This window comes from Podarcis filfolensis (genome assembly GCF_964270895.1).
Source record: "Podarcis filfolensis genome assembly, chromosome: Z".
NCBI lineage: Eukaryota > Metazoa > Chordata > Lepidosauria > Squamata > Lacertidae > Podarcis > Podarcis filfolensis.
In genome coordinates this window covers 46983683-47055771 of record NC_139617.1, presented here as the reverse complement: position 1 = coordinate 47055771, position 72089 = coordinate 46983683, and the positions used below count along the sequence as shown (strand labels likewise).

The window sequence follows — 72089 nt, the reverse complement described above, 5'->3', positions numbered from 1 at the left end:
TCCAGTGAAGTCCTACTCAGAGCAAGCCCATTTAAAACAGTGCACCTTAGCTAGTCCTGCCCATCAGTTTCAGTGGGTCTGTTTTGAGTAGGACCAATAATAATAATTATACCATATTAACTCGAATCTAATTCTTACCTTTTTTGGCCAAATTACGTTGTGAAAATTAAGGTGTGCATTAGATTCGATGGCACATTTACATTTGCCAGCAAATACTTTTTTTGCTTTCAGTGTTCTGAACATTGAGGTGCACATAAGATTTGATGGTGCATTAGACCTAAGTAAATACAGTAATTTTATTCTTTGTACCCCACCCATTTGGCTGGGTTGCCCCAACCAGTCTGGGCAGCTCCCAACAGAATATTAAAAACACAAGAAAACATCAAACATTAAAAACTTCTCTATACAGGACTGCCTTCAGATGTCTTCTAAAAGTCTGGAAGTTGTTTTTGTCTTTGACATCTGGAGGGAGGGTGTTCCACAGGGCGGGTGCCACTACCGAGAAGGCCCTCTTCCTGGTTCCCTGTAACTTTGCTTCTCGCAGTGAGGGAACTGCCAGAAGGCCCTTGGAGCTAGACTGAATGATGGAGTGGAAATGCTCCTTCAGGTATACTGGGTTGAGGCCATTTAGAGCTCTACAGGTCAGCACCAACACTCCGAATTGTGCCCGCAAATTACTGGGAGCAAGTGCAGATCATTTAGATGCTTTAGGATACATTTAGCCCCTATTGGATACAACCACTCAGGGGCGTTGCGGGGGATGCGATTCTCCCTAGGTGTCATTCCAGGGTGTATGACAAAATCCCCCTGAGTGGATCGGCGTGGTGGTGCTCGCACTCCCGGCGGATGGATTTCATTGTGAAAATCCACCCGTTGATAGCGCAAATACGCCCGGCGATCAGCCTGGCACCTTCTGGCGGGTGGCACCCCCAGGTGGTTTTATGCGATCAGCGGTCAGATTTTCACGATATTGGCGGGCGTATGAGTTTCGTGGCCAACCCTCCCTAAAAAGAGGTCACCCATTTTGGGGTACCCTAAAAACAGCTCAACAATTTTGGAGTGCCCTCTCTAAAAATTGCCATGTGGGGGGTGTGACAAAAAATTTTTTACACCAGGTACCACCTGACCTTGCTATGCCTCTGCAACCATTCATGTCTCAGAGAAAGATATATACGGTATGAAATTCTGGCAGCGTCCAGAAAAGTAGACCTGTTAGGCTGTTGCATTTTAAAGACAGTCTTATAATACATTAGAGACCTAACACAAACTTTTTCTGGACCAAAAGGGGACTCAAATGTCCACAAATGTTTATGCTACAGCATTATTTGCTAGTCTTTAAGGTGCCGAGGTGTTGATAATATTTGAGTGGCTCAGCTCAAATGATTTCCAAGTGTTTCCAGATTCTCTCTCCCTCTTTCTCTCCCCTCCCAACTCTTTTATTCCACCCCGTCGTTGGCCCAACTCCACTGGTCAACAGCCCCCAGATGGCAAGTCAGTCCTCCTTGCTCCATCTCTTGTATATAGAATAAGAGAGTTCACGTTGGCAGTTGGGCTTGAGTTTGCTGGCCACAAGTGAACAGACAACCATCTTCATTTGTTGCTGTTCTGTTTTCTTCTTCTTCTTTGTTTTTCTTCTTTTAACACAAATTTGGCCTTCCCACATTGCGCGGAGAATACTGAAGGGGGGCCCAGCATTTCAGCCTTTGAGCTACACACGTTTGAGTATGTGTGTGTGTGTGCACTTCATCAGTGGATGTCAAATATTTGTTTGCTTTCTTTGAAACGTGTGCATGAGAGAGAAAGCCTGTGCACTTGAGTGTAAAGCCTGCACCTTGTTTTCTGTGTGGAGTATTTTGGGGTAGATGAATATTTATACAAATGCCAGGTAGTAAAGGGTTAAGCACACGTAATAATTATTATTAAGGCTGCAACCTTAATAAACTTCTTAATAAACCTTAAGAAATGAATTCTAATAAGACCTAGGACTTTTGAATTGGTTACTTGTTGATTAAGTGCACATAAATTTACATATTGTTTCTGAAGCAAGAAACATCGCCTCTTTTTAATTTTAGATGATCCATAGTTGTAGCGGACATCATCTTAGAAGAGTTAGTCCTACAAGATAGAGAGAAAGGGGAGGCATATATTTTTAAAGATGGCATTTTCTGTTTGCTGTTTTTATAAGTGCTTGCATATGTTTAGAATTACTGGCTACCATATTAACTGGGGACAGATAGTAGGTTAAGGCTGCAATCCTATACCCACTTACCTGTGAGTGTGCACCAGTGAAATACTTCTAAGTAGATATGTGTAGAATTGCCTGTAAAGGTCTTTTTAACAAATTAATTTACAAGGTCTATGAGGAGGGCTGAGGTGCATATGTTTGCTTGTGTAGCCCTGAAGCTGTGGCCTTGTTGTTACCCAAGTGTAAGATGCTGTTGAATATAACCTTACACCTGACAACTGTTTGGTGCAGCGATGGGGGAACCTGCGACCTTGTTGCTGGACTGCAACTCCCATTAGCCTCAGCCAGCATGGCCAACAGCCAGGAATGATGGGAGTTGGAGTCCATATGCACCGGGGGGGGGGGGGAGGCTTCAAGCTAGCAACCTCTGGTTTAGTGAGATGGTCCAGTAATCTGAAGAGGGCAGCTTTGACAAGGGGAATTTTCACACAGTGTAATGAGAATAGTCCCTGTTTGGGCATGTGTGAGAGTAGTCTTAGTTCTGAATGTGTGAGAATGCAGCTTCTGCGTTTGATTGAGAAAGGAAGTCATTTGCGTTGTAAGTACCTTAAAACATCTTATGTGTGACTTGTGGGAGAAGGCTTATATTCTTCCTGAAGTGCATTGCTGCCAGACAGCTGTCTTCTGGGAAGTACCCCATCTGAGCAAGACAAGGGAATCAGTTTTCCTGCACTAGCAGGATACTGGGTGCAAACTTTACGGAAAAGAACAGTTGACCCTTCAGATGTTGATGGACTCCAGCTCCCCTCAGCCACAGCCAGTGATCAAGGTGATAGCAGTTAAAGTACAAAGATCTTCAGGAGGACACGGAAGGTGTACCTTTCAAATAAACATTCATACCAGTTCTGTCTGTGGATCTGCATTCACTCTTATTTGGAAAGACGTGCAGACTTCCAACCTGGATTGAGATTGGGAGTAACCAGTTTTGCCTGTTTCCAGGAGATGCCAGAGGGCTGATTGGCCGTCCTTTGTACCAATCCTGGAGTGTCTCTTTTCCACTTTAGCCAGCTGGCTGTGCTGAGTGCTGATTGGCTGACTCTTGTGGCACTTCCAAAGTCAGTCCGCGGCCACCTGAACAAGATTTCCACTTAAAAAACAAACAAATGCACTGCTTGGTTTTTAAGGCATGGAATAAACATTTTAACTGGACAAGTGAGTTAGGTACCTGGGGGGTGGGAACAGTGTGGATTTCTAAAAGCCTCCCTCAAATGTGGAGGGAGGGGCAGAACTATATGCTGGAGTCTGCTTGGCAAGGCCATCCAGCACATTTTGCTGCCTCTGGTGAAGAACCAGATGGCTCCCTCCCCCTCCCCATTTGCCCTCCGTGTATAAAAGTCAGTCAGGCTGCTAGTTAAGTCTTATTTATTATTTTTAATTCATAAAATTTATACAACCTTGATTGTAAAAAACAAGAAACAGATAAACCTCAGAGTAGTTTACAAACAGACTAAAACAATAAAACGGGGTAAACAAAAAAAATGACTCATTAAAACATTCAAAATATTATTTTACTTCATACCTTTTACACATCATGTACCCCAGCATGGGTTCCAGAGCAAGGCCCTCTGCTGCACCCAAGGGCACAGGCTCAGCTCTGTCCTCCAACACCTTCGGCACAGCCCTGCACGTGCACGCCCACCCCCAAGCATCTGCTGCCCAAGGCAGCTGCCTCATTTCATCTAGTGATAGGGCTGGCCCTGGCAGTGGAGGAGAGAATACCCTGCACCCACTTCTGGAGGCAGGTAAGTTTGTACACAACCTGCCAGTCCTTTTGTGTGCCACTGCCCTTAAAGTGCCAGCGGCTACATATCTGTGGGTGGCTGAAAATGTCGGCTCTTGCACAGGTGTGCATGGCTGCAGCTGTGTGAGTGTGCATGGGGTGCAAGTGTCATGGCGTGTGTTGTATGTGTCTGTTGTACATGCTGGTGCAGGCACAGTTTTGTACCTTGCAATGGAATTGTGGTATGCGAGGATGCAGACATCCTTGTGTGTGCGGTTGTGTGGGTGGGTGGGTGCAGCTGCAGATTTCCATCTTCCTTTCATTGTCCTTGCACATGTATGCAGTATTGGTCATTGTGCTTTTTCACAAGTATCTGTGTGCACGCACGTGTGCATGTGCACACGAGTGTGACTCATTTTCCAGACTTGCGTGGCCTCTTGCCTCAAATTGTCTGAACAGCCATGTTGCTCTCGTGTTGTCTTTCAGAATCACTATCAGTGACCCTTGAAGATTGGCAGCTACGGTACGTTCTTCACTCCCACTCACCCCTGCCTCCCTCAGCCTCTAGTGATGCATGACTCAGTGTTAGTCTTATCCCACCCAGCCATGCCTTCCCATTCCCCTGTCCTGCCACCTGCCTCTCCTAGGTAGTTCTTAGAGATATCCTGGTCTTCAGAAGCAGGCCCTGCAAATTCCTGCTCATTAGAGCGTTGTAGTGGAAATGTGCTGGGAATTTTTTTGCTGCCATTAATTTAAATTATGTGAAAAGAAAATAATTTCCCCACCGCCACCATCCCTAATAGTCCTTTTAAGTCCCATAGAATTGGACAGTTTCGAACATGATTTTGAGAGGGAGGGAGGAAGAGAATGAGTTTGTGAAGGCTGCACCATTATTAAAGGTCTTTTCTCCCCAAGCTTTCTTCCACAAACATTGGCCAGAGCAGACCACTGGCCCTTCCATCACAGGATCCTCTCCTCTGACTGGACTCAGGAGCAGAGGGAGGCCTCTCCCATCACCTTCTGCTACCCAAGGTCCTTCATCTGCTTAAAAAACTTGTGTTCCTCGTGCCCATCCCCATGTCTCGAGTTATGTCCCTAGCATTGCTTCCCTTCAGATTCAGCAGGAGAAATTAGGGCCTGGTGAGCTTTTTTTCATCCCGTACACTTCAATTGGGCTGGCACCAGAGCAAGACCAAGTCTCTTGGGGGCTTTCTCCACTCTCACTGACATCCGCTTGGGTCTCTGGGTAGGGTCTCCTTGCAAACCACGAAGACTTTCCAGCTCTCTTCCACTGGGTTTGAAATGAATCATTTAATAATTTCCCAACGCCATGCATATACACGGTTGCACAGTTGATCACCCATCAAGGTGGTGGCACCTGCACCTACACTAGAAAAGGCTTGCCCTGTTTAAGTTGTGCCAGGAACACAGTTGCTAAAGGCACAAGGCATCATCTGCTTTATTCCTGGAACCGTACACACTTCTCACAGCAAGCTGCTCCTGTTGGAAGAATGACTCTCTTCAGCAGGATATAGGAGATACCTCACATCCCTTCCTTCTGAGAGCTTAGCAACAGTGATTAAGTAACACAACATACTCAGCAACACCAGGGCATAGTATCTGCCTAACAAGCCTTAGGACATTGCATCAATGTTTTGCTTACTAACTTCCTGTTTGATTTACTTTTTTAAAAAATGAAAGCTAGTCCAGGAGGGAATGGACATGAAAGACCCCAAAAACATTCAAAATTCTATCCCAAAATGAACTTTAATTCATCTTTATTTTACCCGACAATTATGGGAACTACTTTCAGGTGTAGTCCAGAGGTTTGTGAACCAGTTCAGTGAACTTTGTTCTGCTGTACTAGTTCATTCCAAGCTCTGTGACTTAAGAAACATCCGAACCCCACCCCAAACCCCCACCACTGCCACACAGCACCCTCCTTGTGAAACACAGCAGCTTGCAATAAAAGTTGCTGGGTCTCAAACTTCCCACTGAATGTGCTTAAACTTAGCTCCTTTGGGGTTCTGGTTCCATATCCCTTGGTACTGTTTTATTTGGTGTGTTGTGACTCTCAAGCCTCACACACTGACACTCAGGGATGCAGAAATTTCATTTCCACACCCCTGCCATGGAACGTTGCTTTATTTGTTCCTTAACAAGGTGACCAAGTCTCAGTAAGTTCTTTGATCTATCTAGATATCTAATTTCAGTTTATCCCTCCCATTCTATAAGATGTTCAGGGTAATGTACATGGTTCCCTGCCTTTATCTTCACAAGATAAAGTTTGGTTGTGTGACAGCGACTGGCTCAGAAAGTTTTGTGGCTGAATGGGGATTTGAGCCCAAATCTCCCTAGTCTTAAGTGCGGCACTATAACCATTACACCCCTACTGCCTTGAGATGTAGTCAGCTTGTTTCACATTGAACCTGTAAATGTGAAAAGACTGTAGGAGCCAAGGAGCTAACTTGAACTTCGTGCTGTAAACTTTATTCCACCTTCTGATCCCTGCACCCATTTTTCTTCTTCATTGCAACAAGAGAGCCTTTCTAAGCCTTTCTTGCCTTCTCTGCTTCTATTTTCCTTTCTCTCTTCCAAAACTTTGCAGCAGCATATTTGTTGAACACCAGAGAAGGGCCTTGGCAAGCGTTATTTTCTTTGGGGTTTCCAGTTAAGGTAGGAAGAGAATTCACAGCAAAAGGTAGGGCAGCAAAAGAGATACTTTGGCAATGAGGAATTGAGTATTAATAGGGCCCGGTGGGCAGTAAAGAAACCCAATTGCAGATTCTGCAGCTGAGAAAGACAGGTTCTAAGAGTAACAGAGATAATAATAATGTGCATTACATAATTCTACTTAGATTCACAGGATTTATTTCACATTCAGTAATTCAGTTCCCCTCCCCTGCTTCGTGTGCATGTTTGCGTGTGCGTGCAAGAACAGTTACACAAGCAAAAGGGATTTTTCCCCCTTCATAAACATGAGGACCAAACAAATTGGTTTTGTGTTTTGAAGCATGATTATAAAAATGGTGTGGCCTGGGCCAGGTGACAGGTGCCTTTCTGGCACAGCAAACCAGTGTTCTGGTGGCTCATACAGCCTGTTCCACAGCAGTTATGAGAGAGAAGGGAAAAAGCCTTGGCTTTTGGTATATCCAAAGCAGGGACGATGGTTTCTTGCTCCCTAGCAAGCTCCAATTAGGAAGCCCCCTGTCCTGGGGGTTGTTTGTTGCCAGGGGAGCAGTGAAGCAGGAGCAATTTGGCAGTATAATAAATCACACTGAGCTAGAAAATCTGTCTTATTGTTATTTGTGACCTGAGAGGCTGACGTTGTGTACACACTATAGCTTTTAAGCATATTTGTAGTGCAGTCTTTCCCTTCCAGAATTCTGGGCACTGTAGTTTCAGTTCCCAGCAAACCATAACAAACTACAGCACCCAGAATTCTGGAAGGGAAAGACTGCATTATGAACGTGTTGTTAAGGAATAATGTGTGTGTGACCAAAAGTGAGTGCAGGGGTGGGCAAAGGCAGCAAGCTGTGGAATTGCAGTCACATGAAATAGGCAGAGATAGAAAACCTTTTGTACATACTTGTCTTTGTACATGAATGTAAAATCTTGAAAAATGTCCCATTGTGAGGAGTATCTCCTGTAAATTTAATCAATCAATCAATCATTTTTTATAGTCACAGACCTACTAAGACAGAATATACACAGAATAAAAGCCATGAGTATTAAAACATATACTTACTTAACATACAATTACAAAAGATAAAAGCATGAGATACAAATGGAAATTAGCATGAATCTTCTTATGAGACCTTTGAGCCTAGAACAGGAACTTGGCCACTAATTCTGTTGTTATTATTTTGTATCAGCCAAGAAATATTCCAGGTGCCATTCCTGTGTCCTTCTGGGATATTTACTCGCAAGGGGGCAAAGTAGTCTGTTGCAGAAGGGAGGCAGTTAAATCTGGCCTTGTTTCTATTCTATAGATGCAAGGCCTGTCTCTGGCCATTGACCAGTGGTTAACACTCACTATGGGATTCCAAAAAGGGGATGCAAAAAGTTTGAAAGAACACTCTCAACTGTTGAACTAAATTCCTGAATCCATATCAGAACGACATACAGCAGCTGAGACAAGATGTAAACCTTATATACTTTCACGGCAGCAGGGATAAATTGTGCTCCCTTACTATAGAAAAAAATGGAGTGCCACTTTATTATACTTTGAGCAGCTTCTACTGCCCATCTGTGTCGGGGTAGTCCAAGAAAGTGTGGAGGAAAACATAATGCCCCAAGTATCTAAACTTCTTGATTTGTGTCTATACGCCGACCACCTATTCTCCTCTTACTTATAAATCTGCATCTAGAAAAGACCATGATCTTTGTTGTGCTAAAATTAATTGTAGATGCATTATCCTTACGTAATACTAGAATGAATTTTCAAGGCCTGTTTTGGACAGAGGCGTAAGTACAGCATTGCCTGCCTTCAACGATAGTAAGACTTCGGCCCCTGCCCTTCTAAGTTTGATCAAGGCCATTGGTGTGGAGGAAGAGAGTGAGCGGAGAGCAGTGGCGTTCAGGTGGAGATGGTGATTTCTCCTTGGCACATCTCTGTATCATCCCCAGTGAACCTGTAGCTGTGGAGTGTGAGAGGTATACCATGCAGCTCAGGGGGACTGTAACTTGGTGTTCCATCATCACGGCAGTTTTGCAGTAACTGACTTGCTTCCAGAACATCATCTCTTTCCTGCTTCCTGTCAGCCCTCCTCAACAGGAGCTCAGGTCTTGCCAGGTTGTTTGGTTGCAGGAGCTGGTCTTTTTGAGGAGGCTTGGCTGTTGCCCGTTCATCCTTCTGGGACTCGCTGTTGGGAAACTTTGCCTGCCCAGAGCCTGGATTTTACAAAGAGCACCAAAGAAGTCACAAACAATCATTTCTCTTCCAGTTTTGAGAGAAGAGCTGCATTTGCAGCCTTCGTGCATTACAAAGTTCCTATGCAACTCCCTTGTAGGAAATGCTTTTGTGCATAGAGCATGACGTATTATGATCCTTCACACCTCTAAATAGCCACACAGTATACATGTTGGGAAGCTCTGCCTCCTCAAGGCAGTGCTGACTTTAGACCACTACAAAATGGAGCCTTGTTCTGGTTGGAGCTCATTAAGGGGGGGGGGGAATACAAATGTAGGTTTGAGAGAGGAAAATGGTAGACCAAAGCAAACTCTTCCATGGTAAAGGGCAAGCCCTGGTGACAGCTTCTGCTCACAGTGGTTTACATGCATGTAGGACTGTCACACAGATAATATAAATTCTCTGTTAAGTTATATTTATTGTGCAAGAGCCCACAGATATGTTTATCCTAGACTGGGCTATGGCCATGGAGATGGAGAGCCCCTCTCTGGGATACTCCCAATCTGTTCCCAGACACCCAACCTGATCAAGCCTCGTGACATCCATACACAATGGCAACCCCCACCCCCACAATCAGAAAGGTTATGTGGCAGACTTGTCTATAATACTGAGACTATCCAGTAACTTAAGGTAAGTTCCCGGAAAAGATTCAGCACTGGAAAAATGAGTGCTGCCAAGGTTTACAGCACCTAAAAATGGATGCACCAGGATATGAATTTGCTTTGCAAAAATTAGGCCACACTTCAGTCTTTTCTCAAGGCAGTTCACACAATAAAAATAAAACAAATATAACGAGATAGTAACAAAATTAAAAAGCATAAATTAAAACAGGCAGCAATAAAATAAAAAACAAGCTAACATCACATGGACATTGGCAGAGGCTGGCGCCTGCCTGTCTCATGCTGAAGCAGTTTGGGGTGACATAAACAAGGGTGAAGCCGTTACTAGAGCTGAAGGACATACCTAAGAGGTGCTTCACCTTCAGCATCCAGCAGCTCAAAACCAACTTCTGACCACACCAGTCTGACAGTATGAAGCAGCCCCTGGTTGTTGCTGGAGAGGTTCAAAAAGTCTGGGAGTTGTCAATTGGAGGGGGGTGGAGGGAGGCATGCTGCAACCTAATTTCTGACTAAATTTGTTCTAGGGTTATAAAGAAGTGTTTGAAAAAGCTGGACTCAGCTAGTGGTCAAGCTCAAAAAGGTGCCCTTTACTCTCAGAGCAGGGGGTGCCTGATCCAGACTGGCCGGCAACTTCTGAAACAGCACCTCCCAGAGGACACCACCCATTCTGTGTAACATTGCTCCTCACTCGCTTGGTATAGTAGCATCACAAAGGTTGTGCTGCATGCTTCTCAACACTCACCTGGGTACCAGGACCTCCTTTCTGGAAATTGGACTCTGGTTTCTAGAGATCCTTCAATGAGATTCTAAGTGAACACCAGTAATCCATGGGGATTTCATAGATCTGTGTCTAGGGTGGTTTCTTGTCTTCCTTTTTAAAGCAGCAACAGTGAAATTGATCCATTTTTAAAAGGCTTTGAATAACAACATTGCCCTCTCTGGTCTATGTGAAGGCCAAGGTCCTGGTCTGGATGAGGTGGAGAAGCATGTAGGGATTGTGACTGACCGCCATGGCTAACCTCTGTGTGTGTGTTCTCTTCTCGTCTTTCTTTCTCTCTTCTTCTCTCTGCTCTCACAGCCGGAAGGGCCCTGCCTCACCTACTCGACCCACCATAATCCGACCAGCTGAACCGTCCCTCTTAGATTTATAACCCGAGGCCTGTAGAAAGCTGGCAACAAGTTCTGTGCCCGGGGTTCTCCCCGCCCCAGCAACCCAACCCCTTGTTCCTCCCACAGGCACCTTCACTCCCCTCCTTCCCCCATGTCGTAAAATGCTCGTTAGTGATTGAGCTCTTCTTCGTCTTCTCTCGTGCATCCTGTATTGCTTTGTGAGCGTAGAGTAGTCCTAGTTCAGTGGCATGGGGAACTTGGAAGGACATAAGATCTTTGGAGCATTGTTTTTACAGGAGCATTGCTGTGCACCAAAACGGCAGTTGTGGACAACCTGCCTGGTCTGCGCATAGCGTCCTGCCTGCGATGGTTAGCTGTAGCATCTAGCTCTAATCTATAGCTACGTAACAATTTCCCCCCCTACTATAGTTAAGATGAAAATTCTGGAAGAGGATAACACATGAAGATAATGTTAACAAAAACGTTTTAACATTCTTGAACATTCTTGGTAACGTCTGGTATGTGGGTTTGAGAGTCAAAGTGCAAACTTTAGGGAACAGTTGACACAGCCTTCTCTCAAGCTGGGGACAGGAGGGCTTACTGAATAATGCCGTCTTGCAGACCAAGAATTCTCTCACTATCTCGAGGTGGAAGGAACCAACACAATGTGCTACCCTCTATTTTTTGAAGTAGCAAAGGAAGGTTAAGAGAGGCTGGTGTTTCCAGGCAGCTGGCTTGTATTACCACTTACAACTGACTTTCCACAAAGCAGGAGAGAGGTTGATAGCCTTCCTCTCCACAGAAATGGACTATCTAATATTTCCAGGAGTGGGCTGTGTGTTTTAGTGCAACTACCATTGCTTCAGACAAACAAACAAAAACACTACTCGTTTGATGTCATGACGATTCTGTTGATTCTTCCAACCTTCACTTCTTGCATGCTGATGGTACAAATATGTAATGTGGGGGGAAATGTGTGTAACTGCTAGTCTTGACATCCTCTTCTCTGGCTTCTTTATGTATATGTTGAGGGGTAAATATAGAAATATTTAAAGTGGGGTGGGGGAAAAGATCTGCAACATCCTGTCTTTTTGAAAGCCAGCTTTAGACATCCTCCTTGGAAATTTTCAGCCATCCCCACTTACAATTTTTGTTCCTTTTACCCCAGTGCCGTTACTTTTGATTTTCTGTTGAAGATCCTCGACGTCAACTTCTGATGTCCAATCCTTTCCATATTTTAACTGTTGTTTTACATTTTTGTCCCTCTCCCTCTCTCTCTCCCCCCTTGTTTTTTCTTTTGTGTTCTTGTCTCTCTTTCCTTGAATTCCAGCCGCCCTGGCAAAGCTAGTCCCTCCCGCCCGGAGAGTCCAAAACCACCATTTGACATGTAACCCTGCTCCCTTCTTGAGATCCATCCTTTATCTGCCTCTTAGCTGTTCTGTCCTGGAATGGTCCAACGCACATGTTAAAAACACAGCTTTGTTCTGTTGTAGCTTGTGGCTTGCACATATCAGATGTGACTCTAGTGAAACTGGCTTTTCTTCCTCCCAGTTGCTTTAAAGGAATTTAAACAAAAAAATGAGCTATATTGTAGTAATGAGAAACATATCTTTACTGTTATATAAATATCTATAAATATCTATAAATATAAAGATCTAAATATATATGGTGTCCAGATGTGTTAAGCCTTTAATGCTTCTGATGTTTGAGTTTAGCAAATACTTGAGTAAGGAGATTATATATAATATACACATGTGCACCCAACAAAATATAACCCACACCCAGAAGTCTGAGATTGTCAACTCCCTGCTGTACATGGTTGGGTTATTGTTGCCCCAAAATTGTGGTGAATCTTCGCAGTGCTGCTAGTATCTGTGATGCTGTCTGTGATCTGTCAACTCTTGTTTATTGGCTGAAAAATAAACTATTATTTCTGTATAACTGAGTACTCCATGTCTAGAATAAAACACTCTCTCAGTGCTTCCAGGCTCTTATACTTAATGCTATCAAGTTATTTGTGGCAAGACAAATGGAGAGCTGCACACATGATGGCAGTGTCAGGAGCAATAGGTTGACGTTCTGGTTTTACAGTTAAACACACACACATATTCTGTATGGGGTTTTTAAAAGGAAGCATCACCATCCACTGAAAGTGTATTATCTCACTGTGGTATTATTTACACATACCAAGGAAAGGTTCTATACAAAAACTCCAAACAACTTTAATCGGAGTAGATTCCACGGTTCTTAAAAAAGAAAAACTCAGCTGTTTTCCTTGGCAGGTGATTTTGGCAGCCAACACATTATTATTATGATGAGTTGTAGTAGTAGTACCTGCCCACTCTAGGTGGCTTCCAATAAATATAAAAGCATAATCAAAATTAAACACTTCCCTGTATAGGGCTGCCTTTAGATGTCTTCAAAAAGTTGTAGGGTTATTTATCTCCTTGACATCTGATGGGAGGGTGTTCCACAGGGTGGGTGCCACTACCAGGAAGGCCCTCTGCCTAGTTCCCTGTAACTTCACTTCTTGCAATGAGGGAACCACCAGAAGGCCCTCGGCGCTGGACCTCAGTGTCTGGGCAGAATCATGGGCGTGGAGACGCTCCTTCAGGTATACTGGGCTGAAGCCGTTTAGGTTTTAAAGGTCAGCACCAACACTTTGAATTGTGCTCAGAAACATACTGGGAGCCAATGTAGGTATTTCAGGACCGGTGTTATATCGCCTCAGCGGCCGCCTCCAATCACCAATCTGGCTGTCGCATTCTGGATTAGTTGTAGTTTCTGGGTCACCTTCAAATGTAGCCCCACATAGAGCACATTGCTCTACAGGAGATAATCAGCAGGAGATAACCAGCACATGTACCACTCTGGCAAGACAGTGCATGGGCAGATAGGGGATCAGCCTGCATACCAAATGGAGTTGGTAGACAGCCGCCCTGGCCACAGAACTGACCTGCGCCTCCATGGACAGCTGTGAGTCCAGAATGACCCCCATGCTCCGTACCTGGTCCTTCAGGGGCAGAGTTACCCCATTCATGGAGTCCCCCCACCCCCGCCTGCCTCCTGCCCACCACAAACAACACTTTATTGTCTGGATTCAACTTCATTATTTGCCATCCATCCTCCAGCCACACAGGACCTTCACCACCATCACTGGTTCCAATTTAAGAGAGGTAGAGCTGGGTATCATGCGCATACTGATGAACACCCAGCCCAAACCCCCGATGATCTCTCTCAGCAGCTTCATATAGATGTTAAAAAGCATGGGGGAGAGGATGGAGCCCTGAGGCACCCCAAAAGTGAGAGGCCAGGGGGGCAAACACTCATTCTTCATCACCACTTTCTGGACACGGTCCAGGAGGGAGCGGAAGGAAACAGCTTTCACCTCTGTCCCTAGCTGGAGATCATTGACCAGCATGACCATGGTCCTCCAGATGTGCCACAGGCTCACTCACTTTGCCCAGGAATGGAAAGTTTGAGACTGGTCATAGTGGCCGAGTCCAAAGGGTTTTTTTTGTTTTTTTAAATAAAGTGCTTTGATAACTGCCTCTTTCAGGGAATTCTCTCTCACAGATGGAAGCATTCACCACACTACAGAGCCCATTGTCCAGCCCTGCATGGCCAACAATGAGATCCACACAGAACCCAAACTTGTGCATTATGCTTAAGTTGCAATGTCTTCCTATATAGCAGGGTGGATCACATTGAAAATCTACTCAGATCATAAAATCATATGTCAATATTAAGGTTCCATGGATGGTTAAGTCCAGTCAAAGGTGACTAGAGTGTGGTGTTCATCTTGCTTTTCAGGCCAAGGGAGCTGGTGTTTGTACACAGCTTTCCAGGTCATGTGGCCAGCATGACTAAACCGCTTCTGGCACAGCAAAGGACTATGACAAGTGCCAGAGCACACAAAAACACAGTTTGCCTTCTGGCTTGCAGCAGTACCTATTTATCTACTTGTGCTGGTATGCTTTCGAACTGCTAGATTGGCAGGAGCTGGGACAAAGCACCCTGTTCTGCGGATTCAAACTGCTGATTGAATTGGGTGGTGCCACCAACATCCCATAATCATAGAACTGTAGAGTTGGAAGTGACTGCAAGGATCATCTGGCCCCTGCAATGCAGGAATGTTTTGCACAATGTGGAGCTTAAACTCCAAACCCTGAGAATTAGTCTCAGGCTCTACTGCAGAGCTTTCCAAACTGCAGTGTGTAAGATCATAGTTTTGTGTGCGCAGGGCAGTGGGAAGTAAATAAATGGAGAGTGAAGAAAACCCACACATCCTTTATTAATTCACACACACATACCCCTACCTGTGCAAAGCTGCAATCTATAAAGTTTACCCAGCTTTGGGAAGGCAGTGCCAGAGCTCCAGAGCACTTGTGCTGCCGTCCCAAAGATGGATAAAATTACTTTAGTAATCTTTGGAGGTCAATATTTGGGACTCCCAAATGGATCTTCTCAATAATGCTGCATCTCAGCTGGTGCCCTGTGCAAGAAAACTGCCCGATCCCAGATCCTGCACTGCAGCTGAGCAAGGTGCCTGGCTCTGCGAAGGAGGCTCCAGGGCTCTGGGAGGGTCCTAGAGCCCTTCTCTCCATCCCAGAGCAGGGCAAGTACTTCCTAGGCTTCCGGTTTGGGAAGGCGAGCACTCCCAAAGTCAGACAAAACGGATGGGACTTTGTAATATTTGAAGTCCCCAAGTAGATCTTCTTAATTTTGCAGCATCTCAGATCAAAGTTGTGTGCAGGAATACTGCCAGCACCACTCTTAATCAACTAAGCAAGGCTATGGGAAGGCAGGGCAGACTTTTGGAAGGCAGTGCCAGGGTTCTGGGAGCATCCTAGTCCCCTTGTGCAGACCTGCCAAAGCCAGAAAAAATAGACTTTTCATATTGCGCCATCTCGGCTAAGCACTGCAGGAAAGCTGCTGGTCCCACATGTGGGTAAGCAAGGCACCTGACTTGGGAAGGGGGCTCCAGGACTCCAGCAGGGTCCTAGAGTCCTTCCCTCTGTCCAGCCACCCTCCCCAAGCCCGACAAAATTGACTTCGTAAGGTTCCATAAAATAGGGACCTGCAGCATCTGAGCACCACTTCTCACCTTGGGAAGGCAGTGTCAGGGCTCTGGCAGCACCCGAGCCCTTGCACCACCCTCTCAAAGCCAGACGAAACGGATCTTCTCACTTTTACACCACCTCAGATCAGAGCCCTGCGGAAAACTGCTGCCGCCACTCTTAACCAGCTGAGCAAGGTGCCTGGCTCTGGAAAGAAGGCTCTTGCAGGGTCCTAGAGCCCTTCCCTCTGTCACGCCTTCTTCCCAATGCCAAACAAAATGGAAGGGCCTTTGTAATCTTCCATAAAATGGCGGCCTGTGGAGGCCAATATCTGGCGCCCCAACTGGAGCGTCTCAATTGCGCCCCCAACTGGAGCGTCTCAATTTCACACCACCTTACGTCAGCACCATGTGCAGAGAAACATCCAGTACTCCAAATCCCGCACTGCGGCTAAGCAAGGCGCCTGGCTTTGGGAAGGAAGCTGCAGGGTCCCAGAGCCCTCCGTCCGTCCTTAGGAGACGCAATACACTTGCAGCAAAATAGCAGAGTGAAATGCATGCACCCCCCTCCCCTCCCGCTGCTTCTGTCCAGGGAGTAAGGATTGTCCCGTCTTCACAAACCCCTTCCACATGAGAGACAGGTGTTGGTTAAAGTGAGATAAGGGATGGCTCTCCTGAGGTAGGAAAACAGAAGCCCCTAAAAGCCCACAGCTGAAGGACACCTTCGTTTCTCAGAAACCATCTTTAGAAGAACCACAATAAAGCGCACTAGTTCCATTGTACCTTTTTGTACAATTCTAGGGCTCCACCACTAGAGGTGCAGTTAGGATTTTTGGGTGGCTGAAACAGCATAGCGCTATGTAAAAATGAGAAGAGAATGGTGGACTAGAAACAGCATTAAGTATCTACAGGAAAAGCAGGGCTTGTATTGCACTCTCCTAGATAACAGAGAAGGTTCTGCTACTTGAAACGGCGTGGAGATCGACAGACTGAAATGAGCATCTGACGTACACAGAGGCCAGAAATGAAAAGGGCTGCATGAGGGCTGGGCGATGTCTGGTTTCAGGATCGTGATATATCAACAGCTAAACATTGCGATATACCGATACAGAACAATGTCTGAAATAAGGATGGAACTCTGTAGAGGGAAACCGGGTAATCCCCTGGCAACTGCTACTACTTAGGGGTCTAAAACTTACAAAATTTAACTTCCCTTTAACATATTGCTATGGCTTTTATTTTATAATACAGGTAATTTTTAAATTAGCACATTTTCTCAAAAATTAAAGCTATAGGAGTAATTCGTAGCATAGATATCAAAGGTAAGGTGAAAAAATGTTCCCTAATAAACACGAGGGAGACACAAACACACACCCAGAAGGGAGGAAGGATACTTAAACAAGAGGGCAAGGTTTATTTTTATTTTCTTTAACTCGGAAGAAATAGCCCAGTTTATTTTTCCACGGGACTAGCAGCAGCTTCCAAGAGCCCCAGCTGAGGGCAGCAGCAGTTCAAATGGCAGGGCTGGGCAACAACTGGAAGGGGGTCTGGGGAAGCGAGGCCGAAAGGGCTTCCTGCTCTTGTGAGGACCCTGGTATGGCTTGGGTGTCAGGGTCTTGTGGGCAGGCAGAGATAGCCCAAAGAAAGAGGAAGGAAGGGAAAAGGGACTCCCAGCAAGAAGCCTGGAGCTGGCTCGGACTGCGTCTCCCTCAACCGCCTACCAGCCTGGCGCCTGCACTTAAAACAAGAAGCTCATGAGGAAAGTTCCCAGGTAGGCTGCTTTCTTCAGCACCTGCTCTTGTGATTCGCTGCAGGAGGCAGAGGAGAGTTGAGGGGCAGCAGGAATGAGGAGAGGAGCAATGACCAAACCCACGGTTTTTCCCACATTGTGATTTTTGCAGCACATGCACGCATTGTGATTCACGATATATCACCACATCAAATACTATGAAACCATTACCACGAGGTGGACTTCAGACTGGTTTTGGACAATATTGATACAGTGGTACCTCGGGTTAAGAACTTAATTTGTTCTGGAGGTCCATTCTTAACCTGAAACTGTTCTTACCCTGAGGTACCACTTTAGCTAATGGGGCCTCCCGCTGCCACTTCATCCTGAAGCAAAGTTCTTAACCCGAGGTACTATTTCTGGGTTAGCGGAGCCTGTAACCTGAAGCATCTGTAACCCGAGGTACCACTGTACATTGCCCAGCCCTAGCAGCAACTAGATTTTTTCTCTTCCCATTCCTGGGAGAAAAGCACAGTTTAATGGTGAAGGCTGTCCATTTCAGCAAGGACAAACAGAATGCAACATGCATACAACTCAATCATGTCTGCACAATAAGGGAAACTGTTGATCTTTTGTAGAACATAAGAACCACACACAGTGTGCTATAGGTGGAACAGGTTTATTCAGAAAGAACAAATTTGTAACAGGATTAAATTATCTTTGCAATAGAATGCAAGTTCTCTCTAATAAAGGTTTTCCTTTCACATTCCCAGAAACCAGACACCCAATAAATATTTCACAATGTTCCATATTAAATCACATTCCTGGCTCCCGCCACTGAATTTAATTTTTTTTTTAAATACAAGATTACAAGATGACTTCTGGCAGCCCGAAATTCTGCCCAAAGACTTTTCTCCTCTTTATTCAAGGTATATACAAAATGTTACACAGATACACTATGTACATTCGTGCAAACAGGAGCTCGCAAGCCCACTTTGTGGTGCCAACACAATGCACTGAGGGAGTAACACTGACATCACAGCTGTGCCAATCTCCTGGAAGAGTGCAGTGATTTAAGTCTACAATCGTGCTCTCCTGAAAAACTGGCGAAGGATGAAGCTTACATTTTAAGAAGCTTCCCTGTGTGCTTTTCCTTTGGATGGACTTTTTCTAGCAGGTTCTACGGGAAAGAAAGGCTCTGATGAAGATACAACAATCTATTATGTAAGCGACTGGTAAAATGACTTACAAGGAGGTGCAATGCAGCAGCAATACCCATCCACCTTGCTAGCACTTTTCACCTCCAGGAAGGACCCTGGTCACAAACAAGCAGCTATGTCACCAGCCAGCTACTTCTGCTGCCTGTATGCAAATGTACAAAGTTATCTCGCATAGATGGCCTCCTAGGTAGGATTCAAGCTAGACATGGGGCAAATCTTTGTCCCTCCCTCATGCACCTGCTCTGAATGCCTTTTTCACTCAACATATGATACACACCCTCCTGCATAGAAATCTCTGACCTGGTTCTGTATTAGGGTCCACAGGAGATAAAAAAATTATTTCAAACAACCTTGCTCACTGTTAAAATAATCCACTGCCCAACCAGGAAGAAAGGAGATCCAATTAAAGGTAGTTGAAATTCCAGAGATCAATATAAAAGTATGCTTTTTCAGTGATTTCCTTTAAAAAAGAAGAGGGGAGAAAGGTTTCCCCATCTTTAAAAAAAATTTAAAACCATCCAACAGAGACAGCAAACTATGTCACCTTCAAAAGCGCAGCCACATTTCCATCCCATCCTCAGATCATCTGCACCAAAAAGCCAGAAGCCAACCCCAAAATGGTAACAGGAGACAGATTCTCCCCCTGAGCTCCCTGTCCCAAGTCATTAGACAAAAAGGAAAATGTTTTGTAGAGCTCTCTGTTTTAAGGAGGGCTAGAGATTAAGATGGCTGTTAAATTTGGGCAGGAGGCCAACTGTGCAATAAAGCAAAAAGACAGAGATCTATGGTAAGGGACAAAGAGGATCCAAACCATCTAAACCTGGAATAAATTAACAGAAAGGTGCTGAGCTGATGGCTACAATGACAAATGGAACAAAAGTCACTGACTGAGGAAACTGACTGGCTGCCTGAAGCAGAAGCCAGGGGAACCAAAGTCTTCTCCTGAACTTCACATGACAGCCCTACATTATCTGCTCAGGAAGAGCAAAAGGGGAAGACTAGCTCAGGATGCCTGGCACTCAAATTCCACTGAGCTCAACCACCATGTGTGACACTTGCTGCAACCGAAGATTACAGGACAGAAAACACGGGGCACTTTACGTCCTTGCAGATTCCATGCCAAGTTACACCACCATGATCTTGACTTCGTCATTCTCATCAGCTCGATAGAAGAAGGGAATGCAGGGGTTCTGCAAGAGGGAGCCCAGCCTGTCCCGGGGGTTTTGAATTTCACGTAGAAGATGCATGATCTGCTTGGCGGTGGGGTCTTGTGAAGCAGGCTGGGGAGCTTTGTTGTCAGTGTGTGATGGGTGGGATTGTGAAGCTGTGGATTCCAGTTCTGGCTCATCTGCCAAACTCACTTCTCGCAACCCTGGGAGGCAAGATAGCAGACAGTTTAACTTCTAGAGAGAAATGTTTGGTCTCAGGTTTTCCTGGAAGTCTCACACACAAAACCTATAAAACTCTCTCCTCAACCCTAGTGTGTGGTAAATGGTTTCTGTTGCTTGTGGAGAGCAGAAAGTAGTTCTGGCCAAGTTCAAAGACAGAGACATTTACTGATGCTTCTCAAATTCTGGGGCTAAACCAAGACACTGAAATTAAGCTTAGAACTCCCCATGAAGATACAGCAGCTATTTCCCCCACTGGTTGTCACCACTGCTCACCTTCACCATCGGTAGCATTCAGCTCAACGTGCCTCACTGCTGTAAGAGCAGCTTCACTCTTGGGGTCAGACTGGGGATCCACACTTTGAGCCATCTCCATGTATTTTATATACCATTCGTTCTTCTCCCCAACCAAGCGCATCACCAACTCCTGGAGCTCCAGTAACTTCATCTGCAATGGAGCAGTATAAAGAGGGAAACGGAATCAGCAAGAGCCACCTGTGTGTCCCACATGCACCATACCACCTCCCGTTACAATGAATAGGTTTCCTTCTTCCAGTGTCCCTGGAATTTTTTCCTGGCAGCTTTTAAAGCATTCAAGCTTCTATCCTCAAGGTCCTTAATTTTTCTGCTCATCTATATCGCCTCTGCTTTGCACATGCTCACTGTCACTGTTCTCCTTTGCTTTCTTCCAACATCACCCTCTCCTGTGTTCTCATAATGGACCCAAGTGGGTTAGCACCACCAGGAGCACAAAGGCATTAACATTGATTTGCAAAGACTTTTAACCTTGGTGCTCCCAGAAGCAAGTTTCCAGGTACATTACTTTCTTTAGAGCTAAAGCAGCAACATTGGAGGTGTCCTCTTCCCCTTCGATCCAGGCTTGTACCACCACTACTTCTTCGTTCTACCTTAATTTGCTGTGTAACTGACCAAGGAAAGTCAACTATGTTTTATTTTCATCTGAGGTGCACGATTCTGAATCACCCTTCTTATCAAGCCCAAACCTCTCCTTCCCCTTTGTCTCCTGTTATCTATGTACAGGACACATATAAAAACATAATAAGGGACTGCTGGATGGGTCCTGTTCTCACAGTGGCCAACCAGATGCCTATGGGAAGGACCAAAGTAGGACCTGAGTGGAACAGTTTCCTCCCCACTTGCAATTCCCAACAACTGTAACTTAGGAGCATACCACTTCCAACTGTGGAGGCAGAACACAGCCATCATACTAATAGCCATTGATAGTCTTGTCCTCCATGAATTTGTCTACTCCTCTTTTAAAGCTCTCCAAGTAATTTAAGAAACCTTTTTGTAAGCAGTGGAAGTGGCTTTGTGCATGCAGGCAGACAGAGGTGTTCAGGAAGGTCACAGATTACAACGAACAACAACAGGTGCCCAGAGCTCAACAGGAGACCAGTTTACTCCTTTAAATGGGGTGAGCCAGACTCTGCCTAAGGGTCTTCTTCCAGTGTGCCAGGAACTGTAAATAAAGACAGTGGACCCTCCTTCAATCGGAGATCTGCCTCAGTAAGCACTGCAGTCCAGGTGCAGGAGCGAAGGGTGGTTGGTGCCCTAATTAACAGTGTGAAACTCACAATACCCCAGCCAACCCGGTTCACTCCCTTCCGGTACTGTGTCAGAAAGAGCCCTTGGTGGGAAGGGAGGAGATCCCTTGCTCACCTTCATTTCCTCCTTGTCCTGGGCGAGTCGGCTGATGTACTCCTCTTTCTCCCGGTGGCGCTGCTTTAGGATAGCCCTCTGACTCTGGTACAAGGCAATGTACTCACCTGAAACACAGGAGACACAAGTGAGTCTTAGCAAGTCTGTTCAAAGGGTGGTGCTGAAAGCTCCACATTCACCCTTACATATACATGCAACCATGAAATGGGGTTGCCCCCACTTCCTCTCCTTGAAAAAGAAAACAAGGTAGGCAAAGCTTCTGGTACATTCTGAAATCTAGCAGAATCCACATGTTGCAATAGGTCTTTTGGAAGAAGGGAACAGTTTCCCACCAGCAACTTACTGAAGTTTTATAAACATTGAACAAAGATGAAAAACCATAATGCAGCTAAATGTATGTATTCTGCCTTTTACTTTCAGCTAGAAAACGCCATATGAAACCAATCAGCTCAAGAATTCTGAAGCCTAAAGATTTTCCACTATTTCCTTATTTACATGTTTTATTTTGGCAGAAACTAAATGGGAGAGAAGGAGGGATGCACATAAATAACTGTGCCTGCCTGCTACTACAGGATGCAATGCAAGCTGCAAAATAAGCCTGTTTTGCAGCCTGCACTGCCACGTAGTGAGCATAATTATGTGCTCCAAGCAGTGTCTGGTTGGCTTCAGAGTGGGATTGTGCCACTTGCAAGCCAGTCTTTGTCTGGCTTGATTCATAGCCTGGAGATCCTCAGAAGACCAAGAGACCTCACAAGCTCCATAATGCCAGAGAGGACATTCAGAAGCAATCATGTCAGCTGTCTGTTCCATAGCAAGACCTGGGCTTTCTCCACAGGAAGATCCCACAGAGCATTCAGGAACACATCAGTTTCCATCCAAGTGGGCCCACTAGTCTTAAGCAAGAGATGGCCATTGTCAGTCCAAACATAATGGGATAAAGATCTCACCATGACAAGGAAGTAGACTGCACTCCCCCTTATTCTCAGTCTCTCGTATCGCTTGGGGCAAAGACTGTATCATGAGTATGCTCTGCATGGTGTGTCAGACCAAAGACTATTGGAGATAGATCCATAGCTGACCCAATGGTAGCTACACATGGTTACTGGAGACACCCAGGTGTTCTCCATCACCCCAGAGATCACCTTGGCCAGCCAGATCAGGGATGCTACTGGGTAACTGGGTGGCCAGCAGACCAGCAGAAAGTTGAATCTGCCTCTCTTAAACAACACCAGGTACAGATCATCTAAGCCTGTCCCAAAATCAAGAGGTTTTCTGGTCAAGGAGATAATGTTTTTATGGACAATATCAACACCTCCCCCTCAACCACCTGGTAGTATAGCCTAGTGTTGTATCATGTACCCAGGTAGGCATAAGCTGGGTAAGGTCAGGTCCACCCAGTTCACTCACCCAAGTCTCAGTAATGCCCGTCAGATCAGTCTGTTCATCTATGATGGATGAACATAGTCTTATTACAGACCAATCTGGCATTCAGTAACAGCATCACCAAACCAGAGGGCTCAGTGGATACGCTACTAGTACTTTCCAAAGGAGAGGACTCCAATGAGGAACACAGATTAAACATCTAGGCCTTGGTACTTGAACGGCATCTTCCTCTGCCCATGACCGCTGAGATTGGACAGCATTTTAACAACTCCCTGCTACCTGCACACCCAGACACCAATCATCTATCACAACTGAGAGATTCAGGCCAAAGATAGTAAACTTAAGGCCCAATAGTATGTGCATAGCACACCATCAGGAGGAAGATGGTGAATCTACAACTACTCTCTTTCTGCCTCTCACTCGAGGGAAACCACGCCAAACCAAACTTCCCCTCAACCAGGTTCTCATCATGGGTGAGGGTCACATGCTGTGTCCCACAGTTTCAGCCCTACGTATCCTGACTGACACTCCTCTTCCCCTGTGGCTCCCCAAAGCGGCAACCTTTAAGTGTTGTCCCCTTTGGGGATGACCCCGCCTGCCTGTGACAGGGCCTGCTGTTATAATAAGGAAGGCTCTGGACCACATCCACAGTCCAGGTGTTTTCACTCAGCCAACCCTACACTGTAATCAGCACACTTTCTGACATGCAGGCAGGAATCTTACAGGATAAGCAAACTGACACAGGCAAACAGCACCCACTTTTGCTGGCTGAGAGAGCAGACTAGACAGGGACTAGGATGGTGCATACCAGCTGCTTCCTACATACTCTGTAGGTCTGCTCCCAAGACCTTTATTTGGTTGTTTCTGTGTGGAGATACACAGAAGGTAAAATGGTTTAGATAGGTGGGTGATGAGTAGTAATTCCTAACTACTGGAGGCTGCCTGCATTTTCCTTTGTCTTCATGAGAACTGAGATTTTAAAATGTAAACAAAAGGTCTTCAGGATCCTATGGGAGAATTGCCACACAATCTATATCAAAGTGTTAGTCACACTTCCCCAGACATCTCAGTGAAACGTGGAGAGGGGCACTGAATTCATCTCACCTATAGTGTCCGTTTCTCCAGACAACTGTATACAACGATGTTCCAGCTCTTCCACCCGGTCCTTCAGCTCTGCCCTCTCATGCATCAGGTCTGTGAATCGAGACTAGAAAGCACAACAGCCAGTCACCATTGAAGATGTTAGGGAGCCCATGTGGAAGAAGAAACCCAAACCCTCCTGGCACAGCAGCCAGCACTACCACAGCAATAATCAGCACAAGGGCAGCTTCTCACCGATAGGCGGGAGATAGGCACCATCCCTTGGAAGGTAAAATGATATTATTTCTAGAAAAGAAAGCAGCAGAAGCCTTCTACCCAAGCAGGTCTGACTGCTTAGGAGGAAAAGCCTGCTGCTGCTTTCCAAGGGAAGAAGTCACTAGAACACTAAAGATTTTCAGATCAGTTCTCTTAAGAACATATACACTCAAAACGTAGTGAGGTGTATCAACAATAAACGAAGTGTGGTTTGGCTTGATTCTTCCACAAAATATCTTTTGATTCCAAAGCAGAATCACTAGTCACTCACCCCCACAAAAGATTGTGGCAGGGAGAGAGAAGAGAACCTACATGGTGAAAATCTGATTAAGTGCTAATTATTATAGTGATCTTGGGGAATGGAGGAACTACTATCGCTGTTTGGAAGTCTTACAGTACAAAGACAGCTAAGCCAGCAACAGTCCATCCAACATCACACAGCTCAATAGGCAAAGGCAGGATTGCAAAGGCTCTTCATCAGTGACGGGACCTTCACATGAACATGCTCATAAAGTGCTGAAAGATGTATTGCATTAACTAGCACATGTGCTATTTGTCTGGGTTTGTAGCCAAAAGCATTAAACACGCACCTGCAGCTTCTCCATGGCACTTTTTAAGGCTTCGTGAACCTCACCTGGAACGGAATCTGCAGCAGAATCTGAAAAGGGTCAAGTAATTTGATTAAGCGACTGCAGAAGGAATGGCCTTGTGGTCCAACTTGGCTGGAACCCAAATAGACACCTGAATATGCACATCCACACACAGGAGCACGCTTACCTCCCCCAGATGCAACATGCAGCTGCTGCTCCTTCCTCAGCATGGCAATCTGCTTCAGGAGGCCTCTGCATTGCCTCCTCTCCTCAGACAGTTGCTGCCTCATCTCCTCTCGCTCAGTTTCCGCTTGGGACATAACAGATGTCAAGAAAGCCACCTAAGATGCAATTCCATATGCTGAAGTTTAGCATAAGGGTGTTGTTAAACGTAAAAAATAAAAATATATCCTGGGGACCATTTGAAGAATTATAGCTGTTTTAAATAAGAGAAATAAGTGTACAATCAAACCAATGCTAGCATGTTGCAAGGGGTTTAGAAAGAATTTAAGAAGGTTCATTTTTATCTGTAGCTCATTTCATCAGAGTCATTCTCGTATTTCCACAGCTCTGTAGGCACATTTATGCTTCATTATACCTATGCTCTAAAACTTTGGCTTAGTGTTGGAAAAAATATGCTCCAGGCCTTTTCTTGAGGTGGAGAGGGTCTTTTGAAAGCACAAAAATCACTATACTAAGATAAAACTAATACCAATTCAAAACTGTTGGCTTCATAATGCTACCCAATTCTGAAACTCCAGGGCTACTCTTTCCAAGAATTCAGCACATTCTTAGGTTGGCCCTGTAATGCAGAGTGTGCTGGCTGTATGTTGGGGAAAGAGGCAGGGACATATTCAATAAGATACCGTGAGAAGCTGGCTGCAGAGACTGGAAAGTCTGCACTGGTCTTTTGTCATCTAGGTGGGCCAGCAAAAATGGAAGTGCCTGGGTTGTAAGGATTGGTAATGCTGAGGCATTGTCCGAAGCCCCAAAACTAGAGCCCCCTGGATGTGCCTGTCTGCATTTGCACTCAGAATGATTTCAGTAAATTCAGCATCTCTTGTTTTAGGGACTTTGCCAAGTTGACAGTCAAAAAACACACCCAATTGATAAACCGTTCTGCAAGCCTGCTGAGACACATTACATGTGAAAATAGTCTACACAGGCCCTTCTTGTCTCTGAAGCTAACCTGTCTGGAACCATGCAGTACTGAAGTGGGAAACTAGTTGGGAGTCCAATGTTTACTTGCTCTGGCTTGCTTGGAGGCACACAAGGGGGTGGGGAGAACAGAGAGGGAGACACAAGCATAGGCTGAGAAATAATCCAATTTAAAAGCATGGGGAAGTTAATCTACGTTTAATGTCAAGTGAAGATAAATCCAGAAATGCAACACATTTCTAGGAAGCTAGAAGTATTCAGCTGAAAGTCTTTGAACAGAACTTCAGGGCTGCTGCATCTCTGAGCTTCCAAGTTATTCCCTGCCCACCCTTCCTATTCCCCTCACCTCCTGAAGCACTCATGTAAAACCACAAAGACTCGCCAGGCACTCACCATTTCCTCTCTACTTTCAAAATTATCTGGGATGGTAAGGGCAGGAGTCTTCAGCTCTTCGACAGTCTCTTCGGTTTCCACTCCATCCCCTGTGAGCAAAGGAAGACAGCAGAGAGGAGTTAGAACATCCTGCTAGGATCAGCCCCCTGTGTCCCCGCTAATGGAAAAGACAACTCACCTTGTGCCCTGGGAAGCATCCTTGCATCTAGTTCTGCCATGAGCTGGCTGACCTGAGCCTGCAGCTCCTTGTTTTCTTTGGAAATCATCTCCAGGCTTTCCTTCAAGAAAGAGGCAACAGATGTTTTGGCTGCTTCTTCCACAAAAGTACACTGACCCAACACAACACAAAGGCTTCATGTGATTCCTTTCTACAACTACTGACCCAGAACTGGAAAAACAAACATTTGGAAAGCCTTTCTCATTCCAACATCCAACCACCAGAGTTGGGATTTCCAGTATGTCAGCTCCTACCTCAGGCACTTGTCACCTTGCATCCCACACCCAAGCTCGCACTCAAAGCTGGCAAAGGCCCAATTGCACAATTAGGATTATGCAATACAGTGGTGCCTCGCAAGACAAAATTAATTCGTTCCGCGAGTCTTTTCGTCTTGCGATGTTTTTCGTCTTGCGAAGCACAGTCAGTCGCAACTGCACCTCTTCAAGCGGTTTTAAGAAAAAGGAAACAAACTCGCAAGACGTTTTCGTCTTGCGAAGCAAGCCCATAGGGAAAATCGCCTTGCGAAGCAGCTCAAAAAACAAAAAACTCTTTCGTCTTGCGAGTTTTTCGTCTTCCGAGGCATTCGTCTTGCGAGGTACCACTGTACCACACAACTGTACACATGTCAACATTAATTATTCCTAACATTGTTTTTCACTTGGTGCATAATTCAGATGACCTGGGCAGCTGCAGCCCAGGACCAAGCAAAACCGAATCCTCCTGGACCTACTCAGTTTTAACCTCCACAGCCCTGCTTACCAGTCCTCCCAAGCTCCAACTCTTACCTTGGCTTCCTGCAGCTCCTTGAAATGCATCTCCACAGTCACCTTGCCCTGGACCTCTTCATGCTGCAGCCGATCCATGAGCTGCATCTGAAGAAGGTATTGCTTGTGCAACTCCTCTTTCTCTGTGGCTAGCTGCTGGTATGCTGCGGTGTACTGCTGGAGGTGGGCATAATACTGATCCCGCTGCTCCTGAAGGGCCTGAGCCTCCTGTGTTTTCTGAGCCTCCTAGGGTGGGGAGGGAAATAAGTTGGTTACAAAATCAGCAGTCCACAGTTGGTGCACTCTTCTCTCTCCACACATATAACACACAATCCCCCTTCTCTCCCCCACCTCAGTAGTCTTGGCAATGTATCAATATTGTCCAAAACCAGTCCGAAGTCCACCTCGTGGTAATGGTTTCATAATATTTGATGTGGTGATATATCGTGAATCACAATGCGTGCATGTGCGATGCAAAAATCACGATGTGGGAATTTTTTTTTTGAATCCTTCAGACACCACAGACTGGATTTGAAAAACCAAAGTTACTTCAAGAGGAATGAACATCTCTCTTCCCCTCAAGCCAGGCTGCTCTGAATTCTGCTGGGTAGAGAAGCTCTTCCAACACTATTCTTCATTTCAGTCAGATGGCTAAACTATGTAGCCTAACTTCAGGAACTGCAAGAGTAATTTTCTAAGACAGTCTCAAGGAAAACAGCTCAGCACTTGAGGAAATGTATGCAAGGAGAAGACCTCACCCCACTGCTTTGTGCCACCTATAGCTCACTGCCCCTGGCCCCACGTGCCCTATTACTGGCTCCCTTCATTCACAGTGGTACCCCAGCCAGAGCATTACCGTTTCTTTGAGCTCTGCCAGCTTCTCTTGCAGCTCTCCAATCTTCTTGGCCAACTCCTTCTTCACATGCTGCTCTGACTGCAAGGCACTCGTCACCTCCATGTTCTCATTGGTCTGTGAAGACATAAGGCAGCCAAATGAGGCAGCGCCACAAATCTCCCTAGTAGTGGTGAAGTACGTATCAGTCTATTGTTATGGAACCTTCTGCATCCCTGTCAGAAATCATAATAGCTTGGGAGCAACCTAAAATAGGGGGTAGGGGATGAAGGAGAAGGAAACCATGGGGGAAAGGCAAAGAGCCTTAAGAGCATTAGACTAAGGATAAAAGTATTTTAACAGGGGGTTTTTAGGCCAGGAAGTTGTGCACAAGTTTCACCCCTGGCTAACAGAAGTACCACCCATAACTCCTCTGCTTTCTGAGCCTTTAAACTTCTAATGTTTAAGCTCCTCCCTCTCTCCCTGAAACTTTAAGGTTCAGATACTTCGCCTGCAAACTAAATATTTCCTATATTAAAACTACACTCATGTATGACTTATTATGAAACCCATGTACAGCTAGCTAAAATATTTTAGCATACTTGATTGGGCTTCAAAGATAAAGCATACACATTTAGCAACATACATAGGAAAAATTTCAGAAGACTTGCAGGTTTATGCATGCTGTACTCAGAACAGGGGGCAACCACTGATCTCCAAACAGAAGGCTACTTCACTTAATGCATAAATACACAGGTTTGTGAGCAAGTCGTTTCAAGTCTCCCTCTGTAGCCATTAGGGCAATAAGATTGGTTTTTAGATACAGCATAAAGTAAGATCACAGATTTCAGGCAGATGTAGGCAGTCAGCACTAGTCAGAAACAAAAGGAGACTGAAATTGTTGACCATTACGGGACCAAGGAAAAGACACTGGTTCCTCAAGACCAGGCATCAGCAACCTAAGGCCCGTGGGCCAGAAGTGGCCCGTGGAAGTCGTTTGACCGGCCCACGAGCTTCCCCTGAAATGAGCTGCCTGCTCTCGCGCTGCACTAAACCAGCGAGGTGCCGGAAATCGCATCTACGCAGATGCCGGCAATCACAGGTGTGAGCACTCACAATCCAGCCCACGGAGGGATCTCTGCGGGACTGATCTGGCCCAGGCAAGATAAACCTTGCCAACCCCTGCTCAAGACAAACAGGGAACAGAAACAACGAAGGGAGTAGTGAAACAGTGGAGGAAAGAGAACCTTTGCAGCAATCTACAAGGGTTCCCTGGGTGCTTGATGGCTTCCTTTTAGAGTTCAAACATCCCTAGCACTGGAAGTTTCTGACTGGATAGCAAAGGGGGCCATTGCCTCTCACCACAAGGAGGAACATACCAGTTTGACAAAGCCATTCTGCAGCTCTGCCAGCTGCTCCTTTAGCTCCCGGTTCTGAGTCATGGCTCGGCTGATGGTTGCCTTGTCACTCTGCATGTTCTCCAGGATCTGCTGCCTGTCCACAGCCTCCTCACTATAGCGCTGCACTGTCTTTTCCAACTCCTGCAGCTGCTCCTCTTGCTCCTGATTGAGGCGGCTCAGCTGCTCATTGTCCCGCATCTGGGCTTGGCACTGCCCACGAAGCTCCTCCTTCTCCTCCTGCAACCGAGTGAGCTCTTCTTGCAAGCGCAGCTCAGCTTCTGTGGGCCCCGAATGGGGGGCAGGATCACTTTCCAGAGGCTTCACTACTAGAAGGTCAAGTTAGAGGGGCAGACTGTTCATGGCCAACTTAAGGAACAAAAGCAGTGCGTAGGTGAGGAGTACAGAGCCCTCTTCCATGGCTTACTCCCCCCCGCCCCACCAAGCACACACAACTCAGGCACTCCCCGCCCCCCCATTGCTCAGGTGCTGATAATGGAAGTGAGCCTGGCCAAATGTAAAGCACTTTAAAGGGGTGGAGCTGGGTCAGCTCCCTTTGCCCCTTCAATTGGACCTCAGCTTTCTATGTGATTGTGGCACATTCAAATTTAACACACACAAACTTGGTAGTCTGGCCATGTTGTTGTTCAAGAAAAACCATAAAAGGGTGGAGAATTAGCTTGACCAAAAGGTCCCTTTTGTTGCCTTAAACCAGTGATGGCCAAACTTGGCCCTCCAGCTGTTTTGAGACTACAATTCCAATCATCCCTGACCACTGGTCCTGTTAGCTAGGGATGATGGGAGCTGTAGTCCAAAAACAGCTGGAGGGCTAAGTTTGGCCATCACAGCCTTAAACAAAAGGCAAGCCCAAATCTGCCATGGAGTGTTCACTCCACAGGAAGCAGGGACAAATCAAGGTGCTCTAACACATGTGTGTCTACAGGATACATGCAGGTGTAAACACATTTGCTGCAGGAACACTTGACATCTGCAGGTGTACACTTAAGAATGGAATGTGGGGGAGAGAAATGTTGGTCAATCCTCTGCAAAAGGATTAAGAGGAGAGCCTCTACTGATAAGATGGGGGAAACTGAACCAGGCAACTAATGGAGTCTTTCCTATCACCTGCAACCAGATCCATATACAGTGGTACCTTGGTTTTCAAACTTCTCCATTGATGAACGTTTTGGTTTTTGAACGTGCCTCAGAAGTCGAATGTCTTCCACTGAGTGTATATGTTATTTTTCTCAATTTTCTCTATTAAATTTGCAGACCACCCTTTGCACTTCGGTTTTGGAACGTTTTGGAACTCGAACGGTCTTCCAGAACGGATTATGTTCGAAAACCAAGGTACCATTGTATAAGTATGTTTAAAGGAGTAGCCAGGAATTGATCGTTGGAACTTTTGCATATCACTGTGCTACAGCACAGAGTAAAAAGACAGGGGATTGAACAGGTGAGCTTGTGTGGAACAGAGTATGTTTAGGGGGCAAAGGTAATGACAAACTATGCAAGAAGGTCTTGCTTTAAGCTGCAGTTTCTGAACACTGAACCTTACCGGACTGACTGCTGATCAACTCTGACAGATTGGCTTCCAGCTCCTGAATTCGTGTTGTACTCAGGTCCTTTTCTTCTGTCAGAGCCTGGACCTACACCACAGGAATTGGAAAGGGAAGACTAGTGTTGCTAACCTTCCATGTCTTTCATGCAGAAAGTAAATCTCTCCGTTGTTATATTACCAGAAAGATATCTGCCTGCTATTTAGTGCAGGAGAACCTGTCCTTACCTGGTCAGAAAGCAACTGTACTCGTTGCTGCCAGATTCCCCCTTCCTCTTTCAGCTTGTGCACATACTGATCCCGTTCAGTCTGCAGTTGCTGGATTGACTCAGACATCTGTTCAGCAAGCAAAGAGAAAAAAGAAAGCATAAGCCAAATATTGTGAATAAAGAAAACACGCTTCCTGGGAATGAAGCTAAGGGACTCTTCTATGAAGGCCACATCCCAAAACCCATGGCAGAAGGGCCTACCTGGGCAATTTGTGTTTCTAGGTTTGCTCTTTCTTCCAGTGCCATTTGCAGCTGTTGAGTGGCATCTGGGATTCCTGGCTGGTTTGCAAACTGGCAAGAGAATCAAACAAATGGTTATGGTAAACACTGAAATCCCTTGCCACTTTTCATTCATTCATTCATTCATTCCTTCCCACCCCAGAAGTCCACAAGAGGATGCTTCTACAGTGCCGTTTAATCTAGCTCATGGATTATAGACAAAGGGTTAATATGTCTACTTTTTTGGGGGGGAGAGAATAGCCAGAATTGCATTTCCCCCCCCCCTACTTAAGCACAAGGGAAAATCTTCATAAGGAAATTAGTTAAAATTAGCTTTCCTTTTTCAGGCTTCCAAGTTTCTAGCACTCATGGCTATAGAACAGACGCTGGGATTGAATGCCATGGTTTGCAACTTCAAAGGTCACCATAGCTCTTTCATCCTTGGCTACTACCCTCTCCCCCCACACCTAGTAATCTACATTTTAATCCCATGCCCTCTGTTCTCTCTGCAATCCAGTACCCACAAGTGCAAATGCTTTGAAAAAGCGGATAAATAGCAGCAATGAGATATTAGCTCCGCCCAAGGCATGATGGAGAGCAGCAATGGCTCGGAAAAGATAGACATTATATTTTATAAGGACAGGAAGGAACACCACGGACAGAATAATTGTCACACACATGAGGAATAAGGATATAGATTGAATGCTTCACCTATAGATTTATAATCATTTAATGTGTCAATATGAATGGATGTTAATATTGCAGTTGTTGTATAAGGGATTATTGGATTATTGTAACTGAAAACTAATAAAAATATTATTAAAAAAAGAGAAAGAGAAAAGTGGATAAATATGCTGAGTGAAGCTCTCCATTTGCGGGTGAAGAGTACAAAGAACTCAAGATGTACATCCATATCAGCTTGAAATAAGAATAATTTCTCACAAGAGCAGTCCCTTCCCTCAGAACCTTCAAGGAACACAATTTTTAGGCAAGGATAGGGAAACTGTGGCCCTCCAGATGTTGCTGGACTACAACACACATACCTATTGGTCATGTGAGCTGAGGCATTAATGGGTCAAGAAGCCCTAGTAGAAAAAAAAGCTAGTCAAATGCCAGGCTTCCTTTCAATGCTCAGAAGTGCTTGCTAAAGACCATTCCTCAAATTTAAAAGAATACCATGCTAAGTGCTGGGAGTGAGGAGTAACTTTATTCAGAACCCTTCTACAACTATATGACATGCTGCGCTGCAAGAGGCAGCAGTATTCCCAGCGACCTAACCATCACCTGCTGAATCATCAGTTCCGCCATCTCCAGTTTCTTGTGCAAATCCTCCACGTCCAGTTTCATCGCTGAGTTTTCAGAGATCAAGGTGCGCAGTTTCTCAGACAGTTCAGAGTTTTGCTGCTTGAATTCTTCACTGTTTTTACTACAGGAGGGGGGGAAAAACAACAAGTAGGTATCCTTCAGGATGGACTACTAATACGTTTTATGTGGGGCTGCCCTTGCTAGTGATCCAAAAGTTGCAACTAGCACAGAATGCAGTAGCAAGGGTTTCAATGGGCCAATGCTATATAACTCCTATTCTGAAACAGCTGCACTGGTTGCCAGTTGCCTCCCACATTTTAATAGTCATTTAAAGTTGGTATGCATTCCCCAGGTGCAGCTTTTCACGAAAGGCTGAAAAAGCCACAGCTACCAAAATATCTTCTACAACACAACTATTACAAATAAAAAAGCCCCACCTGCTCATGGAAACTCCATCAGAGGAAAAGTTGCCTTATCCCAGTGTACACCATTGGGTCCAGCTAGCCCACTAGTATCTTCTCTGATAAGCAGCAGCTCTCCAGAGATTTAAGCAAAGGATCTTTCCTATCACCCAAACCTTTTAACCAGATGCTGGGGGTCTTCTGCAAGGAAAGCATGTCGTGGGCATGGCTGTGTTCCAATCCTTACGTTTGGCCAGCATCACCACAGTTGTGTCAAGGCTATGAGATAGCAGCTTGCTGAGAAATCTGATGCAGCATAGGAACTAATGGGGTGTGCTAGGATACCCTAGCTCAAATCTCACATTGGCCATATATTCATCTAAACTATTTTACAGTATTTCTTCTGCCCTTACGCCAAGGCACTTAGGCTCATGGCTCCTTCATACCTATCCCCACATTCGCTCTCACAACCACCCTGTGAAGTAGGTTAGGCTAGTGGGTTAATAGAAGAGAGGGAAGTGCTATGGAAGACATCCACTTTTGGAAGTAGAAAAACTGGATAATAATGTTGCGGGGGAAATAACAAACCCTACCTTTGCTTGTAGACTTCCAGTTTCAGGGCATCTCGTTCCTTTGCCAGCTCTTTATTATGCTGCCAACAACAACAAACACAGAAATCAATGAGGGAGCTTAGGGTTCTTGGATCTTGGAATTACGCAGTGCAGTTCAGAATCACTAACTTTTTAGCATCCACTGTTTAGGGAGAACAACACCCCACGGGAAGCCCATTGTTAAGGGCTCCCTCAAACCTGGAACAGTCCCTGAAGCCTTCAGTGGACTTACATAATTCAGCCAGATACTATTAATAGCTTATTAAGAGATACCACGAATAAATATTATACCTTAAAGGCAATTAAGTGAGAGCCAGTCTCTGAAAAAGACCTAAACCTATAGCCTTAGGAAATAGGGTGAAAATCCCACAAGGGCATGAAGACTCATAATCTTTCTACTTTTTTATTTTGAACCCTTTGAGCATTTTGTCTGTTTGTTGGTGACTGCACTTTCAAACATACCTCTGCAACCATGAGGAATGAAGATTCGCTTGTTTCCAAAAACTAAGAATAAGTGAGCATGTCATACATCCATGAAGTTGTCCTTCATAGACAAATGGTACCCCAGTGCAACACTCCCCACCTGCCAATATCTCCAAAAATATGTTAAATTTGCAACCCACTCAAGTTATGCCATTGCTCTAAAACAGACTTGTAGACTATATTGTTATTCTAGTCACATGTTCGGGTTATTCTTAGCAGAGATCTCACCATCCACCAAACATAAACCACAGGAAGCTAAAAACAATGATTTGCAGGTATGAGTTCTTTTGAAGCAAAATGCAGACTGCCAAGACCATCTCTCTGTAGCACTATCACCTGTATACCAAATGAAACCATAGGATATGTCTGCCTATGACCCAAAATAGCATCTGACACAAAGTTTTGGCTCTATCTGCACAAAGAGATTCTACACTTGACATCAGTAATTAAGACTTGAGACTGAGATGGAGACAGCTGGATGGTTGTCAATGCCAAAATGAACCACTGACTGAGAACAATGCCCCTGGGTCTCACTGACAGACAGGCCATTTGGCAAAGCTAACAAAGTGCCAAGCGTATTAATCCAAACAAAACCAACAGGCACTCTCATTTCATTCCACACCTATCCACCCACCCACCTGAGGTGTCTACCACCTGGGGGCGGAATGTAGTCCAGCCTCCCAAAGAAGGAAGCACCAAATGTAAGAGATAATAGAAAGAATGACATATAGGGAATTTTTACTTTGTCTGTCTGCTTCTGCTGTGTAGAGAGGGAGGAAAGGGTGTGCTCCAGCTCAGATATCCTCTGACGAGAAGACTGAACCCGTGCAGCAAGGTCCTCTGCTTCTCCTGCCCAAGTAAAACAAGGTTATGTTGCAATGGAACCCAACAAGCAAACTGGCAGGAGTGGACCATCACTTTATGCTCCAACCCCCAACACCAATCAGCCATCAACAGAATCTGCCCAAGATTTATCATGCTCCAATGTTTCTCAGGGTTACCCATCCCTGGCTATTGCTGGATTAGATGTTTTGGAAGCTGTCTGCAAAACAGCAAGTGGTGCAAAATGCAGCAGCATGGCTACACAAAATACTGAAATATAACTCTCCCTCCCTCCCCACAAACAAGAAAAATAAGTAAACGTACAATTACCATCACCAGTTGCTCACTTTTATTTCGGTTAACATAAAAACTTTACTTAGCATAAAAACAGCAAATAAACATAAGAGCAACAGATTCTAAGGCAGTTAGTACGAACATAGTTTTCTGCTTATTTGGCTTGACTTATTTCAATGGGTCAGATTCCAAATATGTGATAACTTGCCCCCATTTTTCCATAACACAATCAGATTTAGTTACAGATAGGTAGCCGTGTTGGTCTGCCATAGTCAAAACAAAAATTTTTTTTTTCTTCCAGTAGCACCTTAAAGACCAACTAAGTTAGTTCTTGGTATGAGCTTTCGTGTGCATGCACACTTCTTCAGAATTTGTATCTCTTTTACTATGTCAGAATTTGCTATGCTAATGTATCCATAATTAATACATACCCTTGTATAGGCTTTTTTACAGAAGCATTTTGGAATATAAGAGAATTGTGAAAGGGTCAAAACTTAACTCATTTTATAATTTTCATAATGCTAGGTCCAGTATACTAGTATTTTTACTTTCTTGTCTTTGAGCTTTCTCAGTCTGTTTTACTATTTTATTGTTTCCAAAGGATTACTGAGGAAGGTTTCAAACGGTCTATTTCCAGGAAGTCTACAGAAGCTTATATGCCCACTTCTCCCAATGCCTAGAGCACCTACAGCCACAGCCAAACCACAGGCCAAATGATGAAATCGTTTTGCTGTGTCACTGAATCATCAACGGCATAACTGCCTCCTGAGCCCAAAGCTTACCAAAAATGTTTCATTTAAGTCAACTGGTGCAGTATTCAAGAGCATCACCTAATTTGTTAGCCAGAAGGCTTAGGGTGTTGCCTACCTGCTTTCTGACGAGCGGCCTGCTGCGTATGTGCAAGGGCTGTCTGCAGCTCAGATTTCTCAGAAACCAGGATTCCTATCGTCTGAATGTGGACCTTCAAAGTACAGAACAACTGGATTAAAGGAGAACTTCCTGCCTAGAATTCCTATGTCATAACCATCACTGAAAGGATAAGTAACTAGAAGCAGAAATAGACAATTGCCACACATGAACTTCAGTGTGCAGTCAGAAAATGTTAATTGGGGGCTTATGTACGATATAGAGTTTACCTGTAACTGTTCTCGCAATGCTGCTTGTTCCTTTGAAAATTTCTGCTCAAACCCCTTCTTTTCCTGTGAAAACATGACATAGAAATAGCAACATCAAAACCATATTAGATTTACAATCTTCCTCTTATATGACCAATATTCATTCTAAGCATTAAGGTCTCACGCGTACTGTCTACCCACCACTGCTGCACATAAGCCCTAGTGCAGGAGTATAGAACTAGATCCAGCCAGTGGGCCAGATTCTTCCCCCACCCCTGCAGCCCAAGATTGACAAGTGGATGGGATCACCCACCTGCCACCTGATTTCAGGTGACCTGTTCCCCTGCATGTAGTGTGAGGTGCTTTGATGCCCCGACAGTCAGCTGGCCAGCAACAATTATTCAATGATTGTCAGGACTTGTAAAAGAGGTGTGCATGGTGCTATGCACAGGCTTTGCAAGTGATGTAAAACATTCCCAAGCTCTTTTTGTCTCAGCCAGATCTCTACCTATCCCACACCTGAAGTTGTATATAAAGTCAGGCATAGGGCACATGGGTGTGGCTTGGCCAAAATGGCCTAGTGGGATATGATGAAAAGCTCAGGTATACCAGAGTCTGGTGATGATGTGCCACAGAATTCCACAAGAGTGGTGTAGCTGGGCTGGATACTCACTCTGTTTGGCTGTGAGTACAGCTAACCAGAGGGGGTGGTGCAAAAAGTACTTTGTGAGGTAAAAAGAAAAGACATTCAGCTGGAAAGGGATAAAGCCTCTGAGTAAGCAATTTATTTTTTTAAAAAAATGGAACTTCTGAGTAGACAGGTGTAGGACTGCACTGTAAATTAGCTCAGTCTACTGCTTTTTACGGGGTTGGATGTTAGAGCCAGCACTGTGAACCCCAAAACAACAAAAATGGAAGATACTTCAGATTATTTTCCTTTTACCATTAACAAAAATCAAACTCGAGTGAAAAGTGAATAAATGCTGATGGTTATGTTATGCTATGCTATGCCGACTCACTGTCTAAACATCCAGACCCAGATGCATCTTAACTACAACTTGGTTCTCATGGTAAAGCTCCTACAGACGTTTCTAGGTGTCAGTGGCTCCACACGACAGCCAATACACACATGAGCTGCTAGCTAGGAGGACTGTTCTTATTTCATGGTGTGTTTCTAACCAACAACTAGCTGCTTCCAGGATTATGTGGCACTGGTGATGGAGCTATCCAAGGGGAAAGCAACAAGGTGAGATGATATTGTTCCTTAGGTGTTGCTAAATGGAACCATTTCCATAAATCTTTTTTCCAATGTTGGGTTGAATCAGTGCCACCCATTCCAACAGTATACTATGCTTCCTGCTCCTGGTGTGAATAATGAATTGGCTGTGCATGTCTCTCAAGCAGTGCATATTACCTTCTCCAGCTGGTTCATAATCTCTTGGTTCTGCTGCTTCTGCAAAAAGAGCAAAATGAAGGCATCAACATTAACAGCAAGTCACTTGGGCTTCTAGGTGTGAGTATGCTAAACTATACTACCAAGTATACCTCCAAGGCTTTTGGATGTTTGGAACAAGTTATTAGAATCAACAAACCCCAAACTCCTGACATAAATGCAAGAAGCAACTATTGCATTTATTTTTCACAACAAAAACACATTAAATAAATAAATAAATAATACTGTTTCCCATTGCTTTCTTAAATGCTGCCACAAAAGTTTTCTAAGGTTTGTTTAATGCAGGGGTTGCCAACATTATGCTCTGCAGATGTTGTTGTACTCTAGCTCCCATCAGCCTCAGTCAGCAGGAGGACCACAGGTTAGCAAAAGATGGGTTAATTAAATGTTTGACGACAAGAGAGAGAATCCACCATTGTTCAGATACCACCTCTTTTTGAATGAGCTGTTGTGTGGGACAGTAAGTTTTTAAGCTGTGCAGAACCTTTCTAAAGGTAGGCACTTTTGGGCAGATCAAAACACAGCAAACAGTTGGTCCAATAAATGTAGTATACAAAATGGTTCTTGTCACAATTGAGCCCTGTGACGTAGCACTAGACCCCTCAGATACTTAGGGAAGCACTTCCCTTTCAACTGACCATACAGTGGTACCTTGGTGATTAGTTTGTGAACAGTTTGGATTAAGAACGCTGCAAACCCGGAAGTAGGTGTTTGGTTTGCCTTGGAATAAGAACATGTTTCGCTTCCTGTTGAGTGTGTTCCATTTATAAATTGAGTCCGCCACTACTATGGGAAAGCACGCCTTGGTTTAAGAATGGTTTGGTTTAAGAACGGACTTCTGGAACGGATTAAGTTCGTAAACCAAGGTACCACTGTATATGAAAACCATCAGAAAAGCAACTTCCCTGTTCCACCCCACCCTGCCTTTCTGTAAACACATGTAAAGCTGCAGAATACGAGCTAAAATGCAGAAAAAGAACACAAAAATAATATGCTGACTACTGGTGGAAGTGCTTTTTTAATTTCGCCAGGCAGTAATGCAGCAGGGGAGCAAAACATACACAAAAAGGCAAGTGAGACCTGTGGTGCTGGACACAAGACACAACAGCAGGCTTTAGATGCATGGCTAAATCACATTTAGTGTTATGGCAGCAAGCCACAGTGAGCCTTGAGTTTGTCTGTTCCCCCTTCCCGGTTATAAAAAGAAGGGAAACACACAGTAGGCTGAGATCTAAGTAATAGTAGGAAAAGTGTTCCTCTGAAAAGACAGTGACTCCTGTGTTATTAATTCAAAGAGCAGCTCTGTAAGGAGGCGGATTTACGAACATTAATGGATTCCCTGGAGTCCCACAGCTATCTTAGACAGTGACCAGACAACTGCAAAAGTGACTTCAGGTTATCTTCCTAGTGAGAAAATATGTGGTAGGATTCCCGTAACACCCTTTTGGAACTCCTTTCCCCAGCACACATTTCTTTTTGCTCAGTTAACCCAACTTTGCAGATCAATCTCCTTCCCAACAGTATCTAGACCCCAGAGCTCTCTTAAAATGTGTAACAGGTATGATGAATTCACCTCTGTGAATAAGAAATGCAGAGGGCAGTGACCAGCAAGAGGACCTCCTCAGTCACATGGCCTCACATTTGTAACTCACCCAGCTGCCACTCAGAACATTTTTTTTTTTTTTTTGGCCTGGCACTGAAAAAGCCTTAGCCCAAACATTCCACTATGTTGAATAGTTTAACTGAGAGTTTTACAGTTCAGTCTAGTTTACTGGATAGGCACTGATGGTTGTTGTTGTTGTAGTAGTATTGTTTTGTTGTTTTAACTGAACACCACCTGGAGAGTTTACATTGAAAGGTGGCTCATAAATTTCTTAGGTAAATAGGTGGCTGCAATACAACCCAGAAGCAGTAATACATTTAATTCCCTGCAGAACCTCATTTTATAAAATTACCAAATTTCATGTCCTTAGGTTTAGTGAGGAAAGATTAAGGAAAGGTTGAAAAAACATCTCAAGCACAGAAATGTCTATTTTTTTGTGTTGTGAATTTACGAACCAATTTCTCCACAAGACTCATGTCATACTTCTTATAAGGCAATACTTTCTCCAAAAAAATCAAATTCTGAAATGAAGGAATTCAGTGTATATTTTCAACCCCAAATCAGTGTGTTTCTGTTCAATACATTGGCCCTGTTCATGCAAACATGGTTTATTATTATGGGAACAAGCTGCAGTGAGTCTCCGAGTTCCCCACTCCCCCCCCCCTTCTCTGGCATGACTAGGAGGAGTTCCAAACTTTTGCTTCCACTGTAGACTAACCACAGTTAAGAGTTATATCTGAACCTGGACTTAGTCTTAACTATGGCTTGTTGAAACAAGCCAACTTCAAACCGTAACAAGGAAGCTGGTTTGTTTCAACCAAACACAGCTAAGAATACTCATAATTTAGAGTTTGGATGCCATGCTGAACTGTGCTTAATTGTAATCTTTCACTTCCAATTTCAATCTCTTTCTTGCAGCCACATCAGAGAGGAGAAGAGGAGTCCATAAATCCAAGGAATGGGTCGGCAAACTAAGGCCCGGGGGCCGGATCCGGCCCAACTGCCTTCTGGGTCTGGGCCACGGACGGTCCAGGAATCGCCACATGGATCAGATTCTGATCGTTCGGGCTGCGCCATTCCCCACCACCACCACTCCTGGCTTCTCCCTGCCCTGCGTTGGAAGGGGGCTGGCCTTTGATTGGTGCCAGCAGCATTATTTCCCTCTCACTGGTGCCTCTTGGTTGGTGCTAGCAGAAGCAGCAGCATGATCGCTCAAGCGGCCGCCATTTTAAGCAGGCTCAATTGGGGCTTTGTTGCTGCCTGCCCCTCTCCGGAGCCCTTTTACGCGCCACCAGCTCCTGCCGCTCGCAAGACACAGGAGCTAAGCGCCCCTCACAAGTGGCCACAATTTAAAGCAGCCCCTCTCCGGAGCCCTTTCGCGCACTGCTCATAGTCCCTCTGCCACCTCCTGCCGCTCGCAAGACACAAGTAAGCAGTCCCCGGGGCTCGTCCAGTGCTGTGGATAAGCAAGGGGAGAGTCTTACCTGAGTAGAATGTGTCCTTTTATTTAAAATGCATCTCTGGGTTATTTGTGGGGCCTGACTGGTGCTCTTGTGGGGCCTGCCTGGTCTCCTTATCCATGGGGTCGTCCAATACACGGAAAAATGGGTATATATGAGTGTTGAGCATTCGCACTATTTCTGAGTGCTGACTTTTTTATTTTAGTTTAGTAGTCACTAGTGCTGGTATATTGTTTTTGTAGCTCTGTATTTATTGGTATTTGACTAATAGCAATTTTCCATCCCTAGGAAATTACAGTGTGTGTGTGTGTGTGTGTATGTATATGTATATGTATGTGTATATATATATATATATATATATATATATATATATATATATATATAAAAGAAAAGTTGACTCTGAGTGCAGGGTTTCAACAAACAGTGGACTTTTGATTACTTTTTCATGCAGTACAAAGAAAGAGCTGTTTGTCTGAAATGCCAGAATTCAGTGTCTCTGTTCAAGGAATACAATTTGCTTTGACACTACAATACTCACCATAAAGAAAAAAATGATTGTTTGGTTGGACAAGTGAGAAAAGATGAAATTTTAAAACTGAAAAGGGGATTAACAACTCAGCAAAATACTTTTGTGAAGCAAAAGCAGCAAAATATTTCATTGTTGCGAGCAAGTTTTCACACTGCCAAGTTCATAGCGCACACTAGCAGACCCTTCGTAGAGGGAGAAATTGTTACAGAATGCATTCTTTCTGCTCCCAAAGAGATGTGTCCAGAGAAGACTGATTTATTTAGTACATTGAGTCTTTCAGGGTGTACAGTTACATGTAGGACTGAAGAAATGGGGAGAAATTTGCATCAACATTTGCAAAACTCCTTGAAAAAACTTCATTATTTTTCATTGACACTCAACGAAAGCACTGATGTTCGTGATTCTGCACAACTTCTAATTTTCATTTCAAAGCATCAAGGGAACAACAACAGGAGAGGGTATCTTTGAAAAAGTTTGCCAAACTGCATGATTTGGAGCTGGACTGGGCTAAACTAGCCGGTGTCATAACTGATGGTGCTCCTAGCATGGTGGGTCTATGAGAGGAGCGGCTGCACGCATTAACCAAGAGATGGACAAACACAACCATTCACATCCAATAGCCATACACTGCCTCATCCACCAACAAGCACTGTGTTGTAAAAAAATCACTGAAGTTGGACTCTGTCATGAAAACTGTGGTATCTTGTGTTAACTTCATTAGAGCTCATGCACTAAACCACAGACAGTTTCAGGAATTTCTGTCTGAGTTAAATGTTGACCATGAAGATATTCCATACCACACAGAGGTCCTTTGGCGAGTCGAGGGAGAGTTTTGAAACATTTTTATTACTTACTTCTGCATGTTTCTGATTTCATGATTATGAAAAACAAGGAAGTACCAGAGCTCAAAGATGCAGAATGGAAATGGCTGCTTGCCTTTTTGACAGACGTAACAGAAATACTCAACACTTTCAATGTTCAATTTCAAGGAAAGGGGAAGCTCATCTGTGATAGGTTTTCACATGTGAAAGCATTTCAAGCAAAATTAGACCTCCTCATTAAACAAGTGAAGGAGGAAAACTTCTGCCATCTCCCCACAACTCAAAACATGTCGGCGGGAAAACCAGCAGTTGCGTTCCCAAACGAAACATGTGGATTTACTGGAAATTTTGCAAAAGGAGTTTCAAACTCGATTTAAAGAGCTTCACATCTATGAGCAAGACATACAGCTTTTTTGGAACCCATTTTCTGTTGACATTGAAACTGCTGATCCAATTTACCAAATGGAATTGGTCAAACTACAGAATTGTGACTCTCTGAAAGACGCTTTCAAATCAAGCAGCCTCACAAATTTCTATGCTTCTCTCCCCTCTGAGACATATCTGAATCTCAGGAACCATGCACTCAGATTTGCAACCATCTTTGGCAGCACCTATGTCTGTGAACAGACTTTTTCCTGAATGAAATCTCCAACCAGATCCAGATTAACTGATGAACACTTGCATCACTTGCTACGACTATCTGTGACAAATATGGAACCGGATATCGACCATATCATTAGCCAAAAGCAGGCCCATACTTCCCATTAAAATACTTATAAGTTTATGTTGATTAAAATAGTTCTTCATTTCAAATATTGCATTGTTATAAGTTTATGTTGATTAAAATCGTTCTTCATTTTAAATACTGTTTAGCTTTTCCTGCTTTTTGTGCACTACAAATACAATATGTTGTAGTGTGCATAGGAATTCATTCATATATTTTTTTCCAAAATATAGTCCGGCCCCCCACAAGGTCTGAGGGACAGTGGACCGGCCCCCTGCTGAAAGAGTTTGCCGACCCTTGATCCAAGGCTTACACACATAAGCCTTTGTACATTTTTTTTTGTCAGAACTAGGCCTTACAATCCAGAAAGACATAGGGAGGGCATCGAGGTTGAGAGAGAAGTCTTCTTTGCCCAATACAAATTTTGTTACATCAATTGTTCTATGTAGTCCCTTACAAAAACAAATGCAGTAAATATGTCTGCAAAGTCTGCTTTTCTTTTCTTTTTAAAGTTCACTCCTTCCCCGCCCCCCCAATCAATACACTGTTTTGGCTCCCCTCGCCCCGAGAATTCTCAACACCCAATAAAAGAGCACTTCATGTTCCTGTCAGCCTGCAAATGGCAAAAGCCATTTGTAAGCAGTGCTCAAACACAAGGCATTTCAGTTGCCGATTGAAATGCTACAGCGGGTGTGGAGGAGGGAGGGAGTAGGGGACACAAAGAAAAGAACAATGCAGCAAAAACTAAGAGAAGCCATGCAACAAGCTGCGGAGGGTGAAATGGGGTGGAGGGATATTCCAAACAATGCAGGACTCTTTGCTGACTGAAAACAGGCCTCACATATTTCTAGCTGTATTTTAAAAGGCAGTGAGTAAAGTAACAGTAGCAGAAGCCATCCATGCAAGCTAAAGACAAACAGGCTCACTCACAGTGCCACTGTTGCTCAAAAGATGGTCACTCACTATCCCCATGATTTAAGTCTAGAAAGCTAAGCCCCAATCTTTGTTGAAACAGATTCAATAGAGTCAACACTGTTCCAGTTAGGAGAAGTTCAGCAGCAGCTCATCATGCAATTGCAAAGTAGAATCAAAGCAAGCCCTACTTTTAAAGTCTCTATTTGTGTGCATTCCTGAACTCTCAACAGATGCTGAAAACCAATACAATTAGAACTTAACATTTATGAATAGGAGAGAGGTTGAAACTCAGCTATTTTCCAAACAAATTTTCTCCTCCCCAAAAATGACTAAACCTGGGTATAAACCACCTTGGCAATTGACTTACTTGATTACTAAATTTAATCTCTACTTATCTCTTGTGACCCACTTCTCTTGCAAGTGGGCAAGTTCTTGGCTATCAAAATCCTCTGTGATTTTGGTTTGCCTCCCATTTCTCTATGGGAAATGAAAGTAAGGAACCTCTTTCTCTCCTACAGCCTCCCACAAGGTAGTTCTGCAGGCACAGCGTAAAAGATGAACACACCTGTTCATAGTAAGGAGACAGAAAGAGGTCACATCAATGCACAGACATGAGTGTGCTTAAGGTGATAGGCTCAGACCAATGTTTTACTCTTGGACCCTGAACTTCCATCTGTGACAGCCACTACTGGATCACCGTCAAGAGTCCCTTTAATCATGGCCAACAGGAAATGGGATTGAAAGATATGGAATTGGGTACCAATTAATAAACATGCAATAAATAAATAACTGTGGATTATTATAAGGAAACCTCTTGGAAATAAAATTGTTATACTGGAATGGAGGAAGAATAATCTTGCTATCTAGTAATAATAGCAACTGAAACAGCCCCTTTTGGTCTTTTTGTGTAGAAAGGAAAATAAATGAACTTCAGGTGTCTGGGACTGAAGATTGAAAAAACAACACCTAGCAGATTGAGGAACAGTTGGACATTGTCCTAGAATACAGTGGGATGCTATTGTGGAATGAATATTTTGAATACTTTGAATAATCTGAATATACATAATGGGCAAATGGAGAATAAGAAGTCCTCTATTGCCTTGATCTCTATTTTCCTTTTCCTTTTTAGTGATATTTAGCTTTTGTCCCTTTTTTGGTTAATTCTATTTTTGTTCATGTTTTATTTCGTCTTTTGATGTCCTCTACCTTGAGCTGATGAGGATAATCAGACGAAGATGATGAAGGGCTGATGAAGGACTCTGCATGAGAAGCAGAGAAGGGAAGAACTTTCAGGCTCGGAGTAGAAACGGAAGAACCCAGGTGAGAGCTGGGAGGGTATCCTCCCCTTTGTGGCTCTGTATAAAGAGGGCTCTGTATTCTCTCTCTCTCTCTCTCTCTCCCCCCTCCTATTCTGTCTCTTTGTTTTTTCCCCTCTCTTCTTTTTTCCCCCTTTTCTCTATTTTTATTTAGATTAGTTTGATCCCTCACTCCCTCCGCACCCCTTTGAACCATGAAGCACACAACACTTTTCTTTGTGGCACTGTGAAAGAACCCAAATCCTTGCAGACACCCAGAGAGCACAGAGGAGCAGCAAGACAAGGCCAAACATTTGGTCTGGTTATTTCTTACCAATTCCTCTATCTTTGTACTGAGTTGTTTGTTTGTTAGATTGCTGGAGTCTAGGGCTACTGCCAGCTCCTGGTAACGTGTCTGATGGGCACATGCAGATAGCAGGAGGAGGAGGAGGAAGAGGAAGGGAGTAGAAAAGGGGAGAAAAGGCAAATTATTAAAAAAAAGGGAGAGAAAATAATAATCAGCATCACAGTTGAACTAATTTGTGGTGTCCATTCTTACACAAACACACCATCCCCCACCACTACCAAATACATACTAAACCACCAAAAGCTTAATCTCCTTTCAAAGGAACATCAGGATGGATCTTTAGCACTTCCATAACCCAGTCTAAAAGCCACTGCAGGAGCCTTCATCTAAACAAGTAAAATTTTAACATATAATGTTGTTGTCATTTCTTGCACTCAAGTTAAGTTCTTATTACTAGTACACACACTAGACTCATTACTATATTGTTCAAAGAAATGCAAACTGACAAAGAGCCAGGAGCACTGCACTTACTGCCATCTCTTTCATATCTGTTGAAGATGTGGCGTTTTCCCCATTCACATAGGCCGTGGGCTGTAAAATAAAGATATTTGCCATCACAACTAGTTAACTTGGAAAATGTGAACATGAATTTCAGTTAAATATTTCCCTTAGTGGGGATGACGACACTCCTACAGAATAAGAAAACTTTGAAACTGGAGAATAAACACAAAGGTAACTTAGTGTACCCACTACGGCAAGAGGTTCCTTCAAACACCCACCTATATTACAGGCACTCTTCCCCTTCCTATGATTAATGCTAAGGTAGATTATGTTGGAAGTTCTACAAGTAAAATACCTCATACAGTGGTACCTCGTGTTGTGTAACCTCCAGGTTACAGAATCTTCAGGTTATGGCTGAAGCGCTCTATTGTGCTGTGTGTGCACAGAAGCAGCCCCTCTAGTTACGGATTTTTTGGGGTGCGCACGGCACCCCAAAACAAATTAAATCCGTAACCAGAGGTACCACTGTACATGGTTCAGGTAAGCTAAATGTGCCTCATAATATACTGATAATATACTGATGATAGATCAGAGGATCTTTTAGGTTTGATTTACACATGCAGCCAACACGAAGCAGTAAAGTATTGAGGTAGCAGAATTCAGTGTAACACTTTAGATCATAAACGGAGGTTCACGTTTTCAAAATGTTCTCTTGCACTAAAAATAAAGACACCTGAACTATAGGTAGAAAACTAGAACAACAGACTGGACTAGAATCTTTCTTACTGGCATGCTAGCTTTTTACCCACAGAGAGGCTATTTTTAAAAATGTGTTTCTACCCCACCACCTCTCTGCTATCCTGGTTCACACATAACACAAAATTCTGGTTTATTAAACCATGGCTTAGTCTTATGTGCAAACTCAGTCCAGCAGCTTAAATATGGTTTACTACAAACAATCTACAATTAGAAGTGATGCTTTGCTGTTGGCTTATAAACCTAAGTTTGTTTTACCTATGGCTTAATTTTATATGTGAAAGCAGCACTCTTCCTTGACTATGTTTGCTTGACCACCCCACTCTAAAATATAAGGTGTTAGGTACGAATCTCCAGAAAACAAACCACAATTTGATTTGTCTGTGAGACAACCTCTCATTAGCTCATGGTTTGTTAAACCATGGCTTAAACAAACTTCATTTGCACATAATGGTTATATATAAAGAGGAAACACATGGGCACTCAGAGCAAGCTTGCAGTGAGCTGTTTGGCTCACAGTTCATGGTTTGGACTCAAGGGAAACCACATATATGAGTTAATATGCAATGCTAAGCTAAACAATGGCTTACCCCCCAGGTAGCACAGCACCAGCAGGACCAGGGGAGGAGCAAAGAGGGTGCAATTTTTGCTAAGTACTCACAACCATGGCCATTCACACTTAGCATTATGCGCAAACTGGGCCACTAGCAGATTTGCATATAGATGAAAAAGCCTTGGATAATATGGTCAATTATTACTACTCCTGTTGTTTTAGCTGAGATGCTTTTAACTGCTTCTTGTCTAGCTGTATTTAAACTGGATTATTCCAGGATGGTTCCAGTGGTAAACTATATAGTCTCTTGAACATAAATATGCCACTTTTAAGATGCCACAAGATTAACAGGCTAACAAGGCTACATCTATGGAATTTGAACCTCTGATAAGAAATACAGTGGTACCTCAGAAGTCAAATGGAATCCGTTCCGGAAGTCTGTTAAACTTCCAAAAAGTTCAGAAACCAAGGCACAGCTTCTGATTGGCTGCAGGAATCTCCTGCAGCCAATAGGAAGCTGCGTCAGACGTTCGGGTTCCAAAGAACGTGTGCAAACCGGAACACTCACTTCCGGGTTTGCGGCGTTCGGGAGCCTAAACAGTCAACTCACAAGGTGATCGGGATCCAAGGTATGACTGTAGACAGAAAACAGTTTCTTTAAGAGAAGGTGGACAGCCCTTTCATGTGTTACCAGTGTATAACCCTTGAGTATATCTCATTCACACACACTTCCCACAGACCATATGACACACACCATTTCTGGCTTTCAGTCTGAAAGCATCTTCAGGTTTTATTGCCTGGCTGCAAGGAACCATACAATAACTGAAAATTCAAGAGCTGGCCATCCCTTGGGTATACAAATAAGTAACGATTAAGAGGCAATCTAATAGCCATCTTCAGATATTTGAAGGGCTGTCACAGATGATGGAGCAAATTTGCTCTCTTTATTCCAGGGGGTAGGACCCAGACCAATGAACTCGAATTACCAAAAAAAGAAAGAAAAAGACTAAATATTAGGAAGAACTTCCTGATAGTATGATAGGTGTTCAACAGTGAATCAGATTGCCTTAGAAGGTGATGGAGTCACTTTTACTACAGAAGTTTATAATCAGGGGTGTTGTAGTTGCAGATTTCCTGCATCAGCAGAAGGATGGACTAGATGTCCTTTGAGATCTCTTCTAGGTCTATGATTCTAAGACAGACAGATCAGAAGAACTTGGCTTTTACCTGATTGACCATGCCATTAAGCTGTTCAGACAGCTGGCGGAGACTATCTGCCAATGAGAGGGACCTAAAAAAGGAACATGACACACAACAAACATCTGTAATAAAGTAGACATTAAGAACAATCCTAATTTTTAGTGACTGGAATATGATGGAGAGAGCAGGAGAGAATACAGAGAGAAGCCTCTCACCTATTTTCTTCCAAGGCATTTTTATGACCAGTGTCACAGATCTGTGAAATAAAAAAGATACATTACTGTAGTAGAAAGCAGAAACACAAATATATGGATATGTACAAGCATGCACATGCACAGATATCTGTAACTCCAACAAAAGTCTGGATACACTCCTCTCCTTCTGAGTGACACCTCACAACATCTACCATTGCTTTATTCCCCAACACAAGAATGAAGGACCTGCAGCCCTCCACATGTTGTTGGATTCCAGCTCCCATCATCCCTGCCCATCAGCTAGGACTAATGGGAGCTGGAGTTCAACAACATCTGGAAGGCCACAGGTTTTGCATACCTGCCCTGAGGACTGCTTCAACATAGGATGCACAAAACACAGCACACCTAGACTTCTATACCATAGCACATGGGTAGGCAAACTAAGGCCCGGGGGCCAGATCGGGCCAAATTGCCTTCTAAATCCGGCCTGTGGACAGTCTGGGAATCAGCATGTTTTATTTGTGGGGCATAGCAATTTGTTCATTTCCCCCCCTCCAAAATATAGTCTGGCCCCCCACAAGGTCTGAGGGACAGTGGAACAGCCCCCTGCTGAAAATGTTTGCTGACCCCTGCCATAGCACAATTCAAGAAAAAATACTTAATAAGCTTCACATATTTAATGCTCAAGCAAAGGGTCGGGCTGGTTGTCTATCACTTTGTTTTGTTAGGAATTTTTCAGTTAACACTTACTTTTTTAAAAATATAGAAATATTCATTACTTTAGATCAGGAATGCACAACTTCAGTACACAAGGAACCACAGAGGATATGTATCATGAGTCAGAGGGCCACAGCTCACACACATTAATATAAATTGCATATAAGCTGAACAGGCAGGCAGAAGGTGCTAAACCAGTTGGTTGACACCATCAAGTTATTCCTATCTTGAATTTATTACCTAAGAAGAAGGAAATTAGAAGTCAGCCTCAGGGCTTGGCAGATATGGAAACAGAGTAGACAAATATTTGGCTTTACTGTTGCCCTTACATTTCAACCATCTAGAAGAGATGTACAAATAAATGTTAAGATGTGAAAGCTAATCTATAGGCTACAGGAGAGAGCTTAGGGGGCCACAGTGCCCAACACGGTGCCCAACTGTACTCCTCTTACCCTTCCAATGAAACTTCATTCAATCAATGGCTGAAGACTGAGAGATGAGGAAGGAATGTATTGTGCAACCTAAATCTAAGTGTTCTGTATAGCCAATTCCTCCTATAGTTGCAGACTGACAGGCCAGTGTTGGTAACTGTCTGTGTTACCATCACCTCCCCGCTCTTTTGGGAAGTATGCTTTGCTCTATATTTCAAATACACACACACACACACACACACACACACACACACACACACACACACAAAGTTATCTAGGGTGTTCAGTGTGGGGGATGCAAACATTGACAAACCTGCAACAGCTGCATGCTACCAGGACTTGGAGCGGCAGAGCTAGGCAAACTGTTGCTGTTAGACAGCATGTGGACACCAGCAGCGAGTTGTTCAGCATTGTGAGCGGAAACATCACCATCACAGTATGCCTGTCACAAAACATACCATAAAGATTACAAGCACCATGCAGGTGAGGGGGAACCCAGATGAATACAAGCATGCACCATTTCTAGAAGAACCTGTCAAACCTAGAGGCAGATCAGCGGAGGAATGCTCTCCTCAGAACAATATACAAAAAATGTACATGTACCAAAAAAAAAAAAAAAAAAAAAAAAAAAAAAAGCTAATCCTGTGAACTGTCACTACCTGCTGGAACTTCTTGCAGAAATCAGTTCAATGTTTTTGGTGTGATGCAAACATGGTGGGCAATGCCAACCTCAACATGGTTCATGTTACATTGATCCTTTACTTTTGCAAAGTGCATATTCCTGGGAAGACAGCTAATCAGATAGGAATGGAACAGAATGAGTCACTATACACACCTAGATTGTATAGTGGGAGTGGGGAAAACGTTTCTCCCAAAGTGTTGTCCGTGGTTTCCAAGACACCAAAGTCAGAGACTGGCAACCAGGGACCAAATTTAAACTGGATGTAAAGACCTCAATGAACTGGTGCACAGTAACGTTAATATCCAAAGTTATTAAATATCCAAAGAGATATATCCCAAGTCCCCAAACAGCTCATGGATGTTCTAAACCAGGGGTTGGCAAACTACGGCCCATGGGGTTGTTAAACCGCCCTCCGGCCCTTGCTGCCTGCTCAGTCAGTCCCCGCACAGAGCTAAACAGGTGTGGCGCGCTGATTTAGCTCCGTGTGGGGACCGCCTTCCAGGAGACAGCCACAGCTTCCTATCAGCTGCAGGAAGCTCCTGCAATCAATAGGAAGCCGCAGATGCCTTCTCCTCCGCTACCATGGCTCCGAAAGCCAATGGGCAAAGAGCGACGGGCATGTGCGCATGTGCATGGGTGCACGCAAGCTCTGGCCCACGGGCAGAAAAGTTTGCCGACCTCTGTTCTAAGCATTAGAGAAAGAGAAGATGCAGCAAATTTGAGAAAGCGGCCAACAGGGCTGGGAGGGAGAAAGAAATAAAGTGACTCAGTTCAGATATAACACCATTCAAGCATTAGGCTCATTTTTGGGGAGAAGATCCAGAGTTGTTTTGCTACTCCTCTGGTCCTGCTGCTGCCACACTGCTGTGAGCAACATGTCTGAACCCAGAGTCATGGTTTATCTTGCTCCAGACAAACCACAAATGGTTTGTCATGTCATATAACAAACTTGGGCTACAGCTTGTGTTCTGTCTGCAGTAAAATAAATCATGAATTTGGGTTTGGGCATAATACTAAGCCAAACTAGCAGCAGCAAGACCAAATGAAGAATAAAGCAACTGTCAACTCTCCTGGAACCTGCATGTTTGCTTATCCATGGTAAGCCATGATTGGCCACTGTGAGAAGAGGATGCTGGACCACGTGGGCCTCCAGCCGAACTCAGTAGGGCGCTTCCTATATGTTTTTATTACCATGGAAATTTTAAGTATTGCTAGAATGGCTGGTACCCACCCACCCTTCCCTGCGCAAGCATCTCTAACCTTCATTTTATCCTGGCACTTTTGTTCCCAAGAACACATACAGGGGACAAAGAGACACATTTGTTAGATCTTCAAATACGCACTTTGTCCTTTGACACATTGTACAACTGTTAATGCAATCAGCCTGCCAAAGTGATAAAAGCTCATTCTCAGACAAAAACCTCTGAAGCCTATAACATGTGGTAGCCTCAAGAAAATAGATCACACATTGGTGACTTGGACAGTGTGAAGGTCCCAAGCACCCCAACACCTCTGAAGGTACATGATTTTCCTTCAGGAGCTATACTGAAAGATTTCTGTTCTGCCTAGGCCCAGCAACAGAGGTTGTGCAAGCACAAATAACAATATTATCTCAGTTGCCAGTATTCATCTTTTCTGCCCAGTAGAGTCAAATAAGTATTCCAAGGTAGCATTTCACTAAATCTGACATTCTACCAAAAAGAGTTCAGGAACCCTCCTTCTAGTTAAGAGTGCTTTCAGGGTGTCGATTCTACTGCACAGTGAGCAGTCCAACATGTTGTTGTTGTTTAGTTGTTTAGTCGTGTCCGACTCTTCCTGACCCCATGGACCAGAGCACGCCAGGCACTCCTGTCTTCCACAGCCTCCCGCAGTTTGGTCAAACTCATGCTGGTAGCTTCGAGAACACTATCCAACCATCTCGTCCTCTGTCGTCCTCTTCTCCTTGTGCCCTCCATCTTTCCAAACATCAGGGTCTTTTCCAGTCCAACATACCAGGGATCAATTAAGTAAACCCCTATTGGTAAACTTAACTGGAAAACCTGAATCTTTCCATCTTAAGTACCTCCTTGGATATATGTCAAATGATACTACCCTGGGCATGGCTAAGTTCCTCTCAGAAGTAGTAAGAAATAGAAACCAACATGGTCTGGATAAAACATAGTGACCGCCTTAGAATCCTTTTCTTGTATTTCTGTTTCATTTTGCTTCTGAAAATGTTTTTGTGGGTCTCTGGACCGAAATAAAGAATGTGTGTGAGTTAGAAGTGTAACACCCTTAAAGGACCTACTGTATCAAACACTAGCCATATTCAGGCATTCACCTACTGTTGCCATGTACGTATTAAGGGTTCACGTCTTTAGAGCAATGGACCCTAATCATGTACCGTCACACACTGCGGTTGGAGCTTACACACATAGGGCAATTTCTCTTCTACACATATGCCTGTACACACAACAGTGTGCAGACAGAAGAGGAAGAAGTGGTGATACAATGGCAGGGCCAGCAGACATAGCGGTTCTGCTCTCCCATTCACTGGATTGTTAATCACATGGGCAGAAGATTTTACACTGATCTCATATATTGTCACTGTGATATAAATTAGTGCAGAGAATCAGCATGGTGTCAGATTAAGACCGGGAAACCTGAATTCAAATGTCTACTGAGTGACTCTCGGCCAGTCAGTCTCTTTTAGGATTGCTGCAAGGTTAAAAGGGTGGGTGGAGAACCATGTGTGCTCCTCTGAGCTCTTTGGAGGATGGGCAATATAGAAAAGCAAATCACTAATACATTCCCCATTTCCCAAGTGAAAGAAATGAAAGCTTGTTCTCAGCTCCCCAGATAATTCATGAACCAAAATTTGGAACTCACTGGCTACATACCTAGATTGAAACATGCCATTCTGTGGTAGCATATCACTGAAGACAACGCACTTCTACCTAAAAGAGTATTTCTCCATTTCAAAGCAAAAAGCTTCAATCTGGCCACTATCCCAAGGGACATTTTCACTGAACAAACACTGTTTCATCTCAAGGGAACAGCATTTCTTTTTTAACCACCATTTGGCTTATCCTAAAGATTAGGGCCAATGTTCCTTTTACTGTGTAACGGTCAATCTGCTTAGGATAATGTAGGTATCCTGAAAGATGAAGCCTTTTCCATAGTGGTAGCCAAATGATGGAATAGCCTTTCCAGAGACGTATGCCTAGCACTGGTCAATTTCAGATGGGCAGTGAAGGCTATGGTGTTCCAGAACAAAGTTTTTAAGGTACATTGACTCTTTGAATGTTGTTTTTAGACTACTGCTATTTATATATGTATTTATTTATTTTTTTATATCATGTTTATAGCCTATTTATTATAATTCGCCTTGAATATATTCTGCTCAGAAAGCCAGGATATACTGAATACAGAACTCTATTATTTTAAAGTTACAGCTGGAGAACTGAGACTGATTGACTTTCAATGGTTAAGACAGACCTAGACTCAGGTTTCCATGCTGAAGTCCAACACTTTCTTCATGAAGCACACATCCTCATGAAATATCAGCCTCAGAAATAACTGAAAGATTGACTTTATACCAGACACGGGGAATGAGATATTGGACTTCTAATTCATATCAGTGCAGGTAACAAGAGCTGGAATCCAACAACACCTGAAGGGCCACAGATTTCATATCCTTGCCCTATACAATACAAACAACAACACCAGCTACCAGCCTAACATCCTCATAGGCCATCCAGCTTCATAGGAAATAGGCCTTGTAATTTTTACAACCGTTGCTTTCCTGCAGGAATGTGCAGCTTTCCATCTAAAAAATCCACATACAGTATTTTGCTCATAATAGGATTTTGAAGATAACACACCCCTTTACTTTCCACCCTGATCTTGTAACCAATACAATATGGTTATTTTGATGCCTGAATTCAAATGCAACAGTAAGTTGAAATGGCACCCACAAAGTTTTTTTATTATTATTATTAAATATTTTATTAAGGGTTTTCTTGTTTTACAGTGTTAGTGTAATGCCTCGTATTTTTTTCTTCCATGTAACATTTTTACAAATCTGTTTCATTTGTTGAGGCATTAGGGAGAGAAGAAAAAAGAAAGAAAAAAAAAGAAAGGGGGTGGAGGGAGGGGAGATGGATGGGGTGGGGTCGGGTAGTGGTGTTTCTATTATGCTTAATGTATGTAGAGTTTGGTGTCAGCGTGCTTGTGTTCACTTGTGTTCCTTTGGTGGTGAGAGAGGTTGGGGTTGGCCTAGGGTGTGATTGTTTGTTTGTGATTGGCTGTGGTGATCTTTGTTTTCGTGTGTGAGTGAGGTGGGTGGGTGTTTTGGATCAGGTTAGCCATACTGATTTGTATGCTGTTGGTGGATTATTGTCGTTGTCCTGTTGGGCTGTGTATGTGATAAAGGGGAGCCATGGCACCCACAAAGTTAATGTAAATGTTTGGTGGGCATCTGCCAACACCAAAGATAAAGCTAAAGCTTTAAAGGAACATAGGAAGGTGCCCTTTACCTAGTCAGATCATTGGTACACCTAGCTCAACACTGCCCACACTGACTGGCAGCAGCTCTTCAGGAATTCAGAAAAGGGACTCCCTGGAGATGGTGGGGATCGAACCTTGTTTCTTCTGAATAAAAAGCAAATGCTATATCACTAAGCAATGGTAATAAAACAGCTTGCAGACAGTTGTTTATTCCCAACTTATTTTGATATTTATATATTTTTGAGGGGGGAAAGCTAATTATGTTTATTATTTTTAATTTATTGCATTTATCTATCACCGTTTTCTCCAAGTACTCAAGGTGGCACACATGGTTCTCTCTTTCCTTATTTAATCCCCACAACAGCTTTTTGAGGTAGGTTAGGATGAGAGACAGTGACTGGCTCAAGGTCACCCAGTGAACTTCATGGCTAAGTGTAAGATTTGAGTCCTGGTCTCCCAGGGCCTGGTCCAAGACTCTTAACTACTACACCATTACTGGCTCTCTGCTTTCTAAAACATGGCAAGAGTGTGCTTTAAAAATACTCAGATGCAGCCAACTCAAGCAGACTGGTTTCTATTAGACCCAGCCTTTTATTTTTAATTGAATTCAGTTTGAATATAGATGAGCAAGAACATGCATTTCTGAGATGAGGTGCTTCTACAACAAACAAACAAAACCCACTAACATGGGAAAAAGAAGATCACAAGCGAAATGGAAGTCAAGCCCAACCTGCAGTCCACAGTGAACAATGCTACTTATGCATTCATTCACTATCACCTTGGAAACAGTAGTATTGGGGGTGGCAATCCCTTCAGATATGCTTGACATTCCAAAACAGCTGCTTTAAGCAAAGCAATCTTAAAAATCCAAGAAGCAACCCTTCTTCACAATTGTAATTTGAGCCACATTAAGGGAAGTGCACACAAGAACAACAGTGGGGGAGCAGGTTAAAAATAGTTCAATGTTAATGATAGCCAACAACATTCATGCAGCTAACAAGTATGACAAGTATCCCAAAATCTGTTCCACCCACCCAAGAAACCCTAATTTGTAAATAGGAACTGAATCATGCAGTATGGACAGCAAGCCAGTTGGACAGATTCTGAATGCTGCCTCACCTTCCTCTTGTCCAATGAAGGTATGGCTACCCCATTGGAGCGGTTAAGGTCTGACACCAACACCTTCAGAATGTTCTGAATCTAAAGGGGGTGAAAGAAAAGTGGAAAGAGAAACAGCTGAGAAAAGGGACAGAATGAGAACATTGTTCAGCGGGTTCCTGAAGCCAAAGGAACAAGAAAAAGGAAAATGGCAGAGATCCTAATACCAACAAGATGGTAGTAACTTGCTTGCGCACAATCTGTTTAGGATAAAGATGCAACTAACTCCTTCACTCCAGCAGCATATATAAAAAAAAATACTATTCCCTCAAGACAACCAAGGAGCCAAATATTTCTTTCTACTGAATTTCCCATCTTTACTTATCTGTTATCAACTGATTATTGTATTTATACCCCCCCACTTCTGTCCAATGAGTTCAAAGTGTTTGTAGTACTAAAGAAAAACACACAGCCTTCCTCAATTTTTTACAGTGTTAAAACTATCTTCAAAGAGAAGTAGAAGCAAAATATTTTGGAGCATTTAAAATAAGTAAGCCACTCACGTTTTCAGGAGACTCTCTGCCATCATTAGTTGGTGTCTCTGGTCTACTTCCTTCTTTGCCTTTACGTTTCTTCTTTGCTCCAGCTGCTGACCCAGGGCTATTCTTCTGTTGATATTCCTTCAGCTAAGAAAAAGAAGAAAAACCTGAAGTCTAACTAATTAAACCTTCTACACTGAAAGCTAAGAAGTAAAACAGAAAGAGCTGGAACAAAAAACACAATAAAAACTGATGAAGGAAAAGACCCAGAGTGATTATTGAACTTGCTGGTGTACAGAATGGTTTACAAACCACATTAAACTATAGTTTAAAACAAACAATGGTTTGCGGTGATTAAGCAGCATGCTAGTGCATGCTGCTTAGAAGTTCCCACAGTGCTCCTTCTATGCACCTGCTGCTACTGCTCTACAAATGAAAAAGTCAAAGTCTGGCTTCTCATATCATCTGAAACTGCATTCATGGTTTGCTTTCTCCAAACAGACTATAATGGTAAGCCAAGAACAAGCCTTGGTTATTGCTCATGGTCTCTTTGGAGACCAAAAAACCAGAATCCCAGGTTTGGACAACACAACAAGTCAGACTCTGGATTGTTTCAGCTGTAATACAGCAGCAGTCGGGGGGGGGGGCTGCGTGAATGAGCAGCCTGCAACAGCACACTACTGGTTCACACGAAACAATAGTTTGCTTTAAACTATAGTTCAACTATAGAAAACACAAACCTGTTTGTTTTCTAGAGCAACTGCAAGCTAAATACAACCACACTGTAGAATGAAAAAGCCCTTGGCATGTTAGTCCTTTTTTGTGTTATGTGCCAGAGGGTTCAGTTTCACTGATCTAGTTAAAACTTTCAGAAACTCCCATTTCCTATTTCATCTCAACTAAACCTCGCAAAAGTGGCAGAATGCAAACCCCATCGTGAGTCAATCAATAATTTTCAGAGTATTAGAATAGTCAACATGGAACTTCATAAAGCATTCTGCAACTTCTGAGTCTGTGGCAATACCACCAGGTTCAAGTTTCAAACCTTGCAAACACTTGCAATATAACTAGCTTACAATACACTTAACCAGTAATTACTGACAGTTCAAATGGTCACATAACAAGAATCTGGTGATGTTACCAGGAATAGTTCAATTTTAAAAAGAATATTTTCCATTTCTTAAGCATAAGCATCTTAAGCTATGGAGAAAGCACACAAGCAAAATTGAAAAAAAATATTTCAAATTGCTAGGTGCCTGGGCAAAAAGGCACCTGGGAGTTTCCAGACACACCCACAAGGGAAGGCTAAAAATCCCACAATGTATTACATCTTACTTTTAACCATCTGCACTTCAAGGTGCTTACTTGTTACAGAGAAGTTACTTGTACGAGCCCAGTCATGTTGACAACTAGGCTGTTAAGAACAATTTCTCTGTAGCCCATGATGAACTAATTATGCTGGTTTGGCTGTCTGTGGCATTTCTAAACCTGGTTATATATATAACTTTAACACATTTATTTCTTCAATACATTTAAGCTATAGTGCCAGATATTAAAAACATGATACAAATTGGGTATTTAATTATTATTCAGTGTTCTGGTTTATGAAGATATACATATTGTTGTTCATATCCCTGGGCTCAGGATGTGAATAAAATTTGCTCACTATTTTTATCCATACAATATCTGTGTTATGAAGGATCACCTGTATTAACACATCAGAAATTGAGGCAGGTTAAAAAATATGAGTGTAACGTGAACTCAAATCTCCCACTGCTAAGCCAAAAAATACGATCCACAAAATCATGACAAATCAATTTGGCATTCAAAAATTGAATTTCTGAAGGCCTAAATCCTGTCTAAGTTGGCAATCACTGCTCTTGAACATACCGCCAAACCATATTCAGAAGACTAAGTCCTCTATTCCCTTATATTCATAAACTCAATTTTAACTGCTTTCTACTCTTGCCGATCAGAAGGTCGGTGGTTCGAATCCCCGCAACAGGGTGAGCTCCCGTTGCTCGGTCCACGCTCCTGCCAACCTAGCAGTTCGAAAGCACATCAAAGTGCAAGTAGATAAATAGGTACCGCTCCAGCGGGAAGGTAAACGGCGTTTCCATGCGCTGCTCTGGTTCGTCAGTAGTGGCTTAGTCATGCTGGCCACATGACCCGGAATCTGTACGCCGGCTCCCTCAGCCAATAAAGCGAGATGAGCACCGCAACCCCAGAGTCGGTCACGACTGGACCTAATGGTCAGGGGCCCCTTTACCTTTACTCACATATCTATCCAGTGTGGTCATGTTGATAACATGGGAGAAAATTATTGTTCTACTGAGATTAAGAGATGGGAGATCTACTGGCAAGTGGTATCAAAGCAAGTGCTACACATTTCTTCAAGATAGAAAGCAGAAATCACTACACCGTAGATCCACTGTTATCGTTAAATCAGGCCTCAAAAATCACTTGCTGGAAGTGATGTCAGCTAAGCCTTTCTGGAACACTCTTTCATGCACCTTCTGCTAGCTGGTCATTTTCTTCCACCTCCCCAGCTTTCCTAGAAATTTATCATTTTGTGATAGGGAAAAGGTAGAGGGAGCTCGTAATGAAATTCAGAAGCCCCACCCCCTGAACCACCAAATTATGACTTCCCAGCAGTCTTTTATAAATACCCACTAAGGCCATCATAAAAAAAATATTAGCGTAGCTGTGAACAAGTTGTTTCCTCCCAAGCCGAATGCTCACCAACTACATTTGGCCGCTTAAGGATGTCACTACTGCAGCTTTGAAACAATCAGCTTTTCAATGACAAATTTTAAAAGCTGCTTCTGACAGAAGGGCTACTGTGTATCAAATATGACTCTTAAATTCATGTGACTAACCTGGATATACAGTATTTGCACAACTGGCATGTGTTTAGAGGCATCATCACAACCATTCTATCGCTAGAAATTAGTGCATGCCGTACATGGATGTGCATTTTGCCTAAATGTATGGACAGCTGCCTAGAATGTTCTGCAAACTGCACCCAACTTTCCTACCTGAGGCGGCAGCTTCACAGTGATTCATGGTATGGCTGTAACTGCTTTTGCAATAAGGGTGGGTGCTCTTTACTGCCCACACTAAATGGATGCAGTCCCCCTCCAACCAGGTGCAAAGCTAGGGAGATCACCTATTTTCGACTACTGATTATCTTATGTTCACATACAGCTACAAAGTGGAGGGTGATTAGAGTAGAGTAGACAACTATTCTGAGGACAGGTTATAACAATGTATAAAAGCCATAGCAGAAATTGGTAATTGAACAGGTGATGTGTAGGGAGAAGGGATGAATATATTTTGAAATGATAGTTGGAAAAGTTATTTTATTGGGAGCAGCAATGGAGGGGGGAAATAGAGGGGACATTTGGGGTGGGTGGGAAATCAGCTTTTAAATTGTATTGCATTTGTATTAATTTGGTGACAATTTGTTAAAAATTATGGAAAATCAATAAAAATAAATGGCATCATCATCATCATAATTGGCAAAGTGGAGGGTGAATGTATTGCAGAATGTGTATGCTATCTAGATTCTCATCCCAAATAACGCAAGAGTTAGGGAATCTGGGAACAGATTTTAAGCCACAGATTGACCTCCCTGCTATAAAAGTGGATACAGTGGTACCTCTGGTTAAGTATTTATTCGTTCCAGAGGTCCGTTCTTAACCTGAAACTGTTCTTAACCTGAAGTACCACTTTAACTAATGGGGCCTCCCACTGCTGCTGCTGTGCCACCGCAGCATGATTTCTGTTCTCATCCTGAGGTAAAGTTCTTAAACTGAGGTACTACTTCCGGGTTAGCGGAGTCTGTAATCCGAAGTGTTTGTAACCCGAGGTACCACTGTACTCTGATACTTCTCAAAGACACTAGAAGGTCATTTTCCAGAGAAGAGCAAAATAATTCCCCATGGAGGGAAAGGTGGAATAAAACCATTTTTAAAATTAGGTTAGCATTCACAATAAAACTGAGATACTGGGGAGAAATGGCTATTGTTAGATTTTCCGTTTTACTTCTCTTTTATCAATAATTACTTTATGTTTTTCCAATATATCAATCACTACAGCCAGCCCACATAATATCATAGTATATTTTGCAATTTTGATTATTATAAGAATAACTATTTAAGAAGTTTGAGGAAAAACACTTTCTGAAACTGTGAAATTATATTAAACTAAACTAAGATTGAGGAGAAAGAATGATGGCAAGAACAAATCCTTCCCCAGGCTTTCAAGTGGTATGTCTAGGATCACACCCACACCACACATTTAAAGAATTCTTAATCCACTTTGACAGTCATGGAGGATCTTGGGAACTATAGTGTCTTAACAGTACTTGAAACTGTAGCTCTGTGCAGTCAGCACACTTAGCAAACTATACTTCCTAGGATTCCTTGGAGGAAGGCTTGACTGTTAAAAGTGGTAGAAGAGTGCTTTAAATTTCTTCTTCTTCTTTGGCAATCACTCATGTGACCTAGACATTTAACAGGTGATAATCTCTCCCACCACTCCAATACACATATACATACACTGATTAAACCCAAAAAGTATGTTTCTCTGAGAATCGGAGAATCCCCTTCCATACATTCAAAGGATGTGTCAAAGATGTTTAGCAAGGGAGGGATTTCCTTCTTAAACATCCAAGATATGTGGGGGAGGGTGCTTAATAAATTGGGGTCTCCACACCCCCACTAAACTTATAGAGAGATATCCTTCCATGCATGTAGGAGACATATCCAAGTTATTAATAAAAGAGGGTCCCACCATTTCTTTCAGGCATTCAACTGGGATGTGTCCACTTTGTGTCTAAGAGGAAGGTCTTCCTCAATGAATCATTACAGAGGACACCCTCCCATGTCTTCAAAGGTGTGTAATAAAGAGGTCTACACTCCCACTCTCTCTAAACCTACTGGTACATCTTCTTCCAGGAATTCAAGCGGTGTGTGTCTAAGGTATTTAATATTAGAGTTTTCAACCCCACAAAAATTATATTCAAGGGGAAGAGTATACCTATATAATAAGAGAAGTCTATCACACACACCCTAAGCATGTAAAAGTAAAAAGGTAACGCAAACACAGGTGGACAGACCCCTTCTATGGCTTCAAAGAGTAAGTCTGAAGTAAGTAATATATGCAGCGTGTGTGTGTGTAACAAACACACTCACACTGACAGTACAATCCAAGCAATGCCCAATCAGGTGTAAATCCTATTTAATTCAATGGGGTTTACATTCAGGTAAGTGAGGTTAGGAGTGCTGCCTAACCCTTTGCAGGGGAGCTTCTTTCAGGCATTCCAGGACTACTTATACCTTAGGTGCTTCGTTAAAGTGGGAGCTGTCTCCTATGCATGGGGTGTGTCTAAGGTATGAATAACAGAGGATCTTCACCCTTTGCAGGGGAGCTTCTTTCAGGCATTCCAGGACTACTTATAACTTAGGTGTTTAGTTAAAGTGGGAGCTGTCTCCTATGCATGGGGTGTGTCTAAGGTATGAATAACAGAAGGTTTTCTGCCCCCCTGACATACATGAAGGATGCCCCTCTCATGAATTGAAGGGATATATCTGACGTGATTTTAATAAGGGAGGGGTCTCCCTCCTCCATTAAACCTATTGGAGGGCTTTTCTCTTTCAAGTACTCAAGAGCTAAAGTTGAGGTATTTAATGGGGGGGGGCATTTCTCATGCAAGAGTTGTGTCCAATGTATGAATAAGGGCCTCTCCACCACAAACCCTAAACTTTTCCATGGGGACCCATTCCCATGACTTTAAGGGGTGTTTTAATAAGAGGGGGAGGGGATCTCTTCCAGGCACTCAAGAGCTATATCTGAAGTAGTGTATTTTAATTTAACGGGGGGGGGGGAGGGAGGGCAGTCTCCCATGCAAGATGTGAAGGTCTGCCCAACACACATGGAGGACCCAATTTCCCATGACTTCAATAGGTGTTTTAATAAGAGGAAGGGGATCTCCCCCCCCCCATTTCATCCTATTACAGAAGGCGTTCTCTTTCAGGCACTCAAGAGGTATTTTAGTTTAAAGGGGGGAGCGATCTCCCATGTAAGACGTGAGGGTCTTTCACTCCTACACATACGTACACACACACCGCTCACATGGAGGACCCCCGCTTCCCATTACTTCAAGGGGTGCTCTAATAAGCAGGGATCTCCCCCATTAAACATATCACAGGGGGCGGGGTCCTCTTCCAGGCGCTCAGGGGCCGCATCTGAGGCGGATTCCTCACTAAGCCTATACTGAGGCGGGGCGGGGGTATCAGGCATCTCCGTAGCTGGGGAGGGGGAGAGCGGGGAGTGTCTGGAGCTGGAGACAGCCCCCCCCCCGGTGAAGAAGGCCCCGTCAGCTGTCGCCTACTTCTCCCTCCTGCTGCTGTTAGTTGCTGCCTGAGGGGGAAACGCCGCCACCCCCACCTCTCCCCCCTCAGCGCTCCGGCCTCGCCCTACCTTCTTCTTGGCCGACGCCAGCTTGCTCTGCCTGCTGCCGTCCGCCATGTCTGAACCGGGCCCGGGCCACGTCAGCCCGGTGTGGTACGAAGGTGGGTGGAGAAAGAGGGACGAGAGCGAGAGACACAGGGAGGGAAGGCCCCGCCCGTGCCCTGCCGTCTCAGTCGCGCGAGGACGGAAGGAGGGAGGGAACGCCGCACTGCGCAGGCGCGGCCGTGGCAGCTCTTGAGGCTCAGCCGGCGAAGGGAAGGAGGGAGGGAAGGCGCATGCGCACGGCTCTTCCCGCCGTTTTCGTCCCCCGTTCTCCCAACGATTCTTTTTCTTCCCCACCTGTTGGTTTTTCCTCAGAGGGAAGAAGAGCCTTTTTATCTTAAAGTGTCGTTTGTAACTCGCCCTCGAAACAAACAGCTTGTTTATTAATAAAATTACTTCAAAATGTCTTTTATAACTTTCGTTCTGAACAAACAGCCGCGAAAACCCCAACCTGGGGTTTTTGCTTGTTTGTCTATTTGTAAAAGAATTATTTATATGCCACAAATATATAAAATCGGTTTACAGCATTAAGAAGATTTAAAATCACTCAAAATAGTAAAAAGAAGTTAGAAACAATATTAACACATTTTAGAAACAATATTCACACAATATTAATACATTTTCCCAAAATGCTGCTGCTGTTTACTATATTTTAGATTACCTCATAAATTTATGATTTATAGCAAGGGAGGACAATCAGAATGGGGGCCATGTTCTCCTGTGGGCAACCTTATGAGGGTCACATGCAGTGCATGGGGTCAGAAGCAAAAGTAGGTGAGGTAATAAATGCAAATTTTTAACTTTGCACTATAGGCTGGTTCCTACTGTGATAGGAATTTTGAGGTCTTAGATATATGGTAATGTTCATAAGCGTACCAACCAAGCACGTACATAGATCAGCACAGGAAGACCAACCTGGAACCATTTTGATTCCTAAACTGAGCAAATGTTTTCTCTGCAAGGTCAAAGTGGGAAACCTCCCCATTGTCTCTTTCCTCACAAATCCTGTCTTAAGGGCACATTTAAGATATGAATAGGGTGTGAGCCTGTGACCTGGCCCAGGAACTAAGTATTTATCATTACAAAAGACTGGCCAGGCTCACCAGGCAATCCAATCAAGTAACCTGCCAGACAGGAGATAAACAACAATAGGAGAAAAAGAACATTCAAATTTCTGTTTTAGACCACCTTTTCTGTGGTGTAGGTATGATGTTTCTGGGGGTGGTCTTGATCTACAGGATGGCAATTTCAAAAGTCTTTATAAGGCCTTGCGCACCATTGTTCTGGGTTCCTCCTCCTTTCCTGCGGGTGAGGGGAGCACCCTGTTGCAACAGCTTTAATAAAGATCAGGCTTACTAGCTGCTTTGCTTCTCAATCTTCTCTGGTTGGCCTCTGTTATTTTCTCCTACCGATACAGAACCTAACGTAAGAACTCCATATGGGCTCTTGGATACCCCATACGGGAAAAGGGCAATATTTGTTTACAACACTACTCACAGGCATCCAGACAAGCAAGAGTTCAGGGACACCAATTCTGTTCAGGCAGAGACATTCAAGAGGGTGCAGAAGAGGGTGAGAATGGGAGTGTTAAGTGTGAAAAAGATTAATATGAGATTAAAGAAAAAGTGTTAAGTGTGAAAAAGATTAATATGAGAAGTAACTGGGTAAGCTATGAACTACGCCGAGCAGGGCACACAAGATGAACAGGTCATAGTGGAGAGTTTTGACCAAACGTGATCCACCTGGAGGAGGAACCGGCAAGCCACTCCAGTATCCTTGCCAAGAAAACTCCATGGACAAAGACAACAGGCATATAAAAGTTATGACGCTGGAAGATGAGCCCCTCAGGTCGGAAGGCGTCCAACATGCTACTGGGGAAGAGCGGAGGGCAAGTACAAGTAGATCCAGAGCTGATGAAGCGGCTGGGCCAAAGCCGAAAGGACGCTCAGTTGCGGATATGCCTGGAAGCGAAAGGAAAGTCCAATGCTGTAAAGAAAAATATTGCATAGGAACCTGGAATGTAAGAACCATGAACCTAGGTAAGTTGGAGGTGGTCAAAAATGAGATGGCAAGAATAAATATTGACATCCTGGGCATCAGTGAACTAAAATGGACGGGAATGGGCGAATTCAGTTCGGATGACCATCACATCTACTACTGTGGGCAAGAAACCCGTAAAAGAAATGGAGTGGCCCTCATAGTCAACAAAAGAGTGGCGAAAGCTGTACTGGGATGCAATCTCAAAAATGATAGAATGATCTCGATACGAATCCAAGGCAGACCTTTTAACATCACAGTAATCCAAGTTTATGCACCAACCACTGGTGCTGAAGAAACTGAAATAGACCAATTTTATGAAGACTTACAAGACCTTATAGAAGTGACACCAAAGAAGGATGTTCTTCTCATTATAGGGGATTGGAATGCTAAAGTAGGGAATCAAGAGCTAAAAGGAACAACTGGCAAGTTTGGCCTTGGAGATCAAAACGAAGCAGGGCAAAGGCTAATAGAGTTCTGTCAAGAGAACAAGCTGGTCATCACAAACACGCTTTTCCAACAACACAAGAGACGTCTCTACACATGGACATCACCAGATGGGCAGTATCGAAATCAGATTGATTATATTCTCTGCAGCCAAAGATGGAGAAGCTCTATACAGTCAGCAAAAACAAGACCTGGAGCTGACTGTGGCTCAGATCATCAGCTTCTTATAGCAAAATTCAAGCTTAAACTGAAGAAAGTAGGAAAAACCACTGGGCCGGTAAGATACAATCTAAGTCAAATCCCTTATGAATACACAGTGGAAGTGAGGAACAGGTTTAAGGATTTAGATTTGCTGGACAGAGTGCCTGAAGAACTATGGATGGAGGCTCGTAACATTGTACAGGAGGCAGCAACGAAAACCATCCCAATGAAAAGGAAATGCAAGAAAGCAAAGTGGCTGTCCAACGAGGCCTTACAAATAGTGGAGGAGAGAAGGCAAGCAAAATGCGAGGGAGATAGTGAAAGATACAGGAAATTGAATGCAGATTTCCAAAGAATAGCAAGGAGAGACAAGAAGGCCTTCTTAAACGAGCAGTGCAAACAAATAGAGGAAAACAACAGAATGGGAAGAACCAGAGATCTGTTCAAGAAAATTGGAGATATGAAAGGAACATTTCGTACAAAGATTACCATAATAAAGGACAAAAGTGGTAAGGACCTAACAGAAGCAGAAGACATCAAGAAGAGGTGGCAAGAATACACAGAGGAATTATACCAGAAAGATATGGATGTCTCGTACACCCCAGGTAGTGTGGTTGCTGACCTTGAGCCAGACATCCTGGAAAGTGAAGTCAAATGGGCCTTAGAAAGCACTGCAAATAACAAGGCCAGTGGAAGTGATGGTATTCCAGCTGAACTATTTAAAATTTTAAAAGATGATGCTGTTAAGGTGCTACACTCAATATGCCAGCAAATTTGGAAAACTCAGCAGTGGCCAGAAGATTGGAGAAGATCAGTCTACATCCCAATCCCAAAGAAGGGCAGTGCCAAAGAATGCTCCAACTACCGCACAATTGCACTCATTTCACACGCTAGCAAGGTTATGCTTAAAATTCTACAAGGAAGGCTCAAACAGTATGTGGATCGAGAACTCCCAGAAGTGCAAGCTGGATTTAGAAGAGGCAGAGGAACCAGAGACCAAATTGCAAACATGCGCTGGATTATGGAGAAAGCTAGAGAGTTCCAGAAAGACATCTACTTCTGCTTCATTGACTATGCAAAAGCCTTTGACTGTGTCGACCACAGCAAACTATGGCAAGTTCTTAAAGAAATGGGAGTGCCTGATCACCTCATCTGTCTCCTGAGAAATCTCTATGTGGGACAAGAAGCTACAGTTAGAACTGGATATGGAACAACTGATTGGTTCAAAATTGGGAAAGGCGTACGACAAGGCTGTATTTTGTCTCCCTGCTTATTTAATTTATACGCAGAATACATCATGCGAAAGGCTGGGCTGGATGAATCCCAAGCTGGAATTAAGATTGCCGGAAGAAATATCAACAACCTCAGATATGCAGATGACACAACCTTGATGGCAGAAAGTGAGGAGGAATTAAAGAACCTTTTAATGAGGGTGAAAGAGGAGAGTGCAAAATATGGTCTGAAGCTCAACATCAAAAAAACGAAGATCATGGCCACTGGTCCCATCACCTCCTGGCAAATAGAAGGGGAAGAAATGGAGGCAGTGAGAGATTTTACTTTCTTGGGCTCCATGATCACTGCAGATGGTGACAGCAGCCAGGAAATTAAAAGACGCCTGCTTCTTGGGAGAAGGGCAATGACAGGCCTAGACAGCATCTTGAGAAGTAGAGACGTCACCTTGCCAACAAAGGTCCGTATAGTTAAAGCCATGGTTTTCCCAGTAGTGATGTATGGAAGTGAGAGCTGGACCATAAAGAAGGCTGATCGCCGAAGAATTGATGCTTTTGAATTATGGTGCTGGAGAAGACTCTTGAGAGTCCCATGGACTGCAAGAAGATCAAATGCATCCATTCTTAATGAAATCAGCCCTGAGTGCTCACTGGAAGGACAGATCGTGAAGCTGAGGCTCCAGTACTTTGGCCACCTCATGAGAAGAGAAGACTCCCTGGAGAAGACACTGATGCTGGGAAAGATGGAGGGCACAAGGAGAAGGGGGCGACAGAGGATGAGATGGTTGGATAGTGTTTTCGAGGTTACCAGCATGAGTTTGACTAAACTGCGGGAGGTAGTGGAGGACAGAGGTGCCTGGCGTGCTCTGGTCCATGGGGTCACGAAGAGTCGGACACGACTAAACGACTAAACAACAACAAAACTGGGTAACATACAGCCAATTATTAATTAAAGAAGGTGGGAAATGGAGATTGAAACCTTATGGGCAGGTTAAAGAACTAGTATTTGATTGGCTACAGTATTTCCAAATAAATGCAATGTTTAAAAAAGACAGCAAAGAAAGAGGATATGTGGATAAAGACTCTAAATTTCAGACGGAAATTATAGACAATGATGTGAAAACTTTATCTAAAATGTATAAGATGTTGTTAGATTGGAATTTAGTAGATGAGGAAGTCAAGTCCGTTATGATTCACTGGGCTAGAGATGTGGGCCATAGTATACAATTTGAAGATTGGGAAAAACTGTGGAAAGATGGATTAAACTTTACAGCATGTACGACAATAAAAGAAAATGTCATGAAGATGTTTTATAGGTGGTATATAACACCTATAAAATTATCGAAAATGTACAAGGCTTGTAATAAGTGCTGGAAATGCAAAGACAAGGAAGGCTCCTTTTACCACATGTGGTGGGAGTGTAGAAAAGTGAAAGAATTCTGGGAAAAAATATATATTGAACTCAAGAAGATCCTAAAATATACGTTTTTAAAGAAACCAGAAATCTTCCTATTGGGGATACTAGGGAACGAGATACAAAAGAAGGATTGTAAATTTGTGTACTACGCGGTTACAGCAGCAAGGGTAACGCTAGCCCATAAGTGGAAACAGCAGGAAATACCAACGGTGGATGAGTGGAGAGCAAAATTATTAGACTACGCGGAGTTGGATAAATTGACAGGAAAGATTAGATATTTAAGAGACCAAAAGTTCATTAAGGATTGGGGAAAATATGTAGATTACCTGGAATATATAAGTGAGGGACAAACAACGTTAAGGGGATTTAAAGAAGCATTGTGAAAGACGAAGAGTTATTGACTAAAGGGAATAGAAGAGAGAGAGATATATATTGTCAATATAAGCTAGGAAATGCGTAATCTTAATTATTACCACGAATGGTTTACGGACAAGCTGAAGGAAGTCTTATAAGAGATGGAAATGTGAAATATCTGATGTGAAACATGTAACGTGTACTATTTTTTTTTTCTTCTTTTCTTTTTATTTTCTTCTTATTTTTTGTTTATCTTTTATTTGTAAATCAATAAAAATTCAAATATCAAAAAAAGAGAATGGGAGTGGCAAGAGTCCTGAGGGCCAGGTAGAGGGGCACAGAGGGCCACATCTGGCCTCCAGTCCTGAATTTCCCCACCTGATTAATACATTTTTAGTGAGCCTACAGTATTTATTATACAGTTCGTGCATGACATTTTCTCCTATGGAGATCATACTTATACCGAAACATCCCTCTTTCCATTCATTTTTCATTTTCATATTTAATTCACAATAAATCAGTATTTCTGTTATTTCAGCATTTGCTGCATCAGTGATATATTATTTAAAAGCCTGGAGAAGACATGCCTTTCAGCTGTTGAAGTAACTTTTTGTGCTGACTGAGATTGCATTTTTGTTTTTATTTTTTTCAGACAATTTCCACTGAGTTTTGTACAACAGTCAGCTCAGGTACAAAGTAGGAACAAAGCAATACCCCTAACCTGCTCTCCCACCCCACCCCACAGAGCAGCTCTTTCTCTCTCTTTTTTGAAATCATTTTTATTGTTTTTTTTCAAATACAAAGTTATAAACAAAAAATCAAAAAGCATATTCATATAGATTCCTCCGAATCTCAGGACTTCCCCCCATCCCTTCCATGGGGTCCCATTTTGAACATTTAATACTGTATATTCTTTCATACTTCAATTTTTATATCAAACCATGTTATCCATGGTAATTTTTAAACTACAAGTGAGATTAAAATCCTGCTAATGTTTCCATCTGCTTACAGTGGCCTCCTAAATAACTTATATTCCCCTCCCCCCCATTCTTTCATAAAGTTTTTGTCCTCTTGGTTTCTGAGTTTTCCATTCAGTTTTGCCATCTCGGCATAGTCCATCAGCTTGGTTTGCCACTCCTCTCTGGTAGGGACCTTGTCTTCTTTCCATCCAGCTATTAACATCTGGGCAGCTGTTGTTCCATACATAAAGAGTCTCTTCTTTTCCTTTGGAATATTAGTATCTGTAATTCCTAATAGAAATCATTCTGGTTTCTTAACAAAAGCTATTTTAAACATTTTCATTGTATATCATCTCCCAGAAAGCTTTTATTACCTTACAAGTCCACCACATATAATAAAAAGTACCTTCTTTTTCTTTACATTTCCAGCAAGTATTTGTAGTTGTCCTATACATTTTTGCCAACTTGGTAGGGGTTAAATAGCACCGGTACATCAATTTCATAGAGTTTTCTTTCAAAGCATAACATGCCGTAAATTTCAAATGTTTTCTATAACCTTTCCCAATCTACTATCTGAATATTATGTCCCAGATCCTTTGCCCAGTGTATCATTATTGACTTGACCTGTTCATCATTTGTATGCCACTCTAAAAGTAAGCTATACATTTTGGACAGTAATTTAACATTATTTTCTAGCAGATCTTTTTGAAATTTTGATATTTCACGACTGCAACCGGAAAGTGTTTTTAACCTGAAGCACCACTTTAGCTAATGGGGCCTCCTGCTGCTGCCGCGCTGCCAGAGCATGATTTCTGTTCTCATCCTGAAGCAAAGTTCTTAACCCGAGGTAATATTTGTGGGTTAGCGGAGTCTGTAACCTGAAGCGTATGTAACCCGATGTACCACTGTATTTTAAAAATATAGTTTAATTGGTGAAACTGTAACCAATCCGTTAATACATCCCTTATTTTATCTTTTAGCTCTTAATCAATCCAGATTGAACTCATTACTTGCTTACATTTCTATACACTGTGATAGGAATTTTGAGGTCTTAGATATATGGTAATGTTCATAAGCGTACCAACCAAGCACTTACATAGATCAGCACAGGAAGACGAACCTGGAACCATTTTGATTCCTAAACTGACCAAATGTTTTCTCTGCAAGGTCAAAGTGGGAAACCTCCCCATTGTCTCTTTCCTCACAAATCCTGTCTTAAAAGGTAAAGGGACCCCTGACCATTAGGTCCAGTCGTGGCCGACTCTGGGGTTGCGGCGCTCATCTCGCTTTATTGGCTGAGGGAGCCGGCGTACAGCTTCCGGGTCATGTGGCCAGCATGACTAAGCCGCTTCTGGCGAACCAGAGCAGCGCACGGAAACGCCATTTACGTTCCCGCCTATTTATCTACTTGAACTTTGACGAATCCTGTCTTAAGGGCACATTTAAGATATGAATAGGGTGTGAGCCTGTGACCTGGCCCAGGAACTAAGTATTTATCATTACAAAAGACTAGCCAGGCTACCCAGGCAATCCAATCAAGTAACCTGCCAGACAGGAGATAAACAACCACAGGAGAAAAACAACATTCAAATTTCTGTTTTAAGACTGCATTTTCTGTGATGTAGGTATGATGTATCTGAGGGGTAGTCTTAGGTTACACCCCTTCTGTATGTATGATGTTTCTGGAGGTGGTCTTGATCTACAGGGTGGCAATTTCAAAAGTCTTTATAAGGCTTTGCAAGCCATTTTTCTGGGTTCCTCCTCTCTCCTGCAGGTGAGGGGAGCACCCTGTTGCAACGGATCAGTAAAG

General features: G+C 43.5%; 2 protein-coding genes across 31 annotated transcripts in view; one reads left to right on the top strand and one right to left on the bottom strand.

The window, feature by feature from the left end:
• The window catches only part of DNM1 (dynamin 1), a 133550-nt gene extending 120963 nt beyond the window's left edge, over positions 1–12587 (top strand). For 10 of the 22 annotated variants that reach the window (XR_014544051.1, XM_083597274.1, XM_083597271.1 and 7 more), the window contains one exon: positions 10576–12587. Coding sequence is in view for 16 of the 22 variants with exons in the window: in XM_083597274.1 (XP_083453400.1) it covers positions 10576–10648 (73 nt within the window). In the remaining 6 variants the exon portion in view is untranslated. Of the gene's footprint in view, positions 1–4451; positions 4489–10575 lie in introns of all 22 variants that reach the window. The other 12 variants (XR_014544050.1, XM_083597265.1, XM_083597258.1 and 9 more) reach the window with 3 other exon arrangements.
• Positions 12588–18058: 5471 nt separating this feature from the next.
• On the bottom strand, positions 18059–64946 carry GOLGA2 (golgin A2). Of its 9 annotated transcripts, none has more exons than XM_083597251.1 (28): positions 64824–64946; positions 57141–57263; positions 56599–56679; positions 50623–50751; positions 49183–49223; positions 48995–49058; positions 46489–46548; positions 45985–46065; positions 38265–38303; positions 36872–36934; positions 36603–36696; positions 35362–35468; positions 34119–34177; positions 33104–33245; positions 31802–31891; positions 31560–31667; positions 31332–31422; positions 29756–30102; positions 28401–28514; positions 27566–27790; positions 26742–26841; positions 26564–26652; positions 25200–25353; positions 25013–25080; positions 24171–24273; positions 21684–21790; positions 20280–20451; positions 18059–19987 (listed from the first exon to the last, which is right to left on the bottom strand). In XM_083597251.1, the coding sequence occupies exons 4-28, from the start codon at positions 50689–50691 to the stop codon at positions 19740–19742; spliced, it is 2835 nt and encodes a 944-aa protein (XP_083453377.1). In that variant the 5' UTR covers positions 50692–50751; positions 56599–56679; positions 57141–57263; positions 64824–64946; the 3' UTR covers positions 18059–19739. The 9 variants fall into 9 exon arrangements, with proteins under 9 accessions (XP_083453377.1, XP_083453371.1, XP_083453370.1 ...); XM_083597245.1 differs by lacking the exon at positions 64824–64946 and adding an exon at positions 63603–63861; XM_083597244.1 differs by lacking the exons at positions 45985–46065; positions 64824–64946 and adding an exon at positions 63603–63799.
• Positions 64947–72089: the final 7143 nt, after the last annotated feature.

Coding starts and splice junctions, on each gene's coding strand:
- GOLGA2 (XM_083597245.1), bottom strand. CDS start 63,650: ATGGCGGACGGCAGCAGGCAGAGCAAGCTGGCGTCGGCCAAGAAGAAG. Junction 36,935..38,264: donor TTATGAACCAGCTGGAGAAG/GTAATATGCACT, acceptor ATGTTTTCACAG/GAAAAGAAGGGGTTTGAGCA. Junction 26,653..26,741: donor GATGCTTCCCAGGGCACAAG/GTGAGTTGTCTT, acceptor CTTTGCTCACAG/GGGATGGAGTGGAAACCGAA.